We start from the raw sequence: 70840 nt of genomic DNA on the forward strand, positions 1-70840 counted from the left end.
CCTGACATCAACAGCCAGACCTCTTTTGTACTGACCTCCTGCTCACTGGTATTGACAGGTCTCTTCCTGCTTGACCAGCACTCTGCTTATGCTGGCACAGGAGCTGTCCTGAATACGTTCAGAGTGACTGTGGGCATTCTTTCCTCTGGGGTGCGTGTCTAAGGTCATACTCGCATTCTTGGAGGTGGGCTTCCCTTCACCTTCAACCACTACTGTGTCTCCTTGATGATAAGCTACAGGAAAAGAAGAGTAGGGTAACTTTAACTGCACTAATATTTAGTGGTGATCCCGGCACCCCTCCCCTGACAGAGCAAAGTCTTGGGGCTGAACTGAAGAGGTAGTGTGACCCTGTTTTATAGCAGAAAGAACATGCAGGCATTACATGAATACTGAGACCCAGACACCACATGCAGCAGCTCAGGTGCCTAGTGAGGCTCCCACTGCAAAAGGCCACTGTTTCATCTTTAATAAAGCAAACATTAGATAAAGCACATTAGAAAGCCAAGTGACTCATTTCTATTTCTGGCCTTCAGACATCAGTGACCGTGGTGACCTCAGGCTGTGGACAGGAAGGATGGTTGAGGGGTTGGCAGCGGTAGGATGGGCCCCAAACCCTCTGCAGGAGACCCTGAACAACTTTGGAAAGACTTCTGACCATTTTTGCCTTGAATGATGACGCACCAGGGCCCTCTGGTCCTTGCCCTCGTTCAGATCTGACTCCTGTGCTCTCGTCTCCGTGAGCTTACCTGTGAGTACCCCTCTTTCCCACTCTCCCAGCAGAACTAGTGGCTCTCCCCTTTGGAATCCCACAGGACTTGGTTCCTCTGCATCTCAGGAGTTTCTTACATTGTCTTATCTGTGGTTGTTCTGCCCGCACCCGACCCCTAGGCCCTAGAGGGCAGGGACCCATTCCCAGTGCTATGCAAAGCCTGACAGTGATGACTAAAAAGCTACAGGCTGTCACGTAACACTGGGGGCTGCTAGCCCCACCTGAGACCCCACTGGGTTGCCAGAGCCTAGGTATTCGATCCCTGGTTTTCTAGATTTGTCCTGAAATTCAAAGCTCAAGCTACTGTAGCCAAATGGCCACAGTGGGCAGGGAGGAGGCCGGCAGGGGAGGGTAGGTGGGGTGCAGGAGCTCTGCAGAACTGTGCTGGGACCAGAGGACTGTTCCTGACTTGAGCCAGGCTCTGGAAAGCGGAATTCGGTCAGAAGGGAAGGGAGGTATTGGTGGGAGGGGTGCCCAAAGGACCAGCAGTTAGAGGAAAGAGGCCCATCTGGAAGCCCATCTGGGCTGGACCCACCCACCCACCCTTTGGAATGCATTTATGCTAATTGGATACCATGTCTTAAAGTAGATTTAGAGGTTCATAATGTTTTTATTAAAAGAAAAGAAAAAAAAGAAACCATGTCAAATAGGTTTGGGATCTGATGGGCTTTAGGGTGGGAAAGTCAGAAGGCCTGGGGTACCTGATGGAGAGGAAGCAAAGGTGAAATTTGTGGTTTCTTAGGCCAGTAACCTATCTTCTCTAGACTGCAGTTTCCTCTCTAGACACAGCTTTGGTGTTAGGTCTGAGTTTATCCACCAGTTCTTCACAGGCCACTGGGGCCCCTAATGAGGCTCCTGGGGGGCTCTTTCCGGGACATCTGAGCAGGCTCTGGAGTCAGGAGGACCCTGCCAGGTTGTAGCTTGTGTGTCTTTGGGAATGTTGTGCAACCTCACTGAAACTCAGTTTTTCTTACCGTTAAAAAGGGTGTCATGTGCCGGGTGTGGTGGCTCAGGCCTGTAATCCCAGCATTTTGGGAGGCCGAGGCGGGTGGATCACGAGGTCAGGAGTTAGAGACCAGCCTGATCAACATGGTGAAACCCCGTCTCTACTAAAAATACAAAAAAAATTAGCCGGGGGTGGTGGTGTGCACCTGTAACCCCAGCTACTCAGGAGGCTGAGGCAGGAGAATCGCTTGAACATGCGGGGCGGAGGTTGTAGTGAGCTGAGATCACGCCATTGCACTCCAGCTTGGGTGACAAGAGTGAAACTCTGTCTCAAAAAAACAAAACAAAACAAAACAGTTTATTAAGAAAGTAAAGGAATAAAGAATGGCTACTCCTTAGGCAGATCAGTGGCTTGGGCTGCTGGTTGACCATTTTTATGGTTATTTCTTGATTATATGCTAAACTAGGGGTGGATTATTCATTTATTCATGAGTTTTCTGGGAAAGGGGTGGGGAATTCCCAAAACTGAGGGTTCCTCCCCATTTTAGACCATACAGGGTAACTTCCTACATGGCCATGGCATTTGTAAACTGTCACGGGGCTGGTGGGGGTGTCTTTTGGCAGCTAATGCATTATAATTAGCGTATAAGCAGTGAGGACAACTAGAGGTCACTCTCATTGCTATCTTGGTTTTGGTTGGTTTTGGCTGGCTTCTTTTTTTTTTTTTTGAGATGGAGTTTTGCTTGTGTCACCCAGGCTGGAGTGCAATGGCACGATCTTGGCCCACTGCAACCTCTGCCTTCTGGGTTCAAGCGATTCTCCCGCCCCAGCCACCCGAGTACCTGGGATTACAGGTGTGCACCACCATGCCCGGCTAATTTTTGTATTTTTAGTAGAGATACGGTTTCACCATGTTGGCCAGGCTGATCTCAAACTCCTGACCTCAGGTGATCCATCCGCCTCGGCCTCCCAGAGTACTGGGATTAGAGGTGTGAGCCACTGCGCCTGGCCTGGCTGGCTTCTTTAGTGCATCCCGTTTTATCAGCAAGGTCTTTGTGACCTGTATCTTGTGCTGAACTTCTATGTCATTCTGTCACTAAGAATGCCTTAACCTCCTGGGAATGCACCCCAGTAGGTCCCAGCCTTATTTTACCCAGCCCCTATTCAAGATGGAATTGCTCTGTTTCAAACACCTCTGATAATACCTCACAGGTTGTTAAGATAATTACGTGGGAAAGTACCTGAGGATGTGCACCACCAGGACTGGTCTAGGAGTTCTTGGACCTGGCCTCCCTTCATTCCTTTCCTCTAGCTCCAGGGAGTTGGTGGTTATGGAGCTACTTTGTGACTCTCTGGCAAAGTTTCTGGGCTCAGAGCCTCAATCCCCAAGCACTGTGGCCTCTCAGAGCCTTTGGCTTGGTGCTTCCAGTCCCCAGTACTCTCCCTGGGGCTCTGGAGTAGGAGGCTGAATGCCAGGCCAGAGACCCCTTTGAGTCCTCATGGCTGGCATCTCCAGGCTGGGGAAGATGGAGAGGGTGCTTGTTCCACGATCTTTGCAGAGTGGAAACTGGCTCAAGTCCCACACCCTGACTCAGCCACCCAATGTCTCCTGCTTCAAGGTTTCATTCTTTCTGGATGCCATTACCTGTCAGGAAAGGGGACAGGGATTGGCTGTAGGTACTTCAAGCTTAAGCCTTGCATTGATTCACATAGGGCCTTAGCTTGCCAGAAAAAAAAGGGCCCTGCTTAGAGGTGAATGTACAGGTGTTAAAGATGACACATTGACTCCCTGCACAATTCTGCCAACCCTAGCCCTGATTGTCTTCACTTGTCTACACACAGAGGCTAGGTTGTCAGTCCTGACCCAACTGAAACCAGTGATTCTTGACAGTAGAGAAGATCTTTTCTCTGGCAGGGCATATATTCCAATAGAGCTTCATAAATAGGAAAATCCACCAAGAGTACAATTGTAAGAGGTGGAGAAAAGCCCACAGTTAGAGGATAAACTTGAAGGGGCCAACAAGAGAGATTTGTGCCAACAGCAGACATAGCTGTCTAGACACAATTAACAAAGAATTTGAGCTCCAAGCACTTATCAGAGACTCTCCCATGGCACTGCTCATTAAGTTTTATACATGGTAGTTGCTGACCGAATGACAGCACAAAAGACACAGACAGAAGGAAGGAAAAACACTGGGAGGAAGCGCTTGTGGAGGGAGACAGGCCTGTGTACAGCCTAGACTGCGGGACAGGTGGGAAGCATCACAAACAGAAGGCATGGCAGGTAGCCCATTTATGCTGAACACGCACAAAGTCAGTGTCCCAGTCTTTGCGTGTCCCATGGCTATACCAACACATCCCAGGGTTGTCTGGCTTTTGAGTTTTCCCTGTGGCATGACACTCCTAATTCATGTTTAGGTTGTGGCCGACTCTGACTCACAGCTTTTCTTCTATTATTCTTGTACTCAGCCACTTGAGCACCAACCTACACTTGTGGGATATGACTTTCTAGCTCTATTTTTAGAAGAGCAACATCATTCTGAGAATGGAGGGGTCATCTTGCAGTTTCTTCTCCCCATAGTTGTCATGGTCAATCTTTTACATGAAAATTAGATGTCACTTCTGTGTTCAAACCCACTGCTCAGAGTAACAGCTAAGTCCTCTTCGTGACTCAAAGCCTAACCCTCTCTGAGTTAGTTCCTATCCCTCTCTTTCAGCCTATTTACTCCAGGTACACTAAGCCTCCTTGCTGTCCCTCGAACTATGCCAAACACTCTCCTACCTCCTGCTTCTGCCTTGGTTTTTCCCACTGCCTGGAACATTCTTCACTCTCACTTATTTAAGCCTCTGCTCACTTGTCAACTCTTCAGAGAGGCCATCCTGATACGGGCCAGAGAAAAAAATCACATCCTGCACTCCCTGTCCCCCTCACCTTGTTGTATTTTTCTTCAGAGCACTTCTGAGCACCTGCCATTTTTATGTCTACTTGTTTATTACCTGCCTCTCCCACAAGAATATAAGCACCATGAAGGCATTTTTTTTAACTCACTGCTGTATCAATACCACCTAGAGTAGTGCCTAGCACACAGGTGGTGGTGAATAAATATTTGCTGGATTAATTAATGTCATGAAGACGTTTAAAACACCCACAATCCTCTGTGCTCACAAGACAGCTCTTGGAGGGGCATCCCTGGTAATTCACCTGTGCTTGCTTACCCACAAGAATATCTGCAGGAGCAGGGAACTTCAGCCAGTGCCCAGGTGTGTTCTGTAATCAGAGGCAGGGCCAGGAGAGTGCAGTGTAGGGAGGGAGAGAGTCAGGAGGGAAGGTGGCTACCCCTGGGTTCCATGTGTTTGCCAACTGGGAGGATTGACAGTCCTGACACGGGCAGAGCCATCTCCATGCTTCTCTCCTGCATCACAAGGGACCGCCTCAGACCCTGCCTCTCACAAACTCTCACAAGAGGAGGCTGCGTCTTGTCTGCCTCCAGCTCCCGGGCCCCTGCCACCCCCTGAGGATGACTTCTGGAAGTTCCTCAGCTCATCACCCTCTTCGCAGGCATCCTCTTCACCTCTCAGCAGTGGCAACTGCTGCTCTCCAGGACCTTCTTCCTGAGCTTCTTTTCCCTTCAGTGTGGGGACACTCCTAATTTGCCTCTTCAGTCTTTGACTTCTCCCTTTTGGCTTCCTTTTCTTCCTCCCCTCCCTAAAATGGAAGGATTTCTGTGTCAGTCAGAGTCCAAGCAGGAAAACGATTCCATGCAAGGCATTTCTTACAGAAGGGATGTATTCAGGGAATTGACTACTCCAGTGTTGGAGGGTTGGAAGGGCAAATGGAGATGCTGCAGTGACCAGATATAGTAACTACAGGAGTTCCTTCTCAGGGCTGGAGGGACAGAAGAGAAGAAGTGGGGCCACCAGAGCCTCCAGGCTCAGCCTTGCCTGGCCCATGTTCAGACCACAGAATGAGGATGCATTGTGATGGGGTTGAGCCTCTGGGGCGCTGGTATCTCCAGGAGGTGCAGTTCACCTGCTGCCAGGAGTGTCTGAAGAATTGGGAGCTAGCACGGGCAACCTATTGCCCATAGGCCAAATCCAGCTGCCACCTGTTTCTCCATGGCCCATGAGCTAAGAATGTTCTTCACATTTTGGCCAGGCACGGGGCTCACGCCTGTAATCCCAGCACTTTGGGAGGCCGAGGTGGGTGGATGGTCTGAGGTCAGGAATTCGAGACCGGTCTGGCCAACGTGGCAAAATCCTGTTTCTACTAAAAATACAAAAAAAAAAAAAAATTAGCCAGTCATGGTGGTGCACACTTGTAGTCCCAGCTACTTGGGAAGCTGAGGCAGGAGTGTTGCTTGAACCCGGGAGGCAGAGGTTGCAGTGAGACGAGATTGCACCACTGCACTCCAGACTGGGTGACAGAGCAAGAGTTCATCTCAAAAAACAAGCAAACAAAAAAAGAATATTCTTCATATTTTAAAAATGGCTGAAAATAAAACCGAAAAGGAAGATATATCTCATGGCACATGAAAATTATAAAACACTCAAACTCCAGTGTCCATGAATAAAGTTTTATTGCAATGCGGTCATCCTTATTCATTTATATATTGTTTATGTCTGCTCTTGCCGTACAATGGCAGAGTTGAGGAGTTATAACAGAGACCATATGGCCTGCAAAGCTTAAATTACTTAATATCCAGCTCTTTACAGAAAAAGTTTGCCAAGCCCTAGGCTAGAGTCCTCCTGGAGGGACATTGACAGGAGCTGGAAACAGGAGGAAAACCCTTCTCTCACCCTATGTCCTTCAGCCACGTCTCAGTGCCTCTTAGTAGCAGAATTGAATAGGAAGCCAGCTGGCAAGAGAGAGTCTGGGAAAGGCTGTTGGCAGTCCCTTGGCCCTCGCACCACAGGGGAGGGTGGCATGGGCCAAAGAGGCAACAGGCAAACAGCACAACTTGCAAGTATCTTATACTGGCCTTTTCCTCTTCTGTCTCTGCCCTCCCTCCCTTAGTAATCCTATCCACAGCCATGGCTTCTATCACATCTCTGTAGACAATGCACACATCCATGGCTCCATGCTTGACTTCTGTTATCAGTCTTGCATTTCTAACTGCCTTCTTGACAACTCCATTTAGAAGGCTTCCCTTCATCTCAAAGTCACCATGTCAATAGGTAGAATTCATATTTTCTATCAAGCTTGTTTCTTCTCCTCTGTTACCTATTTCTGTTGGCAATGCCACCATTGTCCCTGGCTTCATGTTTGGATCCTCTCTGTCTCTTTTCTCTCATGTCAAAGCATTTAGAAAGACCAGATCTTTCTCTGTAAGACTTCGCAACTATTCTCTACGTTCCCTTCCCAGCACCATCACCTGGGGTTGTGCCACCACTACCTCTTGCCTAGATTATAGATATGACCTCATAATGGGTATTACCCCACACAAGTTTCATTCCAATTCCTCTCACACATAGTTGCCAGATTAATCTTCTGAATCATCAGATTCAAAGTCCTTTTGGTTTCCCTTTGTTTATGCATTAGCCAGAAATTCAAAATTTTATATAGTTCTGTATTAGTTCATTTTCACGCTGCTGATAAAACATACCCAAGACTGGGTGATTTATAAAGAAAAAGAGGTTTAATGGACTCACAGTTCCATATGGCTGGGGAGGCCTCACAATCATGGCAGAAGACCAAGGAAGAGCAAAGGGACTTCTTACATGGTGGCAGGCAAGAGAGAGAGAGCCATGCAAAAGGGGAAGCCCCTTATGAAAACATCAGATCTCGTGAGACTTATTCACTATCATGAGAACAGTATGGGGACATAGCCAAACCATATCATTCTACTCCTGTGGTTTTGCAAGGTACAAAGTCCCTCCTGGCTGCTTTTATGGGCTGGTGTTGAGTGTCTGCGGCTTTTCCAGGTGCATGGTGCAAGCTGTTGGTGGATCTACCATTCTAGGTTCTGGAGGATGGTGCTCCACTAGGCAGTGCCCCAGTGGGGACTTTGTGTGGGGGCTTCAACCCTACATTTCCAGGCCCCAACTGCTGTGTATGGAAATGTCTGGATGTCCAGGCAGAAGTTTGCTGCAGGGGCAGGGCCCTCATGGAGAGCCTCTGCTAGGGCAGTGCAGAAGGGAGATGTGGGGAGCTACAATTCAGGATGAGTTTTGGGTGGGAACACAGCCAAACCATATCAAGTCCCAGTGACCACAGTTTGGTTTTCCAAATTTATTTCCTATTTCTTTCTTTCCTATCCTCTTCCTTTCCAATACTTTCATACAGCCTCTTGTTCCTTCAGGTTCTGTGCACTTTATTTATACTCTCCCCTCTGCCAGAAATGTTTTTGGTACTTTTTAGGATTAGGTTAAGTTATGAGTGAGACAAAACCCAGTGTAAGGGGCCCATTGAGGTTGCACCAGAGCCCCTGTGACCCGTTTAATCATCTCCCACAGCTTCTGCACATCAAGAGAAGCAGGGGCAGCCTTTATCTGAACTAGGTAAAAGCCTAGTTCCATTGTCTGAAATCTGGGCAAACTGTGAGGTGTAGTTTACACTCCAGAACTGACCTTTGGGACCAGGCTAAGGCTGGGGCTTTGCTGAAACATTCCCTTACTTGTCCTCCTCCCTTCCCTGTCTTACTTTCCATACTCCCTTACTGGTTTCTCCTGGGAGCATTTTTTTAATTTTTATTTTTGAGACAAGGTCTCACTTTGCCACTAAGGCTGGAGTGCAGTGGCATAATCATAGCTCACTGTAACCTCAAACTACTATGCTCAAAGGAACTTCCTGCCTCAGCCTCCTGAGTAGCTGGGACTACAGGCACACATGACCTGATCAGCTAATTTTTAAATTTTTTGTAGAGACAGGGGTCTCACTATATTACTCAGGTTGGTCTGAAACTTCTGGCCTCAAGCAATCCTCCTGTCTTGGTCTCCCAAAGTTCTGGGATTATAGATAGGAGCCATTGCTCCCTGCTGGGAGCATCTGTTTAATAAACTACTTGCACATAAAGCCTTGTCTTAGGATCTGCTGTGGTAACCCAACCTAGGACACTTGTAACAGTGGCTTAAACAAGATTGTAGCGGGCCTCATATCGTGCCTTCATGATCAGACTGCCTCAACATTGTAGTCCACATCCTCAACATGTGCCTTCTGAGGCCAAAGATAGCTGCTTTGTCTCCAGTCATCAGAGTCATGTTCTAGACAGCAGGAGGGAGACAAAGAAAGGAGGTGGGCATGCTCCTTCCACTTGAGAACACCTCATGGAAGTTTCATCCCTGACTTCTCTATAACCTTTTATGCAGAACATGGTCAGGTAGCCGTGCCTGGCTGCAAGGGCGGCTGGGAAATATAGCCTTTATTCTCAGTGGTCAATTGCACAGCTAACCTTTTGGAATATGATTACTGTGGAAGAAGAGGAAACGGACATTAGGAGACAACTCGTAGTTTCAGTTACATGCTCCTTCTCATCTCTGCCTGTCCAGAGTCTTCCAAACCCAGTGCAAATGCCACTTTCACCTCAAATCCTTCCTTGAGCTACTAGTTAAAAGTTATCACTCCCTCATGGCACTTTGTGTGCCCTTTCCTTGTGGCACCGCAGTTTTTCTACCTGGCTTGTAGTTACTTAAATATGCCTTCCCCACAGGACTGTAGACATCTTTAGAGTAGAGGGCAAGCTTCAGTGAATTTCTGAGTTGAAAATTGAAATACTACAATCCCATACTCTGGAGAGTGTGGTTTTGGAGCCCGACCAATCTGGTTCAAAGGCAAGCTTTATCTTTAAACCAGTTATACAACATTCATTTGCTTATTCTACAAATATTTATTGGTGCTTCCCCTCTGTCGGGCACTATTACAGGTGCTGGAAACTTGGTGGAGAACAATACAAATAAGCACCCCACTCCCATGAAGGTCATAAAGGATGAGGGCTAAGAGCACAGATTCGGCCAGGCGCGGTGGCTCATGCCTGTAATCCCAGCACTTTGGGAGGCCAAGGTGGGCAGATCACCTGAGATCATGAATTCGAGACCAGCCTGGCCAATGTGGTGAAACCCTGTCTCTACTAAAAGTACAAAAATTAGCTGGGCGTGGTAGCACACGCCTGTAATCCCAGCTACTCAGTAGGCTGAGGCAGGAGAATTGCTTGAACCCGGCAGGTGGAGGTTGCAGTGAGCCAGGATCACACAACTGCACTCCAGCTTGGACGATAAGAGCGAGACTCCGTCTCAAAAAAAAAAAAAAAAAAAAAAAGAGCACAGACTCCATAGCCAGACTGCCTGGGCTTGCATCCCAGCTTCACGACTTACAAGCTGTGTGACCACAGATAAGTTACCTTGCCTCTCTGTTGCTCAGTTTTATCTTCTGAAACACAGAGATGTTCAGAGTGCAACTTTTCAGGATAGTGGTGGAGACTAAATGAGTTTACACATATAAAGTACTTAGAACAGTGCCTGGCACAAAATAAGGACTACGTAAGTGTTAGTTATTAGTATAAGCTTGCAGAGCTTACATTCTAGTAGGTGAGGAAATAACCTAAACAAACAAACAAAAAATATTAGGCAGGTGATAAGTGCCATGAAGAAAATAAAAGAGAAAGGTGGGAGAGAGCGCTGCTGAGGATCTGTCTCATACCAGGTGGCCAGGGAATGTCTCTATGAGGGTTGACATTTAACAGCAATGAAGTGTTTGTGGGAAGAGCTTTCAAGGGCCAGCAGATACAGGGGCTGTGAAGGCAGGCCTGACCTGGCCGGCTGGAGGCTGGAGCACGCAGGTGGAGGGGAAAGTGCAGTAGGTGGTCTGGGAAGAGCTTGGGGCCAGACACCGTGGGGGCTCTGTAAGTTGGGGAAATAATTTGGATTTGATTCTTAGTACAATGGCAAGCCACTGCAGAGTTTTAAGCAGCGGAGACTGATGTTTAAAATGCTAATGCTGTCTGCAGGTGGAAAGAGAATAGCTTGTGAGAGTGTACGAGTGGAATGAAGGGGTCAGATGAGAGAGCGCGGCGGAGATGGAGAGAAGCGGAGAACTTGATGCATATTTTGGAGGCAAAATCAACAAGATTGGCTGATGGATTAGAAGCAGAAGGTAAGGTGAAGAGAAAACTCAAGGGACACTCAAATTTTTGGCTAGAACACTTTTCGGAGATGGGGAGATGTGGAGAGAGAGGTGGGTGGGAATCTAGAATTCTACTTTGGTTACATTCAGTTGGGCAAATCACTTCAGCTCTCTAGGCTTCAGTTTCCTTATCTAGAGTAAGAAAATAATAATAATAATGTCCTCTTCTGTGGACAGAAGAGCACTGTGGTTAAGGGAAGAGAAGCCTGGGCTGAAATCTCAACTCTGCGTTTACTAGCTATGTGACCATGTGCCAATTACATTATCTCTCTGTGTCTCAGTTTCCTCATCTGTAAAATCAGAACAATCCTAGTACCTATCTCAAATCGTTGTTATGAAGAGTAAAAGATTTAATATTTACAAAGTGCCTAAAATAGTTTCTGGCACATGGTAAAGCTACAGTAGAATCATAGATATATAAAAACAAATAGGGTAGGCCGGGTGTGGTGGCTTATGCCTGTAATCCCAGCACCTTCAGAGGCTGAGGTGGGAGATTGCATGAGGCCAGGAATTCGAGATTAGCTTGGGCAACATAGCAAGACCCTGTCTCTACAAAAACTTAAAAAATTAGCCAGTTGTGGTGGTGCACGCCCATAGTCCTAGCTACTTGGGAGGCTGAGGCAGAATTGCTTGAACCCAGGAGTTCGAGGTTGCACTGAGCTATGATCATGCCATTGCACTCTAGCCTGGGTGACAGAGCGAGACCTCATCTCAAAATGCAAACAAAAACAAATAGGGTAGAATTGAACCTTATAGTAGATAAGTGGCTCACCTCCACAAGCTAATCATTAACCATTGTTAAATGAAAGAAAGAAACACTTGTCCCCTCTGGAATATACTAGAGAGATCTGCCCAATTCCACATAATCTCTTCCAGAAAATGGAAGAGGAGGGAATATTTCCCAATTCATTTTATAAAACTTGTTTTATGCTGATATTAAAACCAAATAAAGACAGTACAAAAAAAGAAAAAGGAAAGCTACAGTCCTATATCCCTCATAAATGTAGATGCAGAAACCCTTAACAAAATATTAGCAAATAGAATTCAGCAGTTTATAAAAAGCAGTATATAACATGACCAATCATGCAAGTCTCATTCAATATTCAAAAATCAGTCCATGCAATTTACCATACTAACAGGCTATTTTTTCTTCTAAATGTTTTATAGTTTTATGTTTCACCTTTAAGTCTGTGTTCCGTTTTGAGTTAGCTTCTGTGTAATGTGTGAGGTTTATGGGGAGGCTGACTTAATCAACACTCCTGATACTGGAACCCAGGAGGGAGTAAAGGGAGAGGGAAGGCAGGAAGGAGCACAGGGGGTGGAGGAGAGTCCTGGGGATGTTCTGTGTTTTATATTGTGAAATGAACACCTTACCAATTCCTAGAAAAATAAAATAACGTATGACTTGGCAACAGTTTGTTGAATCAATAGCTAGGATTTACAGACAGAATATATCCTCAGGAAAGAAGGGGATGGGGGGAAAGGCTCCTGAAGGTCCTTGGCGTGCAGCCTTGGAGGACATACCATCAATCTTTCCATGAATTAACCTCTAGTTTCCAGGAGCCTGAGCTGTACTCACCTGGTGAGGGCTTGGGGGTGGATAGGAATTGACAGACCCTTGTTTATGTATAGTGTCCCAGAGGAAGAAGCTGGAGCTCTTTGCCTGATGACAGGGGATGATGGGAAGTGGGTGGCTGTGTGGGAGTGCTCTCTGGGTCATTTTCCTCAGGGCAGGGTGATGGGGATCTGGGGGAAGCTCTGTCCGGGGGCTTGGCTATTTGTCCTGCTCTGCATGGGAATGCCCAGCCAGTACCGGATGCCCCTAGGGCAATCTCGAACCTACTGCTCTGCCCCTCTGTTGCCAAGTGGGCAACTCAGACCTGGGAGGTTAAGGGTGGGAAGGCGTTATAGGGGAGAGGGTCATTTGGGTTCAGGAAGGTGGGCAGGTACAGGTTAGGAAACAGATTAAAGGCTTAGTGAAAATGGGAGGCCCTCAAAATGAGTCCCTGGGAGTTTGGGAGTGATGGCGCCAGATTCCCTTCTCTCATCTTTTGTAGGGCAACAGACTGCCTCATCTTGCCATCCTATACCACCCAGGGGGTGTGAGAGCCAGGGTGGGACATACAGGTGATACAAATAATTTGATGAGTGATTGTGTCATTGAAAAGTGGCAGCCCCCAGGATTTCTTTCACTGACTTTCTATCCAGCAGGCCTTCAGTGATGTCAGTGTATAAGGTTTTATGATCTCTCAGCCTTTGTGTGGGCTTCTCCAGCTAACGCGATACAGTAACTTACCCTGGCCTTCTCCCAGCTCTGGCATGGGGTGGCCAGAAGTATTTGGGGCCAGACATGTAACATATGGGAAAGGAAAGGAGAAAGGGCTGGCTGCGGTGGCTCACGCCTGTAATCCCAGCACTTTGAGAGGCTGAGGTGGGTGGATCACATGAGGTTAGGAGTTCGAAACCAGCCTGGCCAACATGGTGAAACCCCATCTCCACTAAAAATAAAAAATTAGCCTGGTGTGGTGGCAGACACCTGTAATCCCAGCTACTCAGGAGGCTGAGACAGGAAAATCGCTTAAACCTGGGAAGCAGAGGTTGCAGTGAGCCGAGATTGTGCCACTGCACTCCAGCCTGGGCAACAGAGAAAAACTCCATCTCAAAAAATAAAAATAAAAAAATAAAAAAGAGGAGAGAGAGAGTTATCTATCATCCTATCACTGCTTGCTATGTTCCAGGTATGCTGCTAGGTGCTTCACAGGTACAAACCACTGCAAGTCATTGGAAGATCTCATTGGAAGAATCAGGCAGTTGTCAAGTTCATGATGGCAGATACAAATTTTTCACAATTCTTAGTTTCGCTGGAAAGTTCAAATTTTATTACTGGCAGCAAATATTGTCAACTAATTTTCTTGAAGTGAGATTCTCTTTGCATTTCTAAGAAAGTGCCTGCAAAATACTCAGACCTGAATAATCATAGTTTGTCATTCTTTCCACTAAAAATCGTGTTTCATAAAAAATGTACACAGTTCAGCTATCTTGCATGGTTGCACGAGTACTGTTTCTTGAGATACCATTGTTCTTTAGCATGCAGCAGAAACGCTTAATGTATACTTCCCATTTCTTCACAAAGATTGTTGAAAAGACATGTTCTCTTGAATCAAGATTTAAGAAAATAACTGGAAGTGAAACTGGCTTTTCCCCCTCATTGCAAGTGTGTGGCATTAGGGAATAGAATGACGACTGGGACAGTTTGGTGCCACTGCTTTGATTTGTGCTAAATGCCAGCAGTTTTACCCACCGTTGCTTTTGTGTCATCGAAGCAAATATCAAAACTGTTGTTCTAGAAAAAACCATGAAAATAAAAAAAGTCAGCACTGAAAATTTTACCACCCTTTGTGTGTGTGTGTGTGTGTGTGTGTGTGTTTTTTGCCAAGTATTCCCATAAAAGAAAATGATTAGTTGGTGCTGACACTGGATGAATACAAGAAAACAGCAAGTCCCCATGTGTGAGGCAAAAGTGCAATTATTTAGACAAGAGGTTAACTCAGTCTTCATGTTTGCAGCTACATGTTTAATTTGACGAGTGATTGTGTTGTTGAAAAGTGGCAGCCCCTAGGATTTCTTTCACTGATTTTTAACCAGCAGGCTTTCAGTGATGTCAATGTGTAAGGCTTTATTATCTCTCAGCCTTTGTGTGGGCTTCTCCAGCTAATGCAATACAATAACTTACCCTATGAGAAGCTTCAGTAACTTTTTCATGGCCAGTTTGAAAAGCTAACAATTTTTGGATTTTAAAGAGCTCACCATATCTACATTTAAAATGCTTAATTCGTTTTTCTCTAAACTCTAAATGATTGGTCTCAAAGTGATGCTGCAACTAACTATTAAGAGTAAACAATTAAGTTTAGTAACAGTATTGCTAAAATACTCTTCAAGATATTCTGTTGAATAAGACATAATAAGTTGAATTATTACTATACATATAGATGAGGGAAATATAGATTTCATTATATTTTTGGTTTTTATTTAGTTTTTCACAGTTTCTTCAGAGTATATCCCTCCCTTCCGCTAGTCAGACAACTCCCTGATATGCCAATTTCATCTTTACAAACTTTATTATTTATTTATTTATTTAATTTTTAAATTAAATTGATATAAAAAATAAATAGAAGTGGGGTCTTGCTGTGTTGCCCAGGCCAGTCTTGAACACCTGGTCTCAAGCAATCCTCCCACCTTGGCCTCCCAAAGTGCTGGGATTACAGGTATAAGCAACTCCAGCTGGCCTAATTTCATTTTTTGTTTCAGTATTTTTATACTGGGACGGTGCACCTGTGGGTTGAGAAAGCAAATCTAATCAATCCATCTTACGCCAATGATAAATCCTTGACTATAAGAATAAACATATTGTAAAGAAATGGTCTAATAACAATTTTGGTTAAAATTACACAATTCATTAGGGTTTTAAAAACACTTAAAAATGTTATTACGAAACAAGACAAAGTGTATTGTTTCTTGTGTTTTCAGATAGATGTAAGAAAAACTTCAGAAATTCAAAATAAAAATTTATTAGATAATAGTATTGCAATTATAGCAGGTATAACTGAAGACAGCTAGGAAGATCACGGTAAGAACACAAGAAGAAACTGAGTTGTCTCCAAACAAGCATATTTGTATACCCTAAATCTACTTCTTTAGAAAAATTTGGAAAACAATGTATACATATGCATTTCATTAGCTGTCAGAGCAGCGGTGTCATCACTTGCCAAGCAGCCTCTGGAAAACTCCACTGTATGTTTGTGAGAGAGTAAGGGTGTAAAAGGCAAATAATGTCCTACTTCTATTATGAAAGTAATTTTGACCTCTTGGAACCCTACAAAGGGTTCCCCAAGGGGTTCCCTAACCACACATTGATAACTGTTAAACAAGGGTAATATTTATTCTGTGGAATGTTAGGCAGCTTTACAAAGCAATGAGATAGATATATATTGCCATGCAAAAAGTTGTACAACAATGCAACAGTGTTTACAATATGATACACACGCACACAAAGAACAAGCCTACATATTCTATGCTTACATATATATATATTTAAATGCATAGAAAAGCTCTAGAAGAACACACTACTAACCGTGCTTACTTTTCGGAAGAGTACAGGGATCTGGTGGCTTAATGTTGGAGAACTTTTGCTTTATCTATATTTTGTAAATGGTTACAAGGAGAATGTACTCATTATTACTGGTGTCATTTAAATCTATTTTATAAAGGATATTTTGTCTTCACTTTTCTTCTGGATGATGTACAAAATTTATACAATTTTGATATTTTTTTCAGATCAATTAATTGTTACTGTTCTCTGGAAAATCCTTACTAGGGCAAAGGAGTATGATTGCTAGATAAAATACAGAATACCTAGTTAAGTTGGAATTGCAAATAAAACACAAATCAGTTTTTTTTCAATGTAAGTATGTCCTATGCAATATTTGGGACATACTTATATAAAAAGGTTATTTGTTGTGTACATGAAATTCAAATTTAACCTGACATCCTGTATTTTGATTTGCAAGTCTGGCAACCTTATAAAGGGCACATAGGGAGGTGGCCCTTTAGTGCCAAGATGTGGAGTAGAACCCAGATCCATTGGCAACTTACTGATGTTAACCGAAGTGTGTTGTATGCCACCTTTGACAGTCAGAGCTCACTAGAGGATAAGGAAGCTCTGACAGGAGGATAAGGAAGAATAAGGAAGGAGGATAAAGAGGATAAGGAAGCTCTGACAGGAGGATACTGGGGGCAAAGTCATGCAGGCAAGCCAACTTTTCTCCTGATAAATGCCTCTATGGCTGGTCAAGTTAGTGAGATACTATGATAATGGGAGTGGGGACTGAGTTGGAGGGAGGTTGTAAAATGTTGCAACTGGCATTTGGGCTTCATGTTTAAAAATGAACAAGTCTTGCACAAAATGTAGACCTTGGAGTTGTGCTTGCATAACTCTCCTGTAGCCACCATAAGGTTGGTAATATTTCCTGTGTTTCTGGACTCTAATAAGGCCCCTATCTTTCTACATTACCCCATGGCTATCAAAGGCTGCGGCTACTAAGGGGATTTCCTTAAGATGGTAAAAGGTTATTGCAAGAACTTTCTTTTCCACCTTACTTTCTTCCCCTCAAGGGGATGTACATATACCACTTCCTCCATTTCTTGTTTTTCCACACTGTTTTTTCTTATAAAATTTCACCCTAGTCAATACTTCCTCAAATGTATAAACACTTAGTTTTTTTCCTTAGGGTTTTTTCTTCTTTTCTCAGTTTTTTACCTCTTTTCTCTCTTTCAGATTTTGCCATAGAGAAATCTCTTGCTTTTTAATCTCTCCAATTTGTGAACCAACCAACCAGTCTACCAACCAGCCAACCAATCAACTACTCAACCAGTCAACTAACTCCTCCCGGAGACAAAGATTGGAGAATGCTTGAATCTGGTACAAAGACTAAAGCAAAGTAATACTGTATCATGTACAGACCTCAACTCTGTGAAGACAGTCCCTCATGCTGTAGGAAGTCAGCCTTGAATATCTAGGCTTAGGGGAGGCTGAGAAAGGTCACCACTGGAGAAGTAAGCGGTTGGGGCAGGTCAGGATCCAGGGCTCTCAATTCTTATGGAGAGATTTTGCTTTTTTAAAACGTCAGACCTGCTGGTGTTTGCACTCAGTTTTCTTTCTTATAAAAATCAACTCTATTGAGATGTACTGCCCAATCAAGATATAGAACATTTGCATCACCCTAGAAAACTTCATTGTGCCCCAAATCACATCACTGATGTGATTTCTAGCACTATAGCTGAGTATTGTCTATCCTAGAACTTTATGTAAATTGTCCTTTTCTTTTGACTTTATGTAGTTTTTTTCTCATGTGGAAGAAAAAGAATTATTGTAGTTTTATGGTTTTTAAAAAATATTCAAATCGGATTCATCTGACATTTATTTTGGTGTAGTGTGTGAAAGGCACAGATCTAATCTCATTTATTTTCTCCCAGAGAGCTACCTGGTTGTTTCAACATCATTTATTGACAAATGTATCTTTTTTCTCACTGGTTTAAATGCCACCTTTATCATACATTAAATTCCCAAGTGTGCTCAGGTATATTTCTGGACCCTCCGTTCTTTTCCTTTGATGTGTTTATTCATGTCTCAATACAATACTCTTTTAATTATGGTTGGTTTATTTTTAAAATGTCTCATATTTTAGAATTTTCTGCTCTATCTCTTCAATGGGTTACCTCTCACCAAGGTTCCCATATTAGTTATCTATTGCTGCATAACAAATTATCCTGAAACTCAGCAGCTTGAAAATGTGTTATCTCACACTTTCTGAGAGTCAGGAACCTGAGAGCACTGTAGCTGGGTAGTTCTGGCTTAGGATCTCTCATGAGGTTGTGGCTATGCTGTCAGCAGGGCTGCAGTTGTCTCAAGACTTGACTGGGGCTGAGAGATTCCCTTCCAGGCTCACTCACATGATTGAGCAAACATGCCTTAGTTCCTCACTGGTCTCAGTTCCTCGCTGGTTGTTGGCTGGAGGACTCAGGTCTTTGCCATATGGGTTTGCAATAGTGAGGCTCCCAATATGGCAGCCAGAGTGCTGAGAGAGAGAGAGAGGAGAGAGAGAGCAAGCCTAAGACAGAACACTCTGTTTTTCACATCCTAACCTCGGAAGTGATGGACCATTACCTCTGGCAACTCTGGTGTGGTGTGAGAAACTTACGTGGGTGCGAGTACCAGTGGGCAGGGATCATAGTGGCCATCTAGAGGCTGGCTCCCACAGTTCCAATCCTGGCTGTCTTCTCTTTTCACTTTATTCACGCTCCTAGGAGCTCTCTTCCATTTGATGAGGCTGCTTCTACCTATGACCAATAATCCCCAAATAATTCTCCTTATCGCTAACTCAGTCTTGAACTCCGGAACTATTTATCCAGTTGCAGGGATACCTCCTCTGAAATATTCCATAGTGATATCCATGCCTTTAATTATGCTTTCCTGGGGTACCGTCTGAACCTTAGACCTACTTCTATTTTGACACGTATCCCTGGGTTGCATTTATCTGATTCCTCCATTAGACTATAAGCTGATTTTTATTTATTTCTGTAAGCTTATTGAGGGTAGGGACTATGTTTTCATTATTTTTTTGTGTTTGCAGTACTTGGTGACTAGCATGAAGTGGGGTCTGGAGCCTGCTTGAGTTTGGGGCTGGGGATTCATGGGTCCATCTGTTTCCATTGTGTGACAGCATCTTTGGAGACAGCCAGACTGCCAAGAATGGGTCCTCAAACTGTGCTTTGTACTTTTTTTTCTTCTTTTCCTTTCCCTCTTACTCCTCCCAGTCTCAAGATGTAACTTTGAGACAAACTGCATATATGTTACCTTTCATCTCGAAATAACAATCTCAGAGTGTGCTGTGAACCTCCACTCCCTTTCTTTCCCATGCTATGCTCCCACGCCTTATGTACATTTATTTACTTAAATGCTTGTTAAGCACAAACCATGCTCTCTTATCTGCAATATATTTCCTTAGAAGCTTTGTTGCAGTAGGTAGTCAGGCAGACAAGAGCAGGGCAGGAGAGAGCTCCCCACCCCACACCAGGAATACCAGTTGTTACGCTGTTTCTCTAAAACAATAATTGGTCACAGCTGATGCCAGGGAAAGGCCATCTCCCAATATATAGAAACACCTGAAGCTGGTGATCAGCAGCTTCCAGATAAGATCTCAGGAGTTGGGTGAGTGGGCTCAAGCATGCACATCAAGAGGTAAAATGGCTGAGTTTAACTGGTATATGACCACCTTCTAGGAATACTTGACTGGTAAGGGAAGAATGCTTAAAGTGAGCATGCGTACAACTCCAGTAAACACACTACACCCTGTCAGGTGCTGGCAGGCCATTGCACATGCAGAATGCCAGTATGTAAGAACTCAAGTCCAAGGTCAGACCTGGCACTCGATCTCTCAAGTTGCTTGCTTGGCCCTCTTTCTAGCATACTTTACTTCCTTTCGTTCCTGCTCTAAAGCTTTTTAATAGCCTTTCACACCTGCTCCAACACTTGCCTGGGTCTCTCACTCTGCCTTATGTCCTTCAGTTGAAGTTTTTCTCCTGAGGAAGCAAGAATTGAAGTTGCTGCAGACCTGTATGGACTCACTGCTGCTGACGTACTTTGGTGCCATGTGGCTCGGATACATTCCCTAGTGGTAAGAGATCTCTACCTCTCACCTTCTTCAGCTGGAGGTGTTCAACCCCTGTACGTACTTTCCTTCTCTCTTTTCACTCTCCTGCCTACTAACCAACCCTCAGAATGATTCCTGTCAGCCACAGAGGCTCTGCTACCCCCGGCTGATCTCTCAGTTCACCCTGACCGGTGGGTTGAGGGGGTAGGAAGGACCTTGGAGTCTGCATTGAGTAGCTCTGAGGCAGTAATGGTTCTCCTAGAGAGGAAGCTTACAAGAGTAGCAGGGCTAAAGCCTAAAACCATGCAATACCTGGGGTTTCCTCTGCTTTTTCAACTAAAATCCACTCTTTTCCAAAATCTTCACTGTCTATTCTCCTGTTTTCCCTGTGTGTATTCTGAAATGGCCTTGCACACCCACTGACTGTCTGCCTCAGGGGCAAGTCTGCCTCTTCTCTGGTTTCACTTCACATGCTGTGTGACTGTCTTCTCTGCCTTAAAACTCACACTCCCTGTTATTTGTGTGCCCACAGCTCTTGATGCATCTGCTTAGCAGCAAAGACATGGGCTCCATTTGTGATTATCCTGAGATTTATACTTGTATACTTGTTTTTACTCTACCAGTGCAGAAGACCTCCAACCTTTCCCCTGTCTACTGGCTCACTGCTGGGACAGACATTAATTGGAACTCTGGCTCTGCCAGCTTCTTATGACTTACAATATGCTCTTCACTCCTTTTACACCCCAGGGCCAAGTTTTCTGGTGGCATTTGAAGCAGTTTGTCTGCCTGCATAGGACCTCACTCTGCCTTTTTTTTTTGAGTTAGGACTCCTTTGGGAAGAGGGAAATTCTTCCTTTGTCATTTGCAAGTTCTTACCCCAAGCTCCAAGTCCTGTGGAGGTTACTCGTTTATGTCAAGAGGGCAAATAAATGTTGCCCTCTCAAATCCAAGGGCTGGTATTTTTTGTGAGCATAAGAAGGCTTTCCTTGAGTATTCCTCTTGCTTCCTTCCACGTTCTCCAGTAGCCTCCATTTCTCTAATCACTTCCACACCCTTGTCAATGTGCATCAAGACCTTCAAGGTCATATTCAAAGGGAGGGAAGTCCACCCCCTTGCGGCAGGACAAGACAGGCTTCTCATCCACTTAAAGAACATGGGAAATGGGAATCTGAGAAAAGAGACAATCATTTTATTGCTCTGAGCGAGCATCACTATAAGGTCATGGAGACAAGGATACAGGCCAGCCCAAGGCTGCAGGATCAAGAGACCCATAGGACAGAGCTGAAGGCTGGTCCCAAGCTAACAGATAACCATTAGAACAGAGACCAAGGCAAGGTTAGAGGTACACAGTAATATCAGTTCATTCTGGAACCCCAAGGATGAACAGGGGGCCCCCTGTTCACTCCAGCATTTCCTTTGTTCTCAAGTGGGTAACTGTGACGAGATGGAACCAAAGTTAAAGGTACACAGTAAGACCAATTCATTCCAGAACCCTAAGGACAAATGGGGGACACCCTATTCAGGATAATAGGAAAGTAAGAAGGGGCAGCATCTTTTTCCTTTTTCCTCCTCTGTTCTGTCTTCACAGATGGGTAATTGTGTCTCCAGACCACAGGACATGCCCCTGGGATTCATCCTCCAAAACTGGAAAAAGTTTGATTCCCCTAAACCTTAAAACAAACAAACAAAAAAACCCCTAGTTTTTGTTTATAATATTGTTTGGCCTAAAAATAAACTGGGAGAAAATACAAAAGTCAGCCTTGGAACTTAGTGCCTTTATGCAGGAAATCCTCAAATTAGCCTCCTTGGTCTTTTATAACTGAGAGCAGAATAAGGAGGGCAGGGCTAGGGAGAAAGAGAAATGCAGGTACTAGAGGCAGGCTGAACTATTAGCTGCTTTGCAAGCCCACCAGTCCCCTCCAGGTTGCCCTAAGGACACTCCTCCAGATAAGTGCCATTGGTGCTGAAAGACAGGTCACTGGAAGGCAAACTTCCCCAATGAGAAAATTGGGAAAAAGGCCCACATGGCTTGCCCTGTCTGCCACAAGCTTGGCCACTGGAGATGGGACTGTCCTGAAGGCTGAAGGGCCCCTGGGACAGAATCCCAACCTCTTATGGCCCTGAGCTGAAGGGGCTCTCCACTCCAGCTGGCTTCCAAATCAGACATTGTCACCAACAGGACAAAGCCAAGGGCAACTCTGGAGGTGGCAAGTAAAATTTAAAGTTTCCCTTTTGGGTTTAAGAGCTGCCTACTCTGTGCTAATCTCCTTCTCTAAGCAACTCTCCTCCAAATCCTGTTGGGATCCACACCCCTTTATATTACTTAAGGGACTAATTACCATTCTCTCACCAGTCCCTGGTAATGTCTAGATACCCCACACCTCCTTGGGGCAAAAATATGCTTTCCAAGATGGATGCCTACTTAATATTTAGCCTATCTTTGAATTCATCTTTCCCTCTGATAGCCCTATTTCTCCCAAAAAGCTACCTAAATCTTTAACCTAAACATTTCTACCTCAGGGGTTTAGAAATAGCCCATTCTTACTCGAACAAGCCCTAGCAAAAAAATCTAACTGAGCAATCTCTTGAGAGGGATAACTTCTACAGTATGTAGACAATCTCTTTATCTGCTCTCACTTCATGGGACTTGCGCAGCAACATGCAGTACAATGCTTAACTTTCTAACAGAAGGAAAATTACTTTGTTAATTCAAAGGCTATAGAGATAAAGAGGTATTTTTGGTGAGGAAGGTTATAAATAAAAGAGATTTTATATGAGAAAAGTTCTTGTATGGTAAATTCTTGTCCTAAAGTAAAATGACTGGTTGTTTAGAAAGAGAGATGTTTAGGACAAGTCAGAAAGTCCAAGAATGTTGTAGATGGTTTGTGTAAGTTGTAAAAAGATTCGTGAAAGGGAATTTATGAAAGAAATGTTATACAATTTTAAAGGTTAGTAGGTCTACTAAATGCTTTAAGGTCATAAGCAACTACTATGACTCTTAACTGTGCAACTTGCCTGCTTTAAAGCTATTAAATTCTAGGTAAGGTCCTGGGACATGCAGAGTTAGTCACTCCCCCTAGCTATGCTGGAAAGTCAAACCTTATCTGCAGTACTGTCTGGTGTTCTAGGCTCCAAACCTAGTACATAATTAGAATAGCTTACTTACTGTGATTTTCACCAAAAGTAAAAGTTGCTAAGAGTTAACAATGTAACATGTCTAGAAAAGCAGTTTTACAGGCAAGGCGTATAAGGAAAATAGAATGTGCTTTTGGTAAAACCTTATAAGAAGGCATGGTAATGTAGACATTTTTGCTTCGTTTAGAGGGTTAAATAATGGTTTTAAGTTAGATAGAATATAGTTGAAGATTTGAGCAAGTTGTAGGAGGTCTGTGAAAGACTAATCTTGTAAAAGAAATTCTGCATGTGAACATATTAGCTAAAATTAAAGGAGCATTAAGTTTATCCATAAATTGAACATTGGAATAAACGTACAACATGGTTTTCTTAGAGCATTGTTCTGTTCTTTAACAGAAAATTGTAAAGGGTTGAAAAAGGTTTATAAAAATCTTACCTTATGGTCAAACTGATTAAGATTGGACAGATTTATCTACAAAGTTTTATTAAGAATTGTGTTTAACATCAATAGTATACTAATGCAAAAGTAATATTTAGCCAAAATTGTGTAAAACCCTTGTAATTCTGATATGACTTAGTATATGTTACCAGTGATAATTGTAATTGTTATGTTAAATTATTGTGTGCCACAAAGATAGCAAATTTCCTTGTCAATTGCATCTTTGGCCGTGGCTGCCCTAAGACTTTTTGTCATCCACAGACCATTATTGTCTTCTTTTGAACCTCTGTAAAAGATGGTTTTATAATCGCTATAGGACCCTAACAGGTGCTCTTAAATCCAGGTTTCTGATAACTTTGGAGGTTGTGACATTAGAATAGAAGAAAAAACTTTCAGGACTCTCACGGAGAGCTGAAATATTCATGAATATCAGGCAGAATAGGAGTTAATTGCATGGCCTGAACTAATAGAAGACTGAAATAATCCTTTTGTGACTTTTTGCTGAAAACATTGCTGATCCTTTGTTTTTCAGAGCCAAGAAAACTTTTCTCCTGAGCTGTTTACAGCTTTTAACAATTAAGTAAAATATACTGCTGTAAGCAAAATTTGGAGCATGTTTGTTTCTTTCTATGTGATTTCTTTAGAATTTGGAAACTATTTGTGAGTATTCTAAAGTTATGGCAATATAGTTGTTTGCATAAGTGCAATAAGAATCTGTTTCCTTTTGCAACAGGACACAATTGGAGAGACTGATTATTTTACCAAGGCTTTGACTAGAATGGTGTGCTTTCCTTTAAGGAATCAAATTTGACTTACAGAGCCAATAAAAGCCCCTTGGGAACACTGCCCTCATAGCTTGTCTACACAGTTCTTGTACAGGGTTCTTGACTTGTGGTAAGTAGAGAATGTCACTTTCTGACAGGTCCAGGAGCCTCAAGTTATCTTGGGACCTCTAGAGGAGAGGAATTTACCCAACTCATGCAGGTATTTGATGGCGCAAACCCATGGCTTGTCTTAAGGCTTTAAAAAGTCTTATCTGGGATTCCTCATGGAACAGTTTCATCAAAACCCATTTTAAAAGGAGATTATATGGCAAATAATTATTTTTACTGTATTCTATGTAAATAATCAGGCCGAGTATAATAAGACTAAAGCTTATTTTGTAAATAAGTCAGTCCTACCATAATTTGTTTTTAGTAAAAAAAAAGGGAAATTAGAGAGAGAAAAATTATGTTTCAAGAACTATGGTATACCTGTTATTAGATTCTAGTCTTATCAGTTGCTTTTGAGTTTTTTTCCCCCACAATTTAGACTGACCCTGCTTATTCCTGTGAACCAACTAGTGATCTCTGGCTGCAGCTCAGAAGAAACAAGAGGGATGGGCCATCAAGCTCCAGATGATCCTCAGTGAGGAATACCATCCTCTCAATATTCAGGAGTCACCCTTCTACAGAGGACCCCTAGAATGCTCATCAGTGGGACACAACAGAGGTGAAATTCTGCCCCTGCCTCCCTTGGACCTGGCTGAATACTGCTTTCACCAACCCATGGAGCCACCCTGCCCTGACAGCTAGCAAGAGGCCAAGACTCACAGAACAACCACCACTGCCCATCTGTCAGCAGGAGGTAGCTATAAAAGACTGATCTTTGTCCATTTTCCCCAAAGAATTGGGAGTTTTGGATGAACTCTTGATGGGGGAAGTGTTTACAGTAGGTAGTCAGGTAGACATGAACAGGATAGGAGAGGCCCCCCAACCAGGAATGTCAGGAGACCATCAGGTGATGGTCAGACAGTTGTTATACTGTCTCTCTAAAATAATAATTGGTCACAGCTGATGCCAGGGAAAGGCTGTCTCCCAATAGATAGAAACACCTGAAGCTAGTGATCAGCAGCTTCTTGATAAGATCTCAGGAGTTGGGTGAGTGGGCTCAAGCATGCACATCAAGAGGCAAAATGTTGGAGTTTAGTATATGACCTTCTTCTAGGAACACTTGACTGGTAAAGGAAGAATGCTTCAAGTGAGCCTGTGTACAACTCCAGTAAACACACTGTGCATGCAGCCCCCTCCCAAGTGCTGGCAGGCCACTGTGCATGCAGACAGCCCACCCCAAGGTAAGAATCAGGGGTGAAGTAACACAACCCCGGAAGCCTGGCAACATATAAGACACCAAGTCAAAGGTCAAACTGGGCACTTGATCTCTCAAGTCACCTGCTTGGCCCTCTTCTAAGTGCATTTACTTTCTTTCATTCCTGCACTAAAGCTTTTTAACAAACTTTCACTCCTGTTCAAGAAGTTCCCCCAGTTTCTCACTCTGCCTTGTGCCCCTCAGTCGAATTCTTTCTTCTGAAGAGGCAAAAACTGAAGTTGCTGCAGACCCATATGGATTTGCTGTTGCTAACATACTTTGGTGCAATGTAACTCATATGTTCCCTAGTGGTAACATCTTTAGGTCTCAGATCCTGATAGGGACCAGAAAGCTCTGGAATTCTCTCTGCAACAAAAGATTACATCAGGGACAGAACTCACTCCCAGCTGAAGAGTGACTCAATTATTAGGTCGGTGCAAATGTAATTGCAGTTTTTGCATTGTTGAAATTTGCCGTTTGATATTGGAATACATTCTTAAATAAATATGCTTATGTTGGCCGGGCACGGTGGCTCATGCCTGTAATCCCAGCACTTTGGGAGGCCAAGGCAGGTGGATCACAAGGTCAGGGGATAGAGACCATCCTGGCTAACATGGTGAAACCCCATCTGTACTAAAAATACAAAACAAAATTAGCCGGGTGTGGTGGCAGGTCCCTGTAGTCCCAGCTACTCAGGAGGCTGAGGCAGGAGAATGGCATGAACCCAGGAGGCGGAGCTTGCAGTGAGCCAAGATCACACCATTGCACTCCAGCCTGGGCGACAGAGTGCGACTCCGTCTCAAAAAAAAAAAAAAAAAGAAAAGAAAAAAATATATATGCGCTTATGTTATATATCATTTTAATGTGCATTTCTTGCTTTGCATTTTTTTTGCTAAGGACTTGTTACTTGCTGTTTATTTTATACTTATTTTAGACTATGGAAATGGTGTTAGACAAAAAGCAAATTTGAGTGATTTTCTTATTTGAGTTCAAAATGGGTTGTAAAGCAGTGCAGACAACTCACATCATCAGCAATGCATTTGGCCCAGGAGCTGCTAACAAATATACAGTGCAGTGGTGGTTCAAGAAGTTTTGCAAAGGAGACGAGAGCCTTGAAGATGAGGAGTGTAGTGGCCGGCCATTGGAAGTTGATGACAAATTGAGAGCAATTATCCAAGCTGATCCTCTTACAACTGCTCTAGAAGTTGCTGACCATTCTACGTTCAGCATTTGAAGCAAATTGGAAAGATGAAAAAGCTCAATAAATGGGTGCCTCATGAGCTGACTCAAAGTCAAAAAAATTATTGTTTTAAAGTGTCGTCTTCTCTTATTCTATGCAACAACAGTGAACCACTATCCAGTTGAATCGTGATGTGCAATGAAAAGTGAATTTTATATGACAACCAGCAATGACCAGCTCAGTGGTTGGACTGAGAAGAAGCTCCAAAGCACTTACCATATCCAAACTTGCACCAAAAAAAGGCCATGGTCACTGTTTGGTGGTCTGCTGGTCTGATCCACTACAGCTTTCTGAATCCTGGCAAAACCATTACTTCTGAGAAGAATGCTCAGCAAATTGATGAGATGCACTGAAAACTGCAACACCTGCAGCAGGCATCGGTCAACAGAAAAGGCCCAGTTTTCCATGACAATGTCCAACCACTCATTGCACAACCAACATTTCAGAAGTTGAATTAATTGGGCTTTGAAGTTTTGCCTCATCTGTCATATTCACCTGACCTCTCACCAACTGACTACCACTTCTTCAAGTATCTTGACAACTTTTTGCAGGGAAAACACTTCCACAACCAGCAGGATGCAGAAAATGCTTTCCAAGAGTTTGCTGAATCCTGAAGCATGGATTTTTATGCTACAGGAATAAATAAACTTATTTCTCATTGGCAAAAATGTGTTGATTGTAATGGTTCCTGTTTTTATTACTAAAGATGTGTTTGAGCCTAGTTATAATGATTTAATTTAATTATTATATTATTATATTATTAATACTATGTAATTAGTCATATTCCGTATTCCAAACCCTTTCTTTGAAAACTCCTACGTTCCCTCCACAAATTGAAGAGTGGAATTGCTTTCTACTCTTCCCCTGCTAGCATGGATAATAAAGACATCTTGCTCCCTCTTATCATAACTATTATTATTTTGACTTCTTTCCACAAGCAGCAAGCAGCTGGACTCTTTTGCTGGTTATGCTTGTTAAGTGGTATGTGCAGCATTCTGCAGAATATTACTCAGACAACAAGTCCTGCACTTCCCCTAGGTTTCCTCCCAAGTTGTGGGTGAGGCCTTTTCTGAAACCCTCCTCCAACCTTTCTGAATTCTGGGGCTATAAATTCCAGGAATCTTTGAGTTGTTCAGATAGAATCTGCAGTGCCTGAAATCCAGCCTGCTGCTTACTCACATCCTCATACTCAGCTGCAGACTGCCTGACAGAAGGGCTGCCAAACTGCACTCCGGACAGACAGGTGCACAGCCAGGTAAGCCTGGGCCAGCATCACACTGCCCAGGGCAGGCATGATGTGGCTCAGGCTGGGGCTGCCTTGCCTCACTGCCTTGGGTTGGGTCTATAATGACTGGAACTGCCCATCTTCACTCCTGTTTACTTTTTATGTTGATGCTCTTTCTTCCTGCCTCTATGTCTGCAGCTCAGTCTATTTCTTCTTTGATTATCAATACAAAGCTCTTGGGGCTATCAAAGTCCTTTGGACCACCCAAGTCAACCCCTTATTTTACTGTGATACAGATGGAGACAAGAGGGGAACAGACTTGTCCAAGATCACACAGCTTCTGCTGATATCTCCTTAGTGCTGATGAAAAAGAGTCAAACTGTAAAATATTTGAAGAGATTTATTCTGAGCCAAATGTGAGGACCATGACCCATGACACAGGTCCAGGAGGTCCTGAGAATATATTCCCAAGGTGGTTGGGTTGCAGCTTGATTTTATACATCTTAGGAGAACAGAAGCTACAGGCAGAGACATAAATCAATACATGTAAGGATTACATTGTTTTGGCCCAGAAAGGCAGGACATCTTGAAGTGGGGGCTTCCAGGTCACAGGTAGATTTAAAGATTTTCTGATTGGCAAGTGGTTGAAAGGGTTAAGCTCTGCCTAAAGAGTTGAGGTCAATAGAAAGAAATGTTTGTAGTTAAGATAAGGGGAGTTGTGGGAGCCAAGGTTCTTGTTACGTAGATGAAGCCTCCAGATAGTAGGCATCATAGATAATAGATTGTAAATATTTTTTATCAGACCCTAAAAGGTGCCAGACTCTTAGTTAAATCTCTCTTGGATCAGGAAAAGACCTGGAAAGAGAAGGGGATTTTCTATAGGATGTAAATTTTCCTCACAAGAGACAGCTTTGCAGGGCCATTTCAAAAAATGTCAAAGAAATGCATTTTGATGTAAAATACTTCAGTTTTTTTCAGGACCTGCTATCTGTCATGTGATGCTATACTAGAGTCAGGTTAGAATTTGGTATCTTATTGCTAAAAGTCTGTTTTCTCAGCCCTAAGATCTCCATTTTAATGTTAATGCTGGTCAGTCGTGCCTGAACTCAAAAGGGAGGAGGGTATAATGAGGCATGTCCAACCCTGTATTCCCATCATGGCCTGCACTGGTTTTTTAAGTTGACTTTGGAATGCCCTTTGCCAAGCAGAGGAGTGCTTTCAGTTGGTTGGGGAGCTTAGAATTTTATTTCCTGTTTACATTATTCTCTTTTCTGATTTTCAATATTTCTAACTCTTCCATGTCTCTCATTCTTTCTCCTCTAATCTTTGTTTTCTTCCTCTACCCCCCGACCCCTTTCCTTTTCCCTTCTCTTCTCTCTTTGGACCAGTGCTGAAGGCCATTCACCTCCAAGATGGGACTAGGTTAAGGGTGTGCTCATTCAGCTTCCCCACCCCCAAATTTGGGCATCTGAATGGATAAGCATGGAAAGGGGTATCAGAGTGGGCAGTGCCAGGCTCAGGGACCATTCTAAGCTCCCAGGACCTGTGGTCAATTCTGCTCCAGCTGACCGAGCTGACTGTTTTGGGGAAAGCATAAGTGAGTGGGGTAGGGTGAACCAGAGGCCTTGGAAGCTGCTCACTCTTCCCATCCTTCCAGGCAAAAGAGGGGCTTTGCATGGGAGGGGGAAGCAGGGGAGACAGAGGAGGCCTGACTTCATCTCTGCAGGTTGTGTACCTGCAACAGTCCAGGCAGAGTTGCCTTTCCTTACAATAGGTCAGCTTTCCTGCAAACCACATTGAGGCAAGTTCAGACAAGCAGGGCTTTGTGAGAACTGTTAGAGGCCAGAAAGGGGACAGCCAGACTTGCTGAGCTAGGAACACTTCTCACAGGTGCTGTTACTCTAGCTTTCCAGCAGGAGGCGTCCTGTCCCGACAAAAGGCGAGTCCTCTTTTTCCTGCTGTCCTCCCAGCCAGGGAGACTGGATTCCTCTCAACCTCAAAAGGGGGTTAATCTGCGCTCGCAGCAGAAGGAGAGGAGTTCCCCAGGGGGGGCATAACAATGTTCAGAATCTGGTGTCCTGTTTAGAAAAGGTAGACCAATCAGGAGCTGAAACCCCTTGTCTCCACGTAATGCAAGGCTGTAAATATGACCTTGCAGGAAGGAGAGAGGCGTGAGAGAGTAAGCGAGAGCAACAGCAGGCAGAGTGGAAGCAGCTGGGAGGAAAGAGGGAGGAGGTCTAGGACCTACAAAGATTGTTTTTAGAAATACAATATCAGAAGAGATATAAATCGGAAATCAAGGCTTCCTTCCCAAAGCAAAGCATTTGGTCGCCTGCATTTTGACACTGAGTACAGACTGATGTTTAATAGACAGTTTCTTCACAATTCCTGAGCAGCACCCATTCACTTATAATTTATAGATACAGACCCCTAACTCGAAGGAACTGAGTTATGCAAGGGTTGCTAAGGAACAAGGGGAGATGCAGTAGGTAAGGCAGGGGTTGCTTAGTAACCAGGAGTCCCTTGGTGATGGAGTGGCCAGAGCATGTCTGGAACTGATGAGGGTCTGTAGACAGAGTCATCCCATGCCAGAGCCTCCTGAAAGTTCACATCTGTCGGCCCCTTGGCCCAGAGCTGCCAGAGCCTGCCTCTCTTCACCTTCCTGGCACTGTCCTGTCCCACATGAAAAGCACACTGCTAAGTCCCTGAGTGCCCTGCTAACTAACCCCTTGCTGGAACCACTCCTTCCCTCCCTCTCTCAACAGGAAGCTCATCAGATTCTTCCATTAGAGTAGGGAATGGCAGGCCAATGGGAATCCCACATAGGGGAAGGCAGGAGCCTCTGGGCTAACATGAATGTGGAGCTGGGAAATTAGGATTTGGGTGAAAGAGGGTCTCCTAGACAAGCATCCCTGGCATTTTCCAGTTCATGGTGATATATCTTCATACCTGAGTCTCCCATGCCAGATCCTCTCCCTGCCTTCACATCTGCGCATAGCTACAGAGGCACACCCTTCCCTTCTGAAGGGCCTCCTGAGGGCACAGGTCTCCACACAGCAGCCTGGATGTCTGTGGCTGGTTTAACTGGCTCAGCTCCACGGACATCCCTTCAGAGAGCTTCAATCAGCACCGGCCTGCTGGAGTCACTCAGAACTGCAGTCTGCTTTCTCAGGCATGAGCCCCCCATTCTCTGTATTCCAGGCACATAGGCATCCCTGCTCTCTCCCAAACACCCTGGACATCCACACCCTCCATTCTTCCTCTCAGCCTGTTCCCCTTGACAGGAGGATCTATCCTGTTGCTGCCCCTGTCAAAATCCTCCTCAGTCTTGCAGGTCCTATCTACCTGCAACTTTCCCAGCCTGATTAGCTCACCAGCCTTATTGAGCACTCCTGTGTTTCAAGCCCTGGGCCCCAAGAGGGAGGAGTGGAGCCTGTGTTCAAGGAACTCACATGACACTCATTACTGATCCTCTGCTTCCTGGCTAGGATACTCCATGAAAGCCCTCTGTGAACTGAATGTTTAAAATCAGAAAGTTTTGCTTATTTAAAGCAAAGCCCTTTGCATAGAACAACTTTGAGAAAGTATCTGAGATGCTGGCAAATTTTCTTCTGAGAAGGGAATTGGAGGATTTAATTTTTTGAATTAAGTTTTAAGCTGCTTGAATTTTAAAATTTACCATGAGCAGGTAATCTTTACTTTTAAACTTTTAAATTGTGAATTATAACACATACATAAAAAGTATACACATACATAGGTGATATAATGTATCTTCATGGACATCATGTAGGCATCACTTGCTTATCAAATACAACATTGCCAGCATGCTAGAAGCTCTTTAGTTTGCCCCTTCTTTTTTTTTTTTTTTTTTTTTTGAGACGGAGTCTCCCTCTGTCACCCAGGATGGAGTGCAGTGGTGCAGTCTTGGCTCACTGCAACCTCCAACTCCTGGGTTCAAGCGACTCTCCTGCCTCAGTCTCCCAAGTAGCTGGGACTATAGGTATGCGCCACCACACCTGGCTAATTTTTGTATTTTTAGTAGAGATGAGGTTTCACCATGTTGGCTAGGCTGGTCTCCATCTCCTGACCTCAGGTGATCCCCCTGCCTTGGCCTCCAAAGTGCTGGGATTACAGGCATGAGCCACTGTGCCTAGCCTGTTTGCACCTTCTTAATCATAACTGCCTCCCCACAGCTCTACTGCGGAAATACCCACTCTCCTCACTTTTGTGGTGATCACTGCCCTGCATTTCTCTGTATTTTTGTCACCTGTTTGCCTTCTTAAGCAATATAGAATTGTTTTACCTGTTGTTGAAACTTGTGGACTCACATAATATGTATTCTTTTGTGTCTGACTTCTTTTACTCAACAGTATATTTTTTAAGATTCCTTTATGTTGTTCAGTGTGGCTTCAGCTCATTCATCGCCTAGTGGAAGGTGATTGGATCATGGGGGCAGATTTCCCCCTTGCTGCTCTTGTGATAGTGAGTGAGTTCTCATGAGATCTGGTTGTTTGGAAGTGTGTAGCACCTCCCCCTTTGCTCTCACTTCCTCCTGCTCCAGCTGTGTAAGTCCTGCCTGCTTCATTTCACCTTCTGCCTTAATTGTAAGTTTCCTGAGGCCTTCCCAGCCATGCTTCCTGTACAGCCTGTGGAATTGTGAGTCAATTAAACCTCTTTTCTTTATAAATTACCCAGTCTCAGGTAGTTCTTTTTTTTTTTTTTTGAGACAGGGTCTTGCTCTGTCTCCCAGGCTGGAGTACGGTGGTGCAATCTCAGCTCACCACAGCCTTGACCTCCTGGGCTCAAGCAATCGTCCCATCTTAGTCTCCCGAGTAGCTGTGACTACAGGCATGCACCACCACACCCAGCTAATTTTTATAGAGACAGGGTTTCACCTTGTTGCCCAGGCTGGTCTCAAACTCCTGAGCTCAAGGGATCTGCCCACCGTGGCCTTCCAAAGTACTGGGATTACAGGTGTGAGCTACCGTGCCTGGCCTCAGGTAGTTCTTTATAGCAGTGTGAAAACAAACTAATACAGACTTGTTTCCAGTTTGGAACATTCTAAGCAGGCTTCTGTGAACATGTGTGTACAGTCTCTTGGTGCACACATGACCTCCTGTCTGCAGGATGCAAGTTCCCTCTACAGAGTCAGAGATCTTTATTTTCAACTTCTCCGTATAATGCCAAATCATTTCCCAAAGTGATTGTACTTGCCCTCTACCCAGCAGTGAATGAGAGTTTCTGTTGATTTTGCTTTTTCAACTAGAAGTGAGAGGTGACAATGTGCTAGCAGCCCTTGCTCACTCTTGGTGCCTCCTCGTCCTCCACATCCACTCTGGCTGTGCTTGAGGAGCCCTTCAGCCCGCCACTGCACTGTGGGGGCCCCTCTCTGGGGCTGGCCAAGGCCGAAGCCGGCTCCCTCTGCTCGCCAGGAGGTGTGGAGGGAGAGGCGCTGGCAGGAGCCCACACTGTACAGGGCACTCACCAGCCAGCAGGGGCTCCGTGGGCCGGCCGGTGCCAGCTGGGCTTGACTGGGGGATGAGCTCCCTCTGGGCTGCTGGAGTGCCTGGGCTAGGTGCCGCAAAGTCCCGCAGTGCGTGCCATTGAGAGGTGAAGCCGGCTGGGCTTCTGGGTCCAGTGGGGACCTGGAGAACTTTTCTGTCTAGCTAAAGGTTTGTAAATGCACCAATCAGCACTCTGTGTCTAGCTAAAGGTTTGTAAATGCACCCATCAGCACTCTGTGTCTAGCTAAAGGTTTGTAAATGCACCAATCAGCAATCTGTGTCTATCTAGCCAATCTGGTGGGGACTTGGAGAACTTTTGTGTCTAGCTAAAGGATTGTAAATGCACCAATCAGCACTCTGTGTCTAGCTAAAGGTTTGTAAATGCACCAATCAGCACTCTGTCAAAATGGACCAATCAGCTCTCTGTAAAACAGACCAATCAGCTCTCTGTAAAATGGACCAATCAGCTCTCTGTAAAATGGACCAATCAGCAGGATGTGGGTGTGGCCAGTTAAGGGAATAAAAGCAGGCTGCCTGAGCCGGCAGCGGCAACCTGCTCTGGTTCCCTTCCATGCCGTGGAAGCTTTGTTCTTTTGGTCTTCACGATAAATCTTGCTGCTGCTCACTCGTTGGGTCCGTGCTGCCTTTAAGAGCTGTAACACTCACCGCGAAGGTCTGCAACTTCACTCCTGGGGCCAGCAAGACCACGAATCCACCGAGAGGAATGAACAATTCTGGACACACCATCTTTAAGAACCGTAATACTCACCGCAAGGGTCTGCAACTTCATTCTTGAAGTCAGTGAGGCCAAAAACCCACCAATTCTGGACGCATTTTGGTGACCTTGAAGAGACTATCACCTATCACGAAGTGGTGAGAATATTGCCAAGCAGTGAGACTATCACCAAGTGGTGAGACCATCACCAAGCGGTGAGACTATCACCTATCGCCAAGTGGTGAGTACCATCAGATCCCTTTCATTTGCTATTCTGTCCTATTTTTCATTAAAATTCAGTGGCTAAATACTGGGCACCTGTTGGCCAGTTAGAAGTGACTAACGCAGCCGCTGGACTAAAAACGTGGGTGTCAGGCTTTCTGGGAAAGGGATCTCTAACAACCTCTGGCTCTGCGGAGTTGGGAATGTTGGTTTGCCTGGAACCAGCTTCCGCTTTTCCTGTACTTCTGGGCTGAGCCGAGGGTCAACAGAGAGGAAAGCCATTCAGCTCCAGAGTCCCCACAACAAGTTGTTTGACCCTGCAGCCATGAGCGGAACTCTCAAAGGCATGTTGCCCAAGTGAGACTCACCTATCTATCCTATCGATCCTGACCCTTGCTCCCTGGGTCCTAATGCCTGCCAGACAAACTTCCTCTCTCCTCTCTTCTCCAAGTCTAGTCCCGCTTCTAAAAAACCACTCCTTGTCTCTGGTGCTTTTCTAGTTTTTCTTATAAGAATGATTTCTAGTAAAAATTTCAGGACTCTGTTACCTTCTTTAGGCACCTGGGCTCACCAATCAGAAAGACATAATTTTTGCCCAAAGCCCAGTTGTAGGGGGAAACTATCTGGAATTTTAGGATCCCTCCTCAGATAAGCAGGTCTAACAAAAGCTATTCCTGAAGCTAGGATATGGGGAGCCTCAGCAATTGTATCCTTCCTATTCATATAAGTGAGGACAAAAGGTGTCACTCTTCAACCCTGGAGACCCCTTCCCTCCCTCAGGTTATGGCCCTCTACTTCATTTTTGGGGCATGGGTAAGTTCCCAATACTAACAGGAGAATGCTTAGGACTCTAACAGGTTTTTGAGAATGCGTCAGTAAGGGCCACTAAATCCGATTTTTCTCGGTCCTCCTCATGGTCTAGGAGGACAAGCAAGGGTGCAGCGCTCTGTGTCTAGCTAATCAGGTGGGGACTTGGAGAACTTTTGTGTCTAGCAAAAGGATTGTAAATGCACCAATCAGCACTCTGTGTCTAGCTAAAGGTTTGTAAACACAGCAATCAGCACTCTGTCAAAATGGACCAATCAGCTCTCTGTAAAATGGACCAATCAGTAGGATGTGGACAGGGCCAGATAAGGGAATAAAAGCAGGCCACCCGAGCCAGCAGCAGCAACCTGCTTGAGTCCCCTTCCACACTGTGGAAGTTTTGTTCTTTCGCTCTTCGCAATAAATCTTGCTTCACTGCTGCTCACTCTTTGGGTCCGTGCTGCCTTTAAGAGCTGTAACACTCACCACGAAGGTCTGCAACTTCACTCCTGAGGCCAGTGAGACCACAAACCCTCCAGAAGGAATGAACAACTCCAGACGCACTGCCTTTAAGAGCTGTAACACTCACTGCGAAGGTCTGCAGCTTCACTCCTGAAGCCAGCAAGACCACTAACCCACTGGGAGGAATGAACAACTCCGGACAGGAGGAATGAACAACTCCGGACACCCCATCTTTAAGAACTGTAACACTCATTGTGAGGGTCCATGGCTTCATTCTTGAAATGAGCGAGACAAAGAACCCACCAATTCCAGACACAGAAGCAGTTAATTAATAACTGGTATAATTATTTGTTGGTGCCTGGCATCTCATTTAACTGGGAAGCTGCATGGGTGGGGTCCAGGGCTGAGTCTGTGGTTTACTAAGGTGTCCCCACCTCTACTGCCCAGTGCTTGACACATTGCCAGTGCTCAATGTTTGCTATGCAATGAATGGAAAAATCACCCTTGTCTAATGAATGTTGAGTCTCACATTTTAATTTGTGAATAATTTCCCCAGTTTTATAGCTTAGGAGTTTTCATGGATTGCTTTTCTGACCTGAGGTTCACATGTTTGAAATTTACCCTAACCAGCCTGACTCTCTGCCACTTTCTGTTGCTGGCCTTGTCTGTCTGGAGGAAGGAGGAGGGTAGATTACCTTCATGCTCACTGAGGCATCAGTGATAAGTGAAATTGATTCTTTCCCCCAGGCCTGATTCAGCAGGAAGCATCTCAGACACCAACCACTATGCTGTCAGCAGTGGCCCGGGGCTACTGGGGCTGGTTTCATCCCTGTGCTAGGCTTTCTGTGAGGATGAGCAGCACTGGGATAGACGGAAAGGGCGTCCTGGCTAACCGGGTAGCCGTGGTCACGGGGTCCACCAGTGGGTGAGTGCTGGATTGCCCATGGGTCCTGGCCCCTCACAGGGTCCTTGTGGCTTCCACAAGGACTCAGGGTTTTAAAGCAAGACCCAGCCTCATTTGCTGATTTCCAGAGCTGGGTAGAGGAAGGACAGTGGAGAGAGGCTGAGGCTGACTTTTGCCCTCCATCTCTGCATTCAGGATTGGCTTTGCCATCGCCCGACGTCTGGCCCAGGACGGGGCCCACGTGGTCATCAGCAGCCGGAAGCAGCAGAACGTGGACTGGGCCATGGCCAAGCTGCAGGGGGAGGGGCTGAGCGTGGCGGGCATTGTGTGCCACGTGGGGAAGGCTGAGGACCGGGAGCAGCTGGTGGCCAAGGTGAGGGGGCAGGCGGTGGAAGGACACAGAGAGGGGAACATGCAGAACCTTTCCTTCACTGCTTGGCCCTTGTGGGATGGGTCTAGAATATGTCCTGAGACCATGACTGCACCCAGGCTGCCCAAGCTAACCTCGCTACCCAGAAGGTCCCTCAGGAAAGTGACCTGTTCGTGAGAGGACCCTCACCCCACCCCCAGGCCCTGGGAGAATCACTGTGGAGGAGGAGTCTGAAGGGGTGAGGGAGGTCCCCAGAGGGACTCCTGGAGCAGACCTTCCTCTCTGTGCCTGGCCCCAGGAGCCTGCCCTTGGGACACCTAGGTCATTTTCCTTTAGGAGCTCTGCAAGTTTTGCCTGAAGGCCTTATGACCTGGGCTGCCCTGGGAGGGAGAGTCCTCCTCAGGCCATTTCCACACTCATCCAATCCCCTCTCCGCAGGCCCTGGAGCACTGTGGGGGCGTCGACTTCCTGGTGTGCAGTGCAGGGGTCAACCCTCTGGTGGGGAGCACTCTGGGGACCAGTGAGCAGATCTGGGACAAGGTGAGAGGCCTCCCCTGGGGAGGCGGCTGAGGGCCTGATGCCAGCTCTGCACTGGGCTCCAGCATGCCTGTGCCCACCAAGACCCTCTGTTTCCCTCCAGAGGTTATGGGAGAAGCAGGCCCTGGGTGGTAGTCCTGCCTGGCCAGCTGTCTCCCAAAATGTGCCCGGATGCTACTTTCTGGCTTGTTGGCTCTTAAATCTGGCCCCCACACTTTCTGCTTTGTTTTCTCTTCTCATCACTTTTTCATTTAATCATTCAGCAGATATTTATTGCTGTCTGCCAGGCACCACCATTCCAGGCTCTGGGGATACAGCTGTGAATGGTTAGTCAGAGTCTCTCTGTAAGAGTCAAACATTTCTGTATGGTACACCCTTTTGTAGGGGAAGATACGGATACTGTGTTTTTCTTTGGTGACCTGTGCCTGTTGCGGAGACTGTCTCTCCTAGAAGGGGGCTCCTCACTGAGTCCCACACAAACTTGCCGACAGGACCAGCTCCAGCCATCAGCATTCCGGGGGCTTAGACATCCCAGCCTGCTGCAAGTCCATTCAAGGATTCTGCCACCTTGTCCACAAGGGACCGGGAGAGACCTTGTAAAATGCCTTGAAGCTCATCTTGGGCCTAGTTGTTCCCCAGTGACTTCTGTTCCCTTCACTCTCATGTTTTGTTTCCCGTTCTCTCTGCCAGAATGCATCGTGATGAATCTCATTCTTTCTGCTATTGTGAGCATTCACCACTCTGCCCTAAGCACTGGGTCAAAGTGTTTCCTGCCTTCTGGCCTTAGTGTGTTCTGCCTTCCCTAGATCCTGCACTCTCACTTGCCAACATCATCTTCAGGCTGGCCCCTCCCTTCTATCTGCCCTTGGCTGGGTGCCCTCGGCTACATCCTCAGAGATGATCTGAAATTTGAGCTCCCTGCAGCCCCTGCTGAGCAGCTTCCCCAGGCTCTTTAGCTATGTTGTTAATGCCTCCAAAGGATCATTTGTGATTTTATAGCTGGGATTTTATTGCTGACAGTCTCCTAACCCTCCTGAATCATTTTGCTGTTTAGTGTCTCAGTTCACAGGATCATGACTCTTTTTCTCGAAACTGTTTGCAGTCCTTCCTCCTGAAGCTGAGGGCAGATGCCAACAATCTGACCTTACTTTCTCTGATTCTCCCCTGTTCTCCAAGGACTTGGCCTTCAGTGAGCAATTCTGTACCACTGGACAGAAATCATTGATGACTCATCCCCAATCACATCTGCCATCACCTCAGAGGTGAAATTGTCACAAAATGAGTTTAGAATTTACCAGATGCTCTGCTTTCAACTAAATGTGTTTTCAGTAGGTGTCCTGTAAGGAGAATTCCTTACCACTCATCTTATTCTTGAGCCAGTTTTGAGGCCATCTCCAGGAAGACCCCCCTTCTTTCCAGCAGGTTGGGAAACCTCTAATCTGTCAAACTACCAAAACCACATCACCTCCATCCTTCTCCAGCGACTCCAGCGTGTGCCCTCTTTCAGGCTCATGGATAGTTCTCTGCTCAGAACTACTTGGCACACTGAGCTACTCTCTCTTACTTTCTAATGGGGCAGTTTTCTTCATCAAGGGAGGGAGTCTCACCTTTTCTTTGGCTTGGTTTTTGTTCCTGAGTCCAGGAGGGGTCTTACCTCAGCCCCTCACTCAGCCTGATGCACATGGAGTATTGGACAGATATCCTGTGGGCTGATTGGGGTCTGTTTTGACCAGGAAACCCTTACAGCTAACCTAATCCTCAATTCCTTCTTATTAGGGACCTCAGGGTGGTACCCACTTCTGACATCTGGACCACTTCTTGCAGTCATTGGGGGTCATCCCCCACACTGGTAACCTGTCATCAAATGGGCCACAGCAACATTCAGCTTAAGTATTTCTCCTTCCCACATCCAAGGGATTGAGTGGGCGTGAGATTGGGGGGTGGAAAAAACAGTGAACAGTCCTGGTGAGTTGCAGATGTGGTCTCATTCCCTAGAGATGCAGGATGCAGCTGACCTGAATCAGGACAGATCCCTGCAGGAGGGACTCCTGGTGCCATGTCAGTCCCACCTGGCACTGCCCTAGCTCCCAGGCTCTGCCTCTGCATCTTTCCTTGCTACTTCCTCTTTCACTTCTCCCCTGTTCCCAGACCCACCAGACAGAGCTTCCAGAGTGTCAGGACATGTGTGACTTAGCCCAGATTCAGACTTTAGTCACAAGCAGGATCAGCATAGACATCTAGCTCCCAGCATGGCAATTCTCTGTTGTGTCTCCCTGTTTGTATTGGCTGCAGGAAAGCTCAGAGCCAAGTCTGCGATAAGCTGGTGTGTGTAGGCCCTTACAGCCTGCATTTTTATGACCAAATAATAGAATAAATGCTCAGTCCTTATCACATGCTGTGAACTGTAGGCACCAACCTCCCTCTAGCTTTTTCTTATTTTTCTACACTGATTTTTCCTTTTCTCCATTTTTTCACACATAGTACCTATTTGATTTATTTTATGCTGTTGCATTGTGAGTATGCCTTAAATTCTATGGGGACAAGGTAAGAGGACAAGCAAATGAAAGCTCAGAGAGACAAAAAAGGCTCTTCCAGAAATCTCCCTTGCTTCTAGCACCTGCTTCCCCTCCATCAGGCTGTCTTCAGTCTTTCTCCAGAGGCCTCTGCTTACAGTGTGTTGTTGTTTTCTTTTTAAGAGACAGGGTCTCACTCTGTCACCCAGGCTGGAGTGCAGTGGCATGATCATGGCACACTGCAGCTTCAAACTCCTGGGCTTAAGGGATCCTCCTGCCTCAGCCTCCTGAGTAGCTAGAATTATAGGTGTGCACCACCACACCAGGCCAATTATTTAAAAATCTTGTAGAGACAAGGTCTCACTATGTTGCTCAGGCTGGTCTTGAACTTTTGGCCTTGAGTAATCCTCCCACCTTGGCCTCCTAAAGTGCTGAGATTACAGGCATGACCCACTGCCCCCAATCCCCATTTTCTTTAAACGTCCTGAACATTTCCTTCCTCGTGTCAGTCCTGAACAATTCACATTTTCAGGGCTCTGCTCACAGGCCTGTGACTTAGCCTGCCTGCCTATGAAACCATTAGCAAATTGGAAATACCTCTTGCACCGGTCAGAAGGGGGATTGGTTTCTCTTATATGCACATAAATTGGGTCTACTGCACAAATTACAGGGCTCCAAGTGTCTTATGAGAGCGGGACTTGGGCTGACCATGTCTCTCTGCCCTCACCCATGCTCTGCTCTGATTTCAGATCCTAAGTGTGAACGTGAAGTCCCCAGCCCTGCTGCTGAGCCAGTTGCTGCCCTACATGGAGAACAGGTACGGCAGGGCGGGGGTGGGGACCAGTCGGAGTTGGGGACCTGAGGTGGGCACAGAAATACAGTCGGTAGCACAGCCAGTAGTGGGTAGAGGACAGAAGAGGTCTGGGATCTCCACGTCCCTCATCTTCTTGTCCTGCCTCCCCATCTGTGTGGCTGCCATTCCCAATTCCAGTGGCTGCAGGATGAGAGTAGTATTCCAGGGGCCCAGGCATAGCCTCCTTGGCCTTGACATCAGCAGGTTTGGGACAAGGCTATGCTTTAACTCCTTGACCTTGTGGGCTGGTCATTGTCACCTTACCTGCTCTCTGTTCTTACCAACTTAAAACCAATGACAGGGTTAGCCCCATTCCTCTCCATAGGAAAAAGCCTGTCCCAGACCCCTCCTCATGCCTGCGCTTGGTCTCCAGGGACCCTGCCTGTGTTCCAGGTCCTGCAGATCTGACTGTACTCCTCACAGACACACCCTTAGGAACTGGCCAGGGGCTGTCTTCAGTAGAAGGAAAGTTCCTGACTGTCACTTCTGGTCTCCCTTACCCCATCTGCTCCTTAGAGGTTGCTCATTGATAGGCACTCACCATCAGCCTTGGGTGCCTCTTCACAAAGCCCACCCTGCCCTCTCCTTCAAGCACCTGGCAAGAGAGGAAGCAGAGGATAAGGGTTCTGAGCATGGACATCGTATTTATGAGAAATAGGCATGGAATCCCAGCTCTGCCGTGTATTGGCTGGTACTAAACCTTTCTGAGCCTCAGTTTTCTGAACTCTGAGATGGGGATAGTAATAGGACCTGTGTTGCTTCTGTGAGGGTTGCATCATTTAATGAACTCATGATAGTGTCACCATCAGTGGTAAGCTCTTAGCTTCAGCTTCTCTTGTGTTTGTCTTGTCTCAGGAGGGGTGCTGTCATCCTGGTCTCTTCCATTGCAGCTTATAATCCAGTAGTGGTAAGTGCTTGGTCCTTGTGCTCCTGAGTGGTATAGGGTGAGGGGCAACTTTGTTCTTTTCCTCAGAGCCTTACAGACAAAGTGCCTGGGACAGACCCCCACCATCCTCCTGCTGCCCTGGGCTGAGCTTGTCTCCATGTGGGTGGGAGGGCTGCTGGGCCTGTGAGATCCCTGTAGGTGAGAAATCCAACTGATGCTTTCCCCCACTCTCCCATATCCTAATCACTCTGTCAATTCCCTTCCCAGGCGCTGGGTGTCTACAATGTCAGCAAGACAGCGCTGCTGGGTCTCACTAGAACACTGGCATTGGAGCTGGCCCCCAAGGACATCCGGGTAAACTGCGTGGTTCCAGGAATTATCAAAACTGACTTCAGCAAAGTGGTGAGGATTGGGTGTGTCTTCCATCTCCTAGTCTGGCTCAGTGGGAACCCTTCCCAGTGAATAAGGGATCAAGGGGTGACTGAATCCTTAGGTCAGCATGCCTATGACTGAGGTCCTCATTGTTCTCTGAACTCAGCCATGGTGCAGTCCATCCATCCTGAAAAGAGGCTCCTTCTTTTGAGAAGGGCAAAGCTGCCCTAGGTGTTCTGCCTGGTGGCCTTCCCGGGGCCCTGCCCATCTTCTTGTTTTAGTAGCACTGACTCCTTCATTTCTTCCCTTTGCCCAGTTTTATGGGAATGAGCCTCTCTGGAAGAACTTCAAGGAACATCATCAGCTGCAGAGGCAAGTGGGGTTTGGAGATTTGGTGGTCCATGTGTGGCTAGGCAGGGGCAGTTGAGTCTATTGCAAGAGCAGACCCCTCCCTGTCATCTGGCCATTGTTTTTGCTGAAATCTGGAGTCCACATGGCCCTGGAGGGTGCAAGTAGCCCTGCTGCATCCACCTTGTTCCCCATGGAGCCCACTTCCACCTGTCATCCGTGAGCCCCAGAGCAGCAGAATCAGAGTACAAGATGCTTGACGCTGTGTCCTTCTTCCATCCAGGATTGGGGAGTCAGAGGACTGTGCAGGAATCGTGTCCTTCCTGTGCTCTCCAGATGCCAGCTACATCAACGGGGAGAACGTTGCGGTGGCAGGCTACTCCACTCGGCTCTGAGAGGAGTGGGGGCGGCTGCGTAGCTGTGGTCTCAGGCCCAGGAGCCTGAGAGGGTGTCTAGGTGATCATTTGGATCTGGAGGCAGAGTCTGCCATTCTGCCAGACTAGCAATTTGGGGGCTTACTCATGCTAGGCTTGAGGAAGAAGAAAAACGCTTCAGTATTCTCCTTAGGACTTATCTGCTTGTAGATTTGGCTGATCCAATTAACATGTGGGGTTCTTGGTGTGGGTCTGGGGAGCTGAAGGATTTTATGGAGCTGGTGCTTTGGAGGAATCTTAAGGGAAAGGAGTAGAAGCTCAGGCCTTTGAAGGATTTCAGCTCCTCCTCTCTGTAATTTGTGCTTTAAGCATTTTTTTCCTAAAATAAACTCAAATTTATCCTCAAGTCTGGAAGCATCTGTCAAGGGTAGAGCCCAGGGCAGCATGGTGGGAAGAGGCCTCTACTGCCAGCTGCCCTGAGCTCGTCGCAGACACACAGAGGTGGGAGTGAGTGTGCTGCCTTGCAGAAGGCTTTGTGTGTGCTCCATTATCTGAACTGGGCCTGCTGGGGGCTCAGCAAGGTGGTGGTGGGTGACAGTGGAAAGATTCTGGGGTTCTCCCAGGGGTCCTCCAGGCTAGTACTTCTTAATGTTTTCTGGGCCACACAGGCCTTTGAGAACCCAGAGAAAACAGTTATACCGAATCTTGTGCATAATTCCAGTTAGAGGAGAGTAGTCAGAGCTGAAGTTCCTCTTGGGGTGAACACATGGCTTTCTCAGAAAAGGCCCTGTGTATTGTCCTGAGTCATATTCGGGGGCACCACCCTCTGTGTATGCATACTGAGGCTCAGCACGGTGGAGGGGGAACAGTGGTCCTCGAGTCATCCGTGGCCCTGAGCACCACTCTTGCCACCCATAAATGTTGTCCTGAACCAGTCCAGAGGGAGGAACTGAGACAAGGCTTCCAAGCTGACCCCCGGCCTTGGTCTCATGGAAGCCCTTCAGCAACACCTCCTCTCCACACCAGCTGGGGACGGGTCCTTGTGGTGTGAATAGTTCAATTACAAAAGCATTTGTGTATCTTACTACAAGCTATGCATTGTGCCAGGCACCCTGGAGAACACAAACGTAAATAAGACCAAACCTCCCTCCAGTTCCTTCAGTGTGGTGGGAAAACAGAAGGTAGAATAGTCATCAGAAAATGAGGCAGAACATGTTTATTCATTTGATACATTTATTGACTATCACTCTGTGCCAGGCACTGTTCTAGGAGCTTAGGGTATAGCAATGAACAAAACAAAATTTGCTGCCCTATGAGCTCACATGCTAGTCAGGAGAAACTACAATAAATAACAAACTATATTATATATAGTGTTACTAGGTACAGAATAAAAAAGATAAGGAGTAGGGCAGAGGAGTTGAGGGTGTGGGGGTTGTGGGCAAGCCAGGGTAGGCACATCATATGCAAAGCATCACAGGACCATGGAGGACCATGGCTTCCAGTGAGGCTGGTGGAGGTGCCATTGGAGCTGAGACCTACTCATTAAACATAAGAACAAATTGGGTTGCAGGAATGCTGTCTTTCAGTGGGAAGGCCAGGATCTGAACAGGTGGGACGGTTAATGGTGAAGGGATAAATGGACCTCTGGAATCCTCAAGACATGGGAAGTAATATTATAGTAATGGACAAGACCAGAGTCCGGATGTGTTTTTGGCCCTCCAGATCCACTCCCCACCCTTCTCTGCCCTGCGTGGTGCCGGGCTGACCTCTGTACTGTATCATGGAGGCTCCCTTGCCCTCAGGCTTCCACTCAGGGTTAGAACTGGGGAGGGCACGTGTTTCCCTGGCCCCCTCCCTGAAGGCAGTGTCTGTGTCCACCTATGACGATGGCTCCTATGAGGCCACCCCCACCCCCCAATCACCAACTGGCTCCCTGCTTGGTCCCTTCAGGCTAGGAATGACTGTTGCTGGTTCCTGGTGCTTCACTACCCTTTGCTGGTTCCTTTAATCTTGCCCACCTATTATTCCTTCATTTCATTCTCTTTAACTCCTTTGAATGTGGCCTGACAAGGAAGCCACAGCCAGGTCAGGGTGGGGCAACCCTGATAGGTTTAACTATTGAAATCTTTCTAACTACCCCCAGCCAGACTGCCCTGGCCTCTTCCTTGGGTTCCTCTGGGCATTCCTATGACTCAGCAGCCAAAGGGTGAAGGGGTGACACAGCAGACTTGCCTCCTTTGTGGCCCAGGCCCTGCAGTAGAGAAAGAGCAAATGCAAGCAGATCTCTGGAGGTGCCAGGGACCTGCCTGAGATCCCCTGGGCATCACCTCCCTCCTCCTGGCCTTCTACAGCCAGGCTCCCGCTCCTTTCCAGGAACTCCATGGAAAGGAAGAGGAACAGTCACTTGGAGGTGAGCGGTGATTTCTCACTGGATCAGAGACCACTTTTTACAGCTCCCCAATGTCCCTACTTCCAAAACTATTTCTGGATGTTGAGGGGGGAGGGTCTTCTGGCTGAGCAGTGCCTGGCCCTGCCCGCTGCTCCTTCTCTTCCCACTAAGTTCTTTCTTTCCTCCTTCCTCATGGAATTGGGCCACCTCCAGCTCCTGTGCTGGGCCTCCCTAAATCCAGCTTTCCCTGCCTGGACATCTGTGCCATATCCAGGCTGCCCACTCTGGAAGGTGGGCACTACCATGCATCAGCCTCAGGCCACCCATCTCCATGGGCAGCTGAAGGAATGCATTCTTATGGAAGCACACCCCTCAGCCTGGGTTCTCCGGAAAGCAGAGCCAGATGTCAAGACTTCTGTGGCTTCTAGAGGAAGACAGGAAGAGACAGAATTCAAATGTGGTCTTCATTCTGTAGCCCTCCATGAGTCTTGCTGTGAGTGGCATCGTCACTGCTTGGAGTAAGTCCCCTGGTGGAGTCCTTGCCCCAAACCTGCCCTGACTGGGAAGTAAGATTTGGAGCCTCAGTTTCTGAGAAATGGGGGTCCCCCAAAATCCTTCCTGACTTCAAGGTGTGTGATTCTCATCTAATATTATTTGGTTGACAGCCCTCCCTCATTGAGCAAATGAGTGTGAATCCCTCCTATGGCAGTGTGCGGTGGGCATCCCAGGGTCCCAAGGGAGATTTGAACCAGCTACTGGGCTAGGTGCAACTTAGAAAGAATCAGGGCAGAACAGAAGAGTGTCTGAGTTACCCAGAGCCCCATACAGTTTCCAGTGGGTGAATTTATAGTGGAATCTGGCAACATAGACACATGGTTTTTCTAGCCAAACTCAGCAACTCTGGATTGAGGATGGATGAAAATGGATAACGAGGTCTTCCTGGGTTTGGGACATGTCCAGGCCACAGTTCAGTGCCAGGATGTCACCTGACGTGGCCCAGTGGAGGGATCCCAGTACGGGGGATCGTGGGGATCCAAATTCTTCAGTGACCCAAAAGCATAAGGTCTCAGCACTGAGGCTTCAGTCAGTGTGGGGAAGGTTCTACGACCTGGATGAGCTGGGGAGACAGAGCAAGGTGTAGTAGGAGATGCAGCAGGCAATGGGAGGCCAAATTCTCCAGGTGAGAATCCCAGGACCAGAGAGGTGACTCACTCAAAGGTTCTGCAGCTCTGGAACAGCCAAGGCAGTGAATACGGTCCTGCCACTCTAGCTTCAGCACCATGACCTTCTCCTCCACTTTCAGGGGCTGAGTGCAGTGAAAGTAACCAGGTAAGATGGGACAATGTAGGCTTGCAGGAGAGAGACTGAGAGTGGAGAGATTGGCTGCAGAGAGGCTGGTGGAACCGCAGTTCGAAAGCAGGGCAGGGGATTGATCCCTGTCCTCCCTGCAATGAGAGTAGGGAAAGCTTTGACTTCCTAGGTAAGAGCAGAGAGATGTCACCAAGACAGAAAGCCCCATTTCTGTACACACTGGGGAGAACAGGACTTTGCACACAGCCAAGCAATGCTCAAAGGGGGGATTTGGAGTCCTGGTGACATGTGTTTTTGTGTGTGTGCAAGTATGTGTGTGTCATGTGTGTGTGTGGTACAGTAGGGCTGACCTTAGCAAGGGGAAGGCGTTGGAGAAAGTGCAGGTGAGGATGTGGGAGGTGTGGAGGGGGATTTGCACTTGATTTATGGCTCTTGCCTCTTCCTTTGTTGAAATACTCATCCTGGGTCCAAGCTGAGCCAAGCCTTGTGGAGTGAGGAGTGGGGGACAGACAGAAGGGAAGGCCTTTGTGCTCTGACTCAGCTCCTCCACCCTGCCATGCTCCTTGGGCTGTCCGGTGCCTCACAGCCCCCTAAGTGGACAGAGTGCAGTGTCTCGTGGCCTAACTGGGTAGGGTGAGGACAAGGGCTGGGACTGGTTGAGTCTCCCATCTCCTTCTCCCATAGTCTTTCTCAGGCCAAGTTTCCAGCACAGGGGCTATGGGTTGTGCATAACCATGCACATGTGCTTCCTTGGGATAAATCACCTCAGTATTTATTTGGTTTCCAGTAGCCTTGGGCAGTACTGAGACTATTACCTGGGCTAATCAATGAGAAACAACAAACAAAACAACAGCCATAGGGTTTCTGCTGGCTTGGAAGTGTCTGGGAGCTGGGCAGGAGGAAGAAATGGAACCCTGGAAGTGATGGGGCAGTGAGTGGGACTGATGAGTTTACAGCTCTTCAGGTGTGGGCAGAGTGCCTTAGGATGGGTCAGACTCTGGGGGCTGGAGTCAGAATAGCAGACTCTCCATTTTGGGAGCACTTTGTTGACTACTTGTACATTTCGGGTTAATTCCCTTATCTCTGATCTCTTAAGAGAAAAGAGAAAAAGGCCCAGGGCTATGGGGGAATTCTAGAGTGTGCAGGATGGCCACAGATAAGTATTCTGGTAAACTGGGGTGATGGCATTCCAGCCCGAGGTTTCTCTGTCTGGTGACTCCCCAGGCAACCCATGCTTGTTTGGATATTATCCCCACCCCTTGGAATAAAAAGTGGTACAAGCTGCAACCCCTGTTTCTGCTTTTTCCAGACCACTGTGTGGTTGGGGGAGATCCTGTTGTCCACTGCAATGTAGCACTCACCTCGGCACTGCGTATCTCCAGCTGTCCCTGCTCATGTTCCGCTTGTGAGGCTGGGCTCGCCCAGCAGGAGGGAGGTCAGGGCAGTGCCAGGGTGAGGAACCCAGTGCTAAATTGTAACAGAAGATATGGTCCCAGGGTGGCTTGAGACAGTGTGGCTGTAGCTGAAGAGTAGAACGTGAGGTTTTACGGAGGCTTGGTTCTGTGTGGTCAGGTGAGAACAGAAATGGGTGCATGCCTGAGGCAGTGTGTATTCACTGTTGACTCCAGCAGCAAATATCCTGGATTAGATTTTACCAAGAAGATGAGTTGTCCGTCCAAAGCAAATGGTCCCTTTGGTCAATTATATAGTGGGGGTAAGCACTGGCTGACTGACAAAGTGAAAGAGTGACAGGAGTAGGATGGAAATGGAGGAAAGGAGTGATCACAGGTCAAGGTTCAGAATGAAGGCCACAAGCCACAGTATGCCTCATGCTTCCTCGTGTGTAGGGCTGGGAGAGTGTGTCGAGGCAGGTGGAGGAACCTGAAGGAGCGGTGCAGGCCATGACTATTTTGTGTGCCCTGGATGGCTGGACTCAAGTTTAGAGTTTCTGTCCCTTTAGCCCTTGAAGGCTAAAAGATGCTGTCCCCTATGCAGGCAGCATTCTTATGAATCCTAGTGAGTAAAATGACTCCCCTTGCTGATCATTTTATCTGTGACTTTTGATGTTTTCTAATTGCTACCCACTCCAGAGAAGTTAATTTGTGGATATAGCTACCCACTCCAGAGAAGTTAATTTGTGGATATACCTACACAGCTTGCAAGAGGCAAAGCTGTGATTTGAATCTGAGTCTTTTTCTTAACCATCCTTCATGACAAAATGATGGCCAAGGCTCTATGAGCCCAGTTCTCTCCTCTGACTATTCCGTCCTGTTCTGTGTCTCTTGAAAGCAGAGACTGAGGCTTTCAATATTTGGACAAGATATGAGAGGGAGCGTGAGTGAGGGAGGGAGTGGTGAGAGAGTTAGGGAGGCAGGAAAGCCACTACAGGGGTACATCATGGGGGGAGCCCCCACATGCCCATCCCCCTAGGACCTCTTATAAGAGTGTGGGATGCCTCTGGAAGAATGGGATGGCAGATGGAGCATTCATCCATGGGTTCTTAGCTGCCACCTATCAAGGGTTGCCTCGGAGTTATCAGCTCCTTCACAATTCCCCCAACAGAGAGGGAGATGCATCCACAGTGCAATGAGTTGAGACCCACAGGAAATGGCCCACCCCAGCCATGTCTGAAATCAGGATGAGGGCAAGAGTCAGGGCACTCAATACATCTGCTACAAGGTCTCTGGGAAGTAACAGTCCATGGGCTCAAATATGTTTAAAAACAAAACACTCGATCCATTGCTCCTGTGAGACTCCAGGGAGAAACAAAATATTTCCTATGTACAAAATGACAGTTAGTCCACTTCCCTCAAGGGGTGGAGTTTAGAAATTTTCACTGGAGGCTTTCAAGCTGCCCAATCTCAAATCTGTCGTTAATGGTTTGAGCAGTCCCCGTGGCTGTCTCTTGGAGTTACCAAAAGAAGCCAGAGAATTAAAAGGAAGGGAAGACAGGAAAGGAGGATCAGAGAGAAAACCCTTAATTAACTAGACACATGAAAAGAGCTTGGGGTTCTTTCAAAACCAAATGTTCTATTTGTTGCAAAATAGAATTATTTAAATGCAACAATTAATACTATAAAGTTTACATGCTGATCTTAAAACTCCCTTTACTTTTCCCTAAGTAAATAACAGGACAGTTTTACAATGTGAGGACTTGGGAAGTGGAGTAATACAGGGCCTTCTCTTGTCCCATTTCAGGTAACTTGGTTTCTGGAGACCATTGACAAAGGATGCTCATGGTAATGGTGGGTCCCTGGTGGCCTGAAGCACCCCAAACGTGGGTTTGATGTTTGGAAACCTCAACAATAACCCTGGCCAGAGCAACAGGCAGTTTGGGTCTCGAATGTCCTGGGTCAGATTTTACCAGAAAAATGAACTGTCCTTCCATCTAAAGCAAGTGGTTCCCTGGGCCAATTGAACAGCTTACTGAGAGCACAGTCAGCCCGTATCTGGAGGGGTTCTTTTAACAGGCAAGAGGAGGAAGTATGGGATGCCAAGGAAAAGAAACCATCACTTTCTATCTTAGCCTGTTCGTGTTGCTATCACAAAATACTGCAGACTGGGTAATTTTTTTTCCCCCCACTCTTGTTGCCCAGGCTGGAGTGCAATGGCGTGATCTCAGCTCACCACAACCTCCGCCTTCCGGGTTCAAGCGATTCTCCTGCCTTAGCCTCGGGAGTAGCTGGGATTATAGGTATGCGCCACCATGCCCAGCTAATTTTGTATTTTAGTAGAGATGGGGTTTCTCCATGTTGGTCAGGCTGGTCTCGAACTCCTGACCTCAGGTGATCCCCCTGCCTCGGCCTCCCAAAGTGCTGGGATTACAGGCATGAGCCACCGTGCCCGGCCGCAGACTGGGTAATTTATAAAGAGCAGACATTTATTTCTGACAGTTCTGAAGCATGAGAAGTCCAAGATCAACGTGCCAGCATTCTGTGTCTAGTGAGGGCTGCTGTCTGCCTCCAAGATGGCACCCCACTGCTGTGCCCTCACATGCTGGAAGAGCAGAAAAGCATGAACCCGCTCCCTCAAGCCCTTTTATAAGGGCCCTAATCCCACCCATCAGGGCTCTGCACTCATGACTTTATCATCTCTTAAAGATCCCACCTCTTAATACTATCGCACTAGCCATTAAGTTTTAGCTATCAATTTTAGGGTTTACATTCAGATCATAGGACCCTCCAACCCTCAACTACAAAACAGTCTACATCAGATAGAGCCATTTCCAGAATCCTCCTCTAACTCCTTTCTTCTCTTCCCCATTGTCTGGAATTTTATCAGCTAACTTCCTGCCAGACCTTTCAGAGAGGCTCAGTTCTACTCCTGCCCTGCTTCACTTGTTGGGGTTAAGCTTTGACGCAGCTGTGGGGAGGTGTAACTGCCTGAGGATTCATCTGATGTAAGCCTGCATTCCTGCCATAAAGGCTGTGTTTTTCCTGCCAAATCTGCTGGTTTTCCTCCAGTGCCCTGGTCTCTAACCTTTTCAAGAAGAGATTGAAACCTGCCCATCACCTGCCTTGGGAGCAGCCACACCCCAGAATTAAGGAAGAGATAACTGGAAAAGATAATACAAAAGTCTAATTTACCCCCACCTTTCCTCTCACCTGCCATTTTATAGACAAGGAAACTGAGGGCCATAGAGGGGCAAGGGACTTGACAATGTGGAGGGCTGGTGGGAGAAATTATCCAGAAATAATGTTCCTTAATTCCCAGTGTGGGCTTGTCCATGAGAAAGCCCCATGCCAGGTTCCCCTGCTTTCTTGGTCTCCTGCGTTGATGATCCTTTAAGAAGTTCTTTTTCCTGCCCCCAGGGCAGGAGCTTCTGGATTTAAATAGGAACATTTCTTGAAGATGGGATGGCCAACCTGGCATTAACCTCTGCCAGCCCACCGATAAGCCCAAATGATTTCACCGTCATACCAATGGGAGGTTGGAGAGCCTGGCTGATCCCCACTGCATCCCAGCCAACAGCAGGCCCATCCTCAAAGCTCCTGCCCACTGGAGTTTTAGAATATCTTCTATTAAAGGACTTTGGTGTCTCAAAAAGTGGCTGAAGTGATCCTTACTTGGTATTCAATCAATAATTTTTTAAAAAATCAGGTCAATTTCTGTACCACTCAGGCAGTATAGTAAAAGTAAATAATTGAATTCACATCTGTACTCCTTAGTTTGAAAGGCACTCAAAAAGAAAAGCAACCCTGGCAGCCAGGCCTTAGTGTTAATAGGAGCTGGCCTGGCCCTATAGCTAGACGAAGGTGCTCTGTTCAACACAAACAATTTCAGGAAATACCCCTTCAGGCAAGGTCACTCTGTTCACTTGATGGATAAGGACAAAAATAAGATTACTCTGTAATCATGTCTGAACACAGGCAAAATAAATTATTATCTGATATGGTTTGGCTCTGTGTCCCCACCCAAATCTCATGTTGACTTTAATCCCCAGTGTTGGAGGTGGGGCCCGGTGGGAGGTGGTTGGATCATCAGGTGGTTTCTGATGGTTTAGCACCATCCCCCTAGTGCTGTCTCAGGATAGAGTTCTCATGAGATCTGGCTGTTTCAAAGTGTGTGGCGCCCTCCCCTCTGCTCTTTCTCTCCTGCTCTGCCATGTGAAGACACGCCTGCTTCCCCTTTGCCTCCTGTCATGATTGTAAGTTTCCTGAGGCCTTCCCAGCCATGCTACCTGTACAACCTGCAGAACCGTGAGCCAATTAAACCTCTTTTCTTTATAAATTACCCAGTCTTGGGTAGTTCTTTATAGCAATGTGAGAATGGACTAAATATATCATCCAAACTACAAAAATGACCAAACACACAGTCCCCCAGCTTGCTTAAGAGTGACTGCCACTGCTTCATCAAAAGCAACTTTAACTTTGCTCCTTTCCTCTCTCTTTCTAGACTCAAACTGTTAAGATACTCATGGTTAAGACTCTAATCAGAGAGTTACCCCTGCTTCCCGGCAGGATCCAATCCAGGGCAAAGCCTTGCTTCCGTGAATCCTCCTCAAAATCTCCTGACACAAGCTAAATCTCATAAGTCCTTTCTAACATTCTCTTACTGAGATGCCCCACAGATCCCCACGGTGTGTGTTCTTCCTTATTGTGGCAAATCAATAAAACTAGTTTTATTTGACTACAGTTGTGATCTGGTGGTCTTTGGCTGGAGGGTATTGACAACACTTACATTTACTTAAAACATTTTTTTGACGAATTAATTTTGTAACAAATTTAAGTACTTTGAAAGGGTGAAAAGTGAGAAGTAAGTCTCTTTTTTATCCTCAAACCCTAGAATTCAGCTGCCCTCCCTGGAGGCAATCACTGTTACTAAAGACAGTCTATGTCTGTGCAAGCAGGTATGCATAGTTGCTCATCACATTTATCATTATTACCGTTGTCCCCCTTTCCATTCATCTATCCACTCAGTATGTATTTGTATTAGTCAGGGTTCTCTTAGAGAGACAGAACTAATAGGATATATATATTCTTTGAATGAATATATATATGGGATTTTATTAAGTATTAATTTACAGGATCACAAGGTCCCACAATAGGCTGTCTGCAAGCTGAGGAGCAAGGAGAGCCAGTCAGAGTCCCAAAACTGAAGAACTTGGAGTCCGATGTTTGAGGGAAGGAAGCATCCAGCATGAGAGAAAGATGTAGAGTGGCAGAGACTAGGCCTATCTCTCCTTTTCACATTTTTCTGCTTGCTTTATATTCTCTGGAACCTGATTAGATTGTGCCCACCAGATTAAGGGTGGATCTGCTTTCCCCAGCCCACTGGCTCAAATTTTAATCTCTTTTGGCAACACGCTCACAGACACACCCAAGATCAATACTTTTATCCTTCAATCCAATCAAGTTGACACTCGGTATTAATCATCACATTATTGTACCTGGGACTCCATAGCAATGCTATGAAATTTCTTAGTGAAAGTATAAAGGTGGCTCAGGATGATGTATGAACAATTTTTCTTTTTTTTTTTTTTGAGACAGAGTTTTGCTCTGTCTCCCAGGATGGAGTACAGTGCTGCCATCTCAGCTCACTGCAACCTCTGCCTCCCAGTTTCAAGCGATTCTCATGCCTCAGCCCCCTGAGTAGCTGGGACTATAGATGCGCACCACTACGCCTGGCTAATTTTTGTATTATTAGTAGAGATGGGGTTTCGCCATGTTGGCCAGGCTGTTCTCAAACTCCTGGCCTCAAGTGATCTGCCCACCTCGGCCTCCCAAAGTGCTGGGATTACAGGCATGAGCCACTGTGCCTGGCCAACAATTTTTCAACCAGCAAAGGCAAGAGAAGAAAGGTTTCTGTTGTTTGTGGTGATTTTAAACAGCTACCAAAAGTTTATTTGCAAAGAGGCCTATTGGTTGCTTTTGATTCTGTCTTCATTTAGAGATTAGAACATCACTGTTGATGTAGAAGTTGCAGCATTTATGACAATGAGGGGTGTCTTCATCCATTTGTGCTACTATAACAAAATACCTGTGATGGGGTCATCTGTAAAAGACAGCTTCTTACATCTCTGGAGGCTGGGAAGTTCCATATCAAGGTGCTGGCTACAGAGGACCTGTTCTCTCTGCTTCCAAGATGGTGCCTTGGTGCTACATCCCCTGGAGGGGAGGAATAATATGTCTTCACAGGGCAGGAGTGAAGGGCAAGAGAGCTGAATGCTTGTGAAGCCCCTTTTACAAGGGCCTTAATCCCATTCATAAGGGGGGGAGTCCTCCTGACCTAAATACCTCTTAGAGTCCCACCTCAATACCATCACACCGGCCATTAAGTTTCAACACATGGCCAGGCGCTGTGGCTCATGCCTGTAATCCCAGCATGTTGGGAGGCTGAGGTGGGTGGATTGCCTGAGGTCAGGAGTTCAAGACCAGCCTGACCAACATGGTGAAACCCCCGTCTCTACAAAAAATACAAAATTAGCTGGGCGTGGTGGCACATGCCTGTAATCCCAGATACCTGGGAGACTGAGGTAGGAGAATGGCTTGAACCCGGGAGGCGGAGGTTGCAGCGAGCTGAGATCATGCCATTGCACTCCAGCCTAGGCAACAAGAGTGAAACTCTGTCTCAAAAAAAAAAGTTTCAACACCCGAATTTTAGAGGAGACACATTCAAACCATAGCGGGGGGGATGGACTGAGGGGTACTGAAGGGTACTGAATACATTTTTTTTTTTTTTTGAGACAGAGTCTCGCTTGTAGCCCAGGCTGGAGTGCGGTGGCGTGATCTCGGCTCACCGCAAGCTCCGCCTCCCGGGTTCATGCCATTCTCCTGCCTCAGCCTCCCGAGTAGCTGGGACTACAGGTGTCCACCACCATGCCCGGCTAATTTTTTGTAATTTTAGTAGAGATGGGGTTTCACCCTGTTAGCCAGGATGGTCTCGATCTCCTGATCTCGTGATCCACCCGTCTCAGCCTCCCAGTGAATACATTCTTTGGTGTGACTTTCCATCAGCTTTAGGATGAGGCCAAATTCCCTTGTGTGGCAGACAACTCTTCTCAAATCCTGACCTCTACTTCCCTGGTCAGTCTTTAAAAATTTTTTTAAAAAAATAAACATTACGTGTCCTTAGGAGCATCACTGCTGCCCATTGAATGACTTATAGTGCCCCATGAGTGCCATGTGCTGTGTCCTGTCTTGTCGAGAAGCCTTTGCAGGTTGCTCCCTTTGGTGGAATTCACCTTCCAGGGCAGCCTCTAGTGTGGCACTTGTTATAGTGCATAGGCATCATTGCCGTACCTTTCTGTTCTTAGTGCGGGGATTACCTTTCATTTCTGACGGCCCTGCTTCCAACAAGGAGGTTGGCACATAGGAAGTCCTTAGTGAAGGCTTGTTGAATAAATAAATGAATTCTGAATGAATGAATTCATGTTCTGAAGGGTCAGCCTGGTGCATTGGTAGTGGCAAAACATATAAGAAAACTGTTCCTTCTTTAAAAAAAAAAGTGGAGGATTCCACCCTCCTTGCCACTCCGGAGCTACAGACCTCTCTGCCTCATGCACTCCAGGCCCTGCTGGGGTTGTCTTTCTTTTGAGAAATAAGCAAAAAACTTGTCAGAGTTTCCTAGATCTGGAAATCAGGTTGCTTCCTCAGCAGCCATTTCCTATGTCATTTCCAGTCTTACCCAATCTGGGTCCTGCCAGAGAGATGGGGGTGGGGTGTGTACTACAGACTCTCAGAGCCTTAGGGCTCAACAGAGGCGCTTCCACATCTCCAGTCGCAGCACGGGAATAGTAGCTGCTATTTATGGAGCCTTTATTCTGGGTCAGGCACTGTGCTAACAGTGTCTCAGGAGTTCTCTCATTTATAGATTATTACAGCTCTGTGAGGCAGAGGGTTACCTGTGAAGAACCTAGATTCCGGGAATGGTCAGTAACTTGCCAAAGAGTGGTCATCCCTTCAGCGCCCCCAGCTCAGCCAAGGCGGACAGTTCCCAGGAAGTCCAGACTCATCTCAAACATGCACCAGTTAGAAGCATAGGGTTAACGAGCACGGGACACAGCATAGTTTCCCTCCTATGGGCAGGAAGACATTCTGTTAGTTTCTCAGTGGGTCCTGGTGGAATTGATTCCTGTTGCCCACAGCAGCGACCCCACACTGCATCCTTATTTATATTAGCTCTGCTTGCTGACCTGAATCTCTCTCTCTGCCCTCTCCCTGCTTCCCCCAAAGTCACATCACAAAGGATTTACCTGTCTTAGGCTCTACTTTTGGAGAAATTCAAGCAGACAGATACTCAGTGGCATAATTGGTGAAGCTCATACTTGAACTCAGGTGTATCTGAAAAAGGCTTTTTGATTTGCTTTTAGTGAGTGAGACATCCCAGGAGAAACCCAGGGTCACGAAGAGGAGGTGAAGATGAGGAGGCAGCTGGGGGAGTGGCTGCCCATGGTGGGCTGCCCCACCTGAATATGCTAGTGAGTACCACCATGCTTGTGCCCTAGCGAGGCCAGGCAGCTGGGAAGGAAGCAGTGACATTGGGCAGTGGAGGTAGAGTCCTCTTATGGTGCTGCTATATCTAGCTTCAGTGTGGCAGAACTTTATGACAAATCACATCCTAGGCTTTAGAAACAAAACCAACTCCCTTTATCACCCAAGGGAGTCGGCAAGTATAAAGAAATGCTTTGGAGAAAAGAAGACCCATGTCATTTCTTTTTCTTTCTAAGAGTAAAGTTCAAACTGTACTCTTGTAGCAGTGATCCTTGAGCTGGTGCCTGAATTCCCCTTAGGAATTATTCCTTACAATTTAACCTCTGATTTCCCTGGGGGAGAATATACTTTAATCTGTTATTAGTCACATTCCGATGTGAATGGGTTTCTGATCCTCTTTGAAAGCAAGTAGTGATAGGGAGAGACAAGAAGTTGTGGGGTGCCTGAGGTAGGTAGGGAAATGGTTCCTGTCTGAAAAGCAAAGGGAGGAAAGCCAATCTCTCTTGACCTAGCCCAGCCTGATTGCAGGAGTGCAAGTGTCAGATTAGCAAGGGACTAGGTGTTTCAAAGAGCCCTAGTGACCTCTCTGTTATACTGTGAGCTTTAACTGTGCAAAAGCCAAGATTCAAGGTATGAAAGGTAGAAAAGAATGTCCTTTGTAGGGACATGGATGAAATTGGAAATCATCATTCTCAGTAATTATCGCAAGAACAAAAAACCAAACACCGCATATTCTCACTCATAGGTGGGAATTGAACAATGAGAACACATGGACACAGGAAGGGGAACATCACACTCTGGGGACTGTTGTGGGGTGGGGGGAGGGGGGAGGGATAGCATTGGGAGACATACCTAATGCTAGATGACGAGTTAATGGGTGCAGCGCACCAGCATGGCACATGTACACATATGTAACTAACCTGCACATTGTGCACATGTACCCTAAAACTTAAAGTACAATTAAAAAAAAAAGAAATATGCATACATGGGGCAGAGAAATGTCTATCAGAGACTGTTGGGCAACAGCAGAGACTTGTTTGTTTTGTTATCAAAGATTCTCCTAAAATGCACATGTTTTTGGGGGGGGCAGTGAGGGAAGAGCATTGTTTTCAGCTGTATCAGTTCACACCCTATCAGGAAGAAGTGGGCCCAGCGTCTTGTCAGAGTGGGAGAGAAGCCAGGCTCCATGGAGACTGGGAAGGAAGGTGTGCAGGGGGCACTGCTGCAGAGCACTGAAAGGGCAGGTGCTTTTCAGCATCTCAGCTATATTTTCCTGACTTGCAAGTTTTCCTTGGCACAGCCAGGAATCTGGAGTTGGCATCCTCTATGGCTAGAATGTTAACACAGATGATGGCATCAACCGTTAGAAAGCTAAGCTTTCTGGGCCAGTGGAATGGCTGAAGAACTGTGTCACAAGGAGGAGAATCTCTTCTGATGCCCCCAGAAGAGGCTTATTTCCCAGGAGTTTTCCCATGAGTTCGTTCCCAAGGCCAAACATCCTTTCTCCACAGATCTTTTTGATCACCATGGAGACAATCTGCTGCTCTGTCCAATGGAGAGTTTGAGCGGCAGTCACCATGACAACCTGCGGGGGTAGAAGGACAGCTCAAAGCACCCCTCAGATGAGAGCCAGGACAGGGACCGGAAGACATTGTGGTTCTCACAAGTGCAGCAGATGAAGGGGGGACTCCCTTCCTCTGTCTGAGCAGTGAACTAGAGATGGGTGTGAGGGGTGGGGCCCAGGGCTGGTGAGGTCAAGGTCTTGGGCTGCTGAAGGAAATTGGCTTTGTTCTTTTCTGACTTCATGTTTTGGTTGTCCCTGGCCAGTCCAGCTGGTAGATGTCTGGATACATGGCAAAACCAGAGCACAGCAAATCCATCTAGTTCTGGATAGAGGGTGGGGCAGGGAGGAGGAAGCAGCATCCCCCTGAAAGATGACCCAAGTGCCTTTCACAGGAGTTAGCCCACCTCTCCCAGGATGGTGGAGGCAAGAGCTTGCTGAAAAGTTGAAGCAGAAGAAAGCCCTGATCCCTGTGATGGCACGTCCTGGCTAATCTAATCAGTAGATTTTGTGGTGTGAGGCCAGAGGCCTGCTACACCCTCCCTGACCCCCGTGTTTGCTGACTCCTACTGGAGCCTGCCTGACACGGGTGGATCTGGGGACCTCTGTGTTCAGCCCATAGCTGGTTTCCTGCAGAGCTGGGCCAGGAGGCTTGCCCATCTCCTTCCTTCCTCCTGGGCTCTCTCATCCATCTGCTGACCTGGGCTTCCTGGCTCCCTGTCCAGTGCTCTTACTCCCACTATTCCATGGTTGCATTATTCAGAGAAACAGCTTGTGCCTTCACTGTAGTCTTCATCCAGGAGGACCAGGAAGGAACAGAGCAGCACTGACATCTGCCAGTCCCTGGGGTCAAGTGGCTTAAAAAAGGCACAGATGTGACCTAAATCCTGATCACCGTGCTGGGGGCTCTCCTTGTGAAGACCGCATCTTAGGGGACAGCCAGCCATCTGTAAGTGCATCCCTCAGAGCCAAACTGATATTCAAATTTTGATAATAGACACAAGTTATATGACTCCAATTCTAGAGGGTCAACTTCTTTGTGATCCAGTTTTCTCATGTGTAAAGTGGGAGTACACTTGTAGGGGTGTTGAGAGAAGGAAATGAATTAACATCTGGGCCTGGATTATGATTGATATTAGCTGTTATTATGATATCTTAATACCAAGTCTTCATACCGAGCATGGGGACACACCCTACTGATCAGTTATTCTCTGTGACACCCCAACCTCCACCCAGCAGGGGATTTGTTTGTGCCCATCAACTCCGCGGCTGAAGAGCAGCATCTGCTTTGCATTGTGTGCACCAATTCTCTGGGGAGTGAAGGTGTCTCTTCACCCAATCCCAAAATGGAGCCTCTTACTGCTTGCCATAAGCCCTGTGTGTTGTCATGCAACCAAAGGGTCTGTTCTGTGTTCAGACGTCTGGTCTGGCCCCTGCTGGCTTTGTCTCCTTGCCCATCACCTCTCCTAAAACAAGTACCTGCCTCCATTCCCTCTGGTGTTTGGCCATCCCTGTTAGTCTGCATCCACTGAATATTGTGCAGACAGCGGTTCTTCTGAACTGTTCACTAGGAGTTCCTTAAACAAATCACCAAGAGTGTGTCTTCAGAAGCTCCTCCATCCTGGGTCAGCACCCTTTGGCTGCATCCCATCACTGTATTCTTGTGATGTCTTTCTTCCCTCCCCATATCAAAAATTACTCTCAGGAAAGTTCCGCAAACTCATTTATTCTGATGGGTAAGTGGCTATTAGGGCCTAGTCTTACTGAGGGTTAGAAGACTTCCACGTAGCCCTCCTTAATGCTGTGGACTAATGGCCTCTTCATATAACAGCGTTCCCTGAGGATGTGCTGCCGTGGATGCTGCTGTGAGTATCACTATTGCCATTGTTATGGAAACCATTTACAAGCACCTGCTATGCGCCAGGTAAGATATTTGGCTATCGTAGTGTATAAGTGGTCAAGAGCACGTGGTTTACTGATTCTGAACCTCATTTATTATACCAAAAGTTCCAGAAGGAACAAAGATTTAAATGCAATGGAGCTTGTGCCAAGACTTATGGACAAGGATACACTTTAGAGCCCCAATATAATAGCAAAAGACAGGAAACCACTGAATGCTCATCGACAGGGGTTGATTAAATAAGTTATAGCATATCCATTTGTAGAATACTCTGCATTAGTTAAAAAGAATGAGGCTAGGTCTGTAGCCATTGATAATGAAACAATCTCCAAGATATAAGTAAAGTGAAAACAAAGCAAGTTGTAGAAGAATATCTAGCATATGCTACTGTGTGAAAGCAAACAGAAGAGTATATGTATAGACTAATTTTAGAAAGAAAAAGGGAGTTGACAACAGTGATTGCTTTTGGGAGATGTGTTGATGATCTGGGTAGCAGGGACACTTACTTTTTATGTTTCAAGGGAGTTAGGTCCTTTTTATTCCTTACCATATGCAGATATTATTTTTGAATTTAAAAAGTTTAAGAAATAAATGCTGTGGAGTCAGACTTGGATGTAAATCCAATTGCTATCAATTTCTAGCCATGTGGCCTTGACTAAGTTACTTACCCTCTTCTAGTCCTGGTCTTCTAGCTGCCAGAGGGGGACACTGTGTAGCTTGTGGTGAGGGTTAAGCGAGATAGTGCCTGTGAAGTTCTCAGCACAGTGTCTGGCACAAAAGCAAACCCTCAATTGTTAGATGCTTGGTCTGAACTGTTTATGTCCCTCCAGAATTCATATATTGATGTCCTAATCACCAATGTGATGGTAGTTGGAGGTGGGGTGTCTTTGGAAGGTAAATAGGTTTAGATGAGTTCATGAGGGTGGAGCATGCATGATGGGTAACCCTTATAAGGAGATGAAGGGACCAGAGCTCTCTCTACCTTGTGAAGACACAACAAGGAGGCAACTGTCTGTTCACCAGGAAGAGGGATCTCACCAAGAACCCAAGACTGCCAGCCTCTAGAAGTGTGAGAAATAAATGTTTGTTGTTTAAACCACCCAATTGCTATAACAGCCCAAACTGACTAAGACAGTGCTTTACGTAAGTATCTCTAATTAGCATTCTGGATGTAGTACTATTCAGTTAAGCTATGTTCTGTGCATTAGGCACCTAGCAAAATCTGATGATGTGCAAGCAATGGAAGAGTCACACAGTGGAGAACCAACTGCAATAATCCCAGGAGCAAAGTGCTATGGGACCACAGAAGAAAGTAGGTTTCAATTTGCTGGAGGGGTATTGATGGGTATAGGGTAGGGATCCAGGAAGTGTTCACCAAAGAGGCAGCAGTGGAGATCTGGGTTTCACAGGATGAGAAGAAGCAGTTCCAGCAGAGACACCACATGAGAAAAGGCACAGGGTTGGGGGCGCTTGGGGCTTAGAGCCCTATATCTCCGCTATGGGGCTGGAGAGCAGAATGTGAGGAGAGATGGGCAGGGCCCTCAGGTGGAGACAATGGGCATCAGTTCCCCTCACAGCAGTGCCTTGTCCACTCCTTTCCTGTGGTCACCTCCTTGAGATCCTAACCAGTTTTGCAATGCCGCAGAACTGGGGCAAAATTATGGTAGCCTTTTTGCAAAAATGTCCTAGGGACTTCTATCCACAGCCCTCATGTCATGTTAGCTGGGGAAGTAGCAGCAACATGTGTTCTTTAGGGCAGGAGTGATTCTATCCTATATGCTTCCAATACTGCAGTCAGTTACCTCGAGACACTACTCCCCCGAAAGAGTCATACAAAGGATTTGTATGCATGTACTGTTTTCTCTACCAATTATATATCTGTCTATAAAATATAGATATGTTTTTCTGTCTAAGCAGGGAAGGATCGATGCAGGGAACTGTGATTAAACTAGACATCTCTGACAGGAAGAAGAGCTGGAAGGACTAACAGGCTCCGGTGGCCACCCTACAACCAGAAAACAGACACCTGACAATGTATTGTCAGATGATGGATTAGCCAAGCCTGGGGAAGAGAGCTGAGTGTACAGCTTCCCTCCCAGTCTCCTGGGTGACAAAACCGCTGGATGATCCCGCCAACAATAATGAGATGAAAATGAAGAACACTGCAGTATAATGAGCATGATAAAAATAGAGATGTTGCTAAATAATGGGTCGGCCATGGCTGAGGAGCAGGAGAAAGAGCCAAGCCCAAAGGAGGTGGATAAGGCCTTCCTGTGTGGTCTCCAAGCCTGACCCCCTGATGTGTTGCTGTTGCTCAACCAGGCCATAGATGGTTTTGAGTCCCTAGTGTGGCAAAGATGTCAGAGAGGGACTAGAGGGTGGGCCTAAGTGAAAATCCCCAGCAGGCTCTATCCTGGTCACTGTGGCTCTGACCTCCACCAGGGGAGGGACAAAAGTGTGGTAAGCACACATGCTGATGGTGGTTATGAATTACTGCCTTTAGTAGGAACTTCTTGCCTGCCAATGAGTATCAGCAAATGGTCTGAGTTAATGCATCAAAGTTTTTCAGAACATTGCACCTCTCATCTACATAGTGCAGAGTGGAAGAAGCCTGTTAATTATGCTTTTGTTTGTATTTTTGCTTAGTTGGTAGCTTGGAGTATCTGCCAGCAGAGGCAGCTGCCCCTAGGGAGGGAGGTACCTGGGTGCTAGAGGGATGGCTGCCTGTAAAGATTTCTGGCACCAAGCCTCTCTGCAGTTTTTGTTTTTTATTTTTTAAATAATTAAATTAAGACTTATTTTTGAATAAGTAATATCTACATAGAGTACAAAATTTAAAAGGAACAAAAGGGGTGCAGGAAACATACATATCCATTCTTCTCCCCCTATTCCCAGCCACCCATTTTCCTTCCCTCGAGGCAACCACTGTTACTAGTTTCTTCTGCAGTTTTCCAGAGATATTCTAAGCATAAATAAGTGCATGTACCTCAACCTGCAAACATACCAGTTTTTTTTTTAAAAACACAAATGTTAACGTACTGTATCAACAAGAGTCCTGACAGAAAACAGATGGCACACATAAAGTGAGTCATTTCAGTAGAGTTTAATAAATGGACTGTTTACCAAGGTGTAGGAAAAGCCCAAAGCCAGCAACAGTTGAGTGAGAGGGCACAGTGACATAGTGTGAGCAACACTGCCAGTTGAGGAGCATTCCAGGGAGGTGTGGGGGCATAATCACCTGTCCTTCCTATCCTCCCTCTGACCTTTTGCTGCAGCACCTCATGGGCTGCACTCAACCTAAGCCAGAGAACAAGAGTCTATTGATGCAGTTTAAAGAGGTCACTCTGGGGCACAGAACAGGTGGGGAAGGGCCAAGAGTGGATAAGGAGGGCAAATGTGCGCACTCAGCTCCTCATTCTGTTCTTTGCTGTTTTCCACTTCACAGTCTATCTGTACATAGAGCCTCATTCTTTCTGCTAGCTTATTCTATTGCATTTCTGTTGGGGAATACCATGCCACATGCAAGAGACTGAATTGTGACCCCCACCCCAATTATATGTTGAAGTCCTAACACCCAATGTTAACTGTATGTAGAGTGAAGAAGTCATTAAAGTTAAATGAGGCCATAAGGGTGATGCCTAGAATAAGGCTTATTAAGAGCAGACACCAGAGCTCTCTATCTGTCATGTGAGGACACAGCCAGAAGATGGCAGTCTGCAAGCCAGGAACTCATCAGAAAACCCAGCAGCAGGAACCCTGATCTTGAACTTCCCAGTCTCCAGAACTGGGAGAAAGAAATGTCTGCTCTTAAACCCACCCAGTTCATGGTATTTTGTTATGGCAGCCTGAGCTAAGACACCACACACACACACACACACACACACACACACACACACACACACACGTAATATATCACAAAAATAATAATATATACAACCATATATTCAACTAGTCCCTCACTGATGGCCTTTTAAGATAGTTTCCAATTTTCTGCTATTACAAACAATGCTGCAAGGCAAATCCTTTTACTGCCATTTCACTGGTAAGGATACATACAGAATAAATTCCATAGGAATTTATTTATAGGAAGGGATTGTTGTATCAAAGAATGTATGCTTTAAAAATGTTGACAGATTCAGCTGCAGCACCCTGCATAGAATTTGCACCAATTTGCATGCACATTAGCAATGTATAAGGTTCCCATGCAGTTTTTAAACATCTGGGTTTCGAAGACGTGAATAAACTTATTACAGCATCTTTCCAGCAGTGCCTGTCACCTTACAAGACATAAACTTTTCTTGTTTTTGAAATTATGAGAATACATAATTCTCCTCTTGTTTTCTGTCCTGTCTTTCAGCTTTTTTCAGCAGGGATAACATTCCTCCACTCCTGAATGAAATTCTTATGGTTTTTCTTTGGGCACAGTTCTGACTCATTTTAAGTCATAAATTAACTGCCTCAGTTTAGATGTTAAGTATCCAGTTTTTCTTTCTGGGCATGAACAAGCCAATTATATATGAAAACATACCTTAGAGACAGTTAGGAAACCCACATATGTACAGGTACCAGGACATGCCAAGGAATCATCATTAATCCCACAACATTGCTGTGGCACGCAGGAAAACATCCTTATTCTATGAAGAGGCAGTCTGAAGTATCCAGAAATGTGAAACACATGTCTTCAATCTACCCCAACACTTCAGCAAAAACAAGATGAAGCAAATATGCAAAACAGTAACAATCATTACATCTAGGTGATGGACACCTTCCTTTATGTTCAACAACTCTCATAATAAAAAACTTAGAAGAGATGTCTAGCCAAGACAGTAATCAATACTTCACACTTCATCCATAGGTAAGACTCCTCCCTCTCCTCCCCCTGCTGCTCCCCAGCCAGGGCCAGCAGTGAGAGAGTCTGTGATCTAGGAAGGAGGTTGCAGTGGCTTCTGCTCCTTCTTCATTCAACTCCTCTCCTACCAGGGTTGAAGAGAGATAGTCAGAGGACAGGACGGTACTTACGTGGCTTGCTCTTTGACCTGGCCGATGTCTAAAACAGACTCTTGTAACCCTTGGGTTCGGCAGAGCCCAACACGATCTGTGATGTGGGCAATGGATTCTGTTTCTCCAGCTGCCACCCCCCCACTCCGCCACCAGCCCTGATCTGGTGGTCCACAATCCACCAACAAATTTTACTCTTCATGTGATCTTCTTGGGAAGAACTTAAAAGAGCTCCAGCCTGGTTTTCCCTATGCTGAGTGGCAAATATTTGTTCTATGGAAAACCTTCAACCCTCCAACAAATCCTGGAAATGCAGGTCATCTGTCTTTTGGTCACAAGCAACTTCAGCTTTCTCAGGCCCGAGTTAGGCAAGAATCTAAGATCTCCCCTCCCCAGCTGCAGAGAACACACACCAAGCTTTCTCAATGTGCCCCGGAAGCTCCCTCTCAATAGGTTTATGTTGGAAAGTAGCTTCTTATTCTCTTCCCAGAGGTGAGGGAGTGAGAAATTATCAGTGTTCCCCAAAGAAATCTCATAAATTTTCCCAATATATCTCTTGCATAATACATTTCCCCCACCATGCTATTGAATATATCTTAGTATTATTAAACATTTACTTTCATTTCACACATTTAGAGTTTTATCAATATTTATACAAGATTTATTACATTTAATTCCATTTGTTTAAAATTGTGCTAGAAGAATGTTGTTTTATTAGTTATCTATTGTTACAATGGCTTAAGATAATGTTTATTATCTCATACAATTTCTGAAGGTCAGGAATCCAGAATTGGTTTAGCTGGGTGGTTCTAGCTCAGGGTCTCCTGTGAGGTTGCAGTCAAGAAGATGGCCAGGGCTGCAGTCACCTGAAGTCTTGATCGGCTGGAGGAGCTACTTCCAGGAGGGGTCACTCATGTGGCTGTGCCTCAGTTTCTCTCTGGCTGTTATCAGGAGACCTCAGATTCTCACCAAGTAGGCTTCTCCATAAGGCTGCCCAAGACACAGCAACTTACTCTCTTCAAGAGAGCAAGAAAGAAGCCATGATGTCTTTTATGACTTAGCCTTGGAAGTGACATGCCATCACACCTGCCATATGCTATTGGTTGCACAGATTAATCATGGTACAATGTGGGGGAGAACAAGGGTGTGAATACCAAGAGACAGGGACCACTAGGACCGTCTTGGAGCTAGCCACCACACCTATTGATGTCATCCTGCATGTCCTCTCAGCTGTCAATATAAACTATGCTTCATGGACTCGTGCTCCACAGAGTTGTATTCCATGGGAGAGAATCCCTCTGTGGTCTTAAGTGTGGCACTTTGTATAGCGCTCCCATGACATAAGTAACTGTATCTCAGAAACAGACTCCATCTTACATTTCAAAAGGCCCCTTGCCAAAAGAGAACAGATATTTTGCCTAATCAATAAAGACTACATCCAACCAGATAAGGACATAACCAAGCACACTTTTCCACTATCAGTTCTCACCAGAGGACTCTGGGGTGGCCATTAAAAGAGCAGGACCTCAGCAGCTTGAAAAGTCCACCTTAACAGACACCATCTTGCTGTCACTCGTGATATGCATCTGGCATCTGCAACCCAAAGCTCTGCCCATATCAAAGACTCTTCCTTGCAAGACCGACAGCCACCACAGGCCAGACCAGAAGATTATTTTTGTCTATGTTGGTCGCCCTGGACTGGTTCATTAATGTTTTTACTATCCCTTCTCTCTTGATGATAAATGTTACTTTGTTTGTGGTGGAATATTTAATTTATAACATTTACATATTGATCAAGTATAGTACTATGTATGGTTTGCAATAATGACTGATTTCCTGCCCACAGGCTTGGGCCTATGTGCCCGTGGCTCTGACAACTGAGTGAATGAGAAGTACTAAGGAGAACTGCCTTCTTGCTGAACTCCATGTAGCTCGTGTCTTTTATGTTTGAGACAGCTTCAGTAAAAGTCTGACGTTGTGGAAAGACACAAATGTGCATGAACCTGGTTATCTCTAACCTTGGGCATCTCATGGGACACTTGGTCACAGGGCACAAGTACAGAGTGAAGTCTGCCCCTGTGTCTCCCAGAGGTCATGGTGATAATAGTCCCATCACTCTTTTTGCCATGAGTCTGGGCCAGAAGATAAATCTTATTGTTCTGTGTTCTTAATCCTGCCCACACAGCTCCCGCCTGCCATAGTGCCAGTGCTCTTTTGTGCCCTTACCATGGAATCACTCACAAAAGCAAGCTCTGTGGCCAGCTATGCCCGGACATGCACTGAATCCTAGCAGAGTTCAGGCTCAAGGGCGGGCACTCCTAACCGTTCCCTCCCAGCCTGTAGCACATGCATAAGGAGCCCTATTGCCTGCAGTGATCAGTGTGAAGAAATGGGGGCAAGTTGGGGGTGGAGTGTACTCTGATTGCGGCAAAGGGTTTCCATCTTCTTGTCACAGGAGAAGTGGATCCCAGCACAGGCAGTGTCCATGGAGGAGAAGAAAAGACACCAAAAGCAAAGGTACAGAGCATACACATTACCCCATGAAGAGGACCTTCGAGAATCCATGAGCATAGTCGTCCTGCCTGAACTTAATTTCCCTCTACACTCTCTTTCCCCCTAGCTTCCATATCATGGAGTTATATGGAATTCGTATAACTTTATTGTGGAATATCATCTAGAATTTTAGTTCCTCCTCCACTCTTTGTTTGTTTGTTTGTTTTGTTTTTAAGAGACAGGGTCCCTCTCTGTCGCCCAGGCTGAAATGCAGTGGCATAATCCCAGCCCACTGGAGCCTTGAACTCCTGGGTGCAAGCCATCTCCCCATGGCAGCCTCCTGAGTAGCTGGGACTACAGGTGCACACCACTCCCAGAGCTGACCTCCATGCTTTTAACCTCTCAGTAGTTATGATTTATCATCCATTGATTATTAGATTTGCCAACATGCTTTATTGCTCTCTTGGCCCACTACTGCTCCTTACATCTCATTCCCCTTTATGGCTCATATTCTTTCTTGCTAAAGTAATACTTTTGAAGTTCTTTCAAGTCATTCTTTCTCTTTGTTGTTCTATAATTGCACTATGATGTCTACAGTAGAAATATGGATTTGTCTTTAATTACATTGCTTGAGATTTGGTGTTTTCCTTCAATGCTGAACACTCTCAGCCATTATTCCTCAACACAGCAGTGTCTGGGAGGTGGAGACAATACACCGATCACTGCAGACAGGGCTCCATATGCGTGTGCTGCAGGGTTGGGAGGGAACTCTTAGGGGTACTCCTGTTTGAGCCTAAACTCTGCTAGGATTCAGTACATGTCTGGGCATGCCTGACCACCCAGGCCTGCTTTTACGAGGGATTCTATGGGAAGTTGTCTGGGAGGTGGGGACAACATTTTATAGGATGGTCAAGAAAAGGTCTCTGAGGAGAAGATATGGGAGCAGAGACCTAAATGATCTGCAAGAGGAGTGGTCCAGGTAGAAAGAAGAGCAAACACAAAGAGTCAACAGGATTCAGGAATTGAAAGAAGGCCAGTGAGACTGAGCATAGTGAATGAGAAGGAACGTGGCAGGAAATTAGATTAGAGCAGAGATGGGGGCAGGGACCAGCCCTCGTAGGCTTCCTGGGCCCTTCATAGGAGTTTGAGATGAGAAATGAAGGCAGTTAGTGTGAGCTTTTGTGGTAGATACACCTAAATCTGAGCCTTCTTTTCTAGGCTCCAAGCAATATTGTCACCCTTGTAGTTAGATGCATCTATGTGATTGAGTTCTAAACAATGGAATGAGAACAAAAGTGATGTATACTCCTCCCAGCCAATAAAAAACTCGCACAGGTGCCCTCCTGTGCGCTTTCCCTTGCTTCTGGCTGCCTGGGATGGAAACAACCACATCAATCCTGAAAGCCACATGTTGCTGGTGGCAGAGTTGCCATCAGTCTGGGTACCCGAGTGACCCAGGTCACCCAAGTGACCCACTGTTTGAAGCAGAATTCTCACCACCATCCTCAACTCATCCCTTCTGACCTGGAACTGCCTTAAGGTGTTAAATATAAGACATCGATATCTTATTCTCTAAAGCATCAACCTTGTTGCTATTGTAGCATACACAGCCTAAACTAATGCAGCCAAGAGGACCTTGTAGAAGAAACTTGAAGTTGTGTGGGTCACACAAAAAGAGGATAGCGTGTCCAGGGTAATATTAAATTATACAGGTTAATAATGTATGTCACAGATGGACTTGCCTACTGAGGAAATATTTCTCCAAGACTAACTTTTTTTTTTTTTTTGACAGTCTCACTCTGTTGCCCAGGCTAGAGTGCAGTGGCACAATCTTGGCTCATTGCAACCTCCTCCTCCTGGGTTCAAGAGATCCTCCTGCCTTAGCCTCCCGAGAAGCTGGGATTACAGGTGTCCACCACCACATCTGGCTAATTTTATATTTTTAGTAGAGACGGGGTTTCACCATGTTGACCAGGCTGGTCTTGAACTCCTGACCTCAAGTGATCCACCTGCCTTGGCCTCCCAAAGTGCTGGGATTACAGGAGTGAGTCACTGCGCCGGGCCATGAGTACCTTTTAACAGATGAAGCAATCATAGCTCAGAAGAATTAGCTGCTTCTCTTGAAGATACTTGATGGCAGAAACTGCACAATAAACCAGAACTCCCAATTTCTAGTCCAGGGTTCTTTCCCTGGGACTGAAGGAAGGGAGCTGGGGGAAGGAACAGACTTGGAAGAGAGGCGAGAATAAATCTCCACTTAGGTTCTTTGGTCACCCAAGGGCTCTGCTCTTCACTGATGCCTTTAGGACACTTCAGAAAGAACTTTATTTAGCTGCCCTTCTAAGTCTTTAGACAAGCATACTCTCCCTTCCCATGGCTGAGGACACCGAAATCCTGGCAGTAATGCTTCGGGCTCTGTCTCAGTTTAGGGTCTCAGCAGGAAACTGGTAACAACCCAAACTGTAAATTCCTTCAGAGGCCTGGGTGGGTTTAGGAAACCAACTAGGGATGGTGCAATGCCTTGGGGCCTGCAATAGTGGGACCCATTGTCACCCCTAAGTCTGAAGGAGTGTATCAGTTACCTATTGGTACAAATTACCATAAATGTAGTGGCTTAAAACAACACACTCTTATTATCCTACAATCTCGGGGGGTCAGAAGTCTGAAATGGGTCCCACTGGGTCAAAATCAAGGTGTTACCAGGACTGTATTCCTTTTGGAGGCTCCAAGGGAGAATCCTTTCCTTGCCTTTTCCAGCTTCTAGAGGCTGCCGGCATTCCTTGGTTCTTGACCCCTTCCATCTTCAAAGCCCACAGTGGCTGGTTGGGTCCTTCTAGTGATGCCGTGTCTCTGATTCTGACTTCTGTTTCCCCCTCCAAATTTAAAAGACTCTTGTGATTATATTGGGCCCACCTGAATAATCCCCACTCATCTCCTTAAAATCAGATGATTAGCAACCTTAATTCCATCTTCAACCTTCATTCTCCCCTTGTCATATAGCTTTACATATTCACAGGTTCTAGGAACTAGGAAGTGGATGTCCTTGGGAATTATTATTTGGTTACCACAAAGGACAGGGCTGGGAGCAGTTACTGGAACTGAGAGGAAGTAGCTGTGTGGACAGGGTCACCTGGCGGGAATGTGACCATTGGTAGAGAGCCAGGTTCCCCAAACCAGACACTCATGGT

At 46.1% G+C, this 70840-nt stretch overlaps 1 protein-coding gene, 2 long non-coding RNA genes and 1 pseudogene across 9 annotated transcripts; all 4 read left to right on the forward strand.

The window, feature by feature from the left end:
- Positions 1 to 533: 533 nt before the first annotated feature.
- On the forward strand, positions 534 to 17970 carry LOC104001979 (uncharacterized). The gene is made up of 3 exons (XR_008539199.2): positions 534 to 748; positions 10654 to 10799; positions 17164 to 17970. It is a non-coding gene; the product is annotated as an uncharacterized LOC104001979 (long non-coding RNA).
- An 8609-nt stretch (positions 17971 to 26579) lies between these two features.
- On the forward strand, positions 26580 to 27767 carry LOC134808278 (histone-lysine N-methyltransferase SETMAR-like; annotated as a pseudogene).
- Positions 27768 to 28112: 345 nt separating this feature from the next.
- On the forward strand, positions 28113 to 43474 carry DHRS2 (dehydrogenase/reductase 2). Of its 7 annotated transcripts, none has more exons than XM_063792811.1 (10): positions 32782 to 33985; positions 34082 to 34664; positions 36659 to 36836; positions 37011 to 37188; positions 37624 to 37725; positions 40985 to 41052; positions 41944 to 41995; positions 42242 to 42376; positions 42663 to 42718; positions 42978 to 43474. In XM_063792811.1, the coding sequence occupies exons 3-10, from the start codon at positions 36697 to 36699 to the stop codon at positions 43087 to 43089; spliced, it is 843 nt and encodes a 280-aa protein (XP_063648881.1). In that variant the 5' UTR covers positions 32782 to 33985; positions 34082 to 34664; positions 36659 to 36696; the 3' UTR covers positions 43090 to 43474. The 7 variants fall into 7 exon arrangements, 6 of the variants coding, with proteins under 6 accessions (XP_063648882.1, XP_016781397.4, XP_063648881.1 ...); XM_054666413.2 differs by lacking the exon at positions 32782 to 33985 and adding an exon at positions 35921 to 36249 and having other exon boundaries at positions 34209 to 34664; XM_054666412.2 differs by lacking the exon at positions 32782 to 33985 and adding an exon at positions 35943 to 36249 and having other exon boundaries at positions 34209 to 34664.
- Positions 43475 to 58270: 14796 nt separating this feature from the next.
- LOC134808405 (uncharacterized) lies at positions 58271 to 63223 on the forward strand. The gene is made up of 3 exons (XR_010151298.1): positions 58271 to 59210; positions 60093 to 60185; positions 62127 to 63223. It is a non-coding gene; the product is annotated as an uncharacterized LOC134808405 (long non-coding RNA).
- Positions 63224 to 70840: the final 7617 nt, after the last annotated feature.

The sequence above is a fragment of the Pan troglodytes genome, chromosome 15, assembly GCF_028858775.2.
Source record: "Pan troglodytes isolate AG18354 chromosome 15, NHGRI_mPanTro3-v2.0_pri, whole genome shotgun sequence".
NCBI classification, from domain to species: Eukaryota; Metazoa; Chordata; class Mammalia; order Primates; family Hominidae; genus Pan; species Pan troglodytes.

What these genes read in the sequence shown, in the direction of transcription:
- DHRS2 (XM_016925908.4), top strand. Translation starts at nt 36,697, where the DNA reads ATGCTGTCAGCAGTGGCCCGGGGCTACTGGGGCTGGTTTCATCCCTGT. An exon ending in GGGAGCAGCTGGTGGCCAAG is followed by an intron (nt 37,189 to 37,623) that starts GTGAGGGGGCAG and finishes CCCTCTCCGCAG; the next exon opens with GCCCTGGAGCACTGTGGGGG. An exon ending in CAGCTTATAATCCAGTAGTG is followed by an intron (nt 41,996 to 42,241) that starts GTAAGTGCTTGG and finishes TTCCCTTCCCAG; the next exon opens with GCGCTGGGTGTCTACAATGT.